Source organism: Grus americana, chromosome 1 (genome assembly GCF_028858705.1).
Source record: "Grus americana isolate bGruAme1 chromosome 1, bGruAme1.mat, whole genome shotgun sequence".
NCBI lineage: Eukaryota > Metazoa > Chordata > Aves > Gruiformes > Gruidae > Grus > Grus americana.
In genome coordinates, this window is record NC_072852.1 from 70,443,843 (window position 1) to 70,514,504 (window position 70,662).

Genomic DNA, 70,662 nt, shown 5'->3' on the forward strand with positions numbered 1-70,662 from the left:
TAGATTTTTTTTTTTTTAAGAAATGGATAAGGAGTAAAATCACTTTCTTAGTTAATTCTGGAGTAGTTGTCCCACTCCAACAAGAGAGTGTATAAATGTAAATGTGTATTTCAAAGTGTCTCCTTGTTTTCTCCTTAATAATTCCACATTTTGGCAGAGAATTATTACAGCCCACATTTTGTTCTTAGAACAATTTTACTCTATCCTTTCAAAAAAGAAACAAACAAACAAAAAAAATCACTGAATACATACACTGTGACTTTATTGGCTACAGGAAGAGATATGTGATAAGAAAGCTAGATAAATTGATAGGAGAATATCAGACCAGGCTCCGGAGGAGGGCAGGATATGACCATCTTCAGTATTCTGCATTGAAAGGGTACTCCTTGTGAGTTTTACACCTGAAGGAAACCAAAGACTTAATTTCAGCCATCAATATATCAAGCTCTAGTCAGTGCTTAGAGGAGCCACCCTGGCAGGATCTGAACTATATAGTTGTAGAATGGATTTGTTCCATATTTGTTTTCCTGGATAGTATGTGCTGTTTGTATACTAAGAACAAAGTCACTTTATCATTCAGGCTCTCAACATTCTAGGCAATGTTTAGATGCAAAATCTCTGTGTATATAGTATTCATAACTTAAGGGTTTGGAAAAAACAAATACTGAAAGCTACCACTTACATGCTCATTGTATAGGCTCTCCAGTTTCTGTTGAAGCTGAAAATAGTTGCCATCTCCTCTTTAGTCAATTCGAAGTCAAACACCTAACAAGAGAAACAGCTAGAAATCACCGCTCTGAACAAATCAGAGATTGTAAGCAAAAATAGACTTACTCTTTAACTTTGTGGATAAGGGAGGGAAGCTGGTTAGAAGAAATGACTGCTTCAAGGAGGAGAGAAAGGCATATCTCTATTTCCAAGAATTCACCAGCAGAGGGAATGAAAAAAGAATATCCAAAGTTGCAACTACATATGCCAGCTGTTGCAAGATGCTTGATGAGCATGTAGCATTGCATCGGTCACTTGTGAAGGATGCATCTTTCTGTCCTATTCCAAAGGAACATCTACAAGACTTTCATATTTCACTTAATCGAGCTATGTCTTTTGAAATCCTGATGATGGGTTTCAGTCAAGGACTATTGAACTAACAATGGAGCAACATGGCTTATTGACACCAGGACAGCTTTAACAGTGCTTGCTCTGCGTAAGCCTTTTGTAGTGTGCAACTGCACTTGGCATATGGCACTTGACTGGCACCCAATTCATCTGCAGAATAGGAGACACCATGTAAGGTGACTAAGATTATCAGCATACTGTTTTCAAAAAAAACTTTGTTCACTTCAGCTCTCCAGTTGTAAGCTTAAGCCTAGGCCTCAGTAGAGGGAAGCCCAGTCCTCTTGCCTGAGGAGGACCTGGGCAATGGTGAGAAAGGATTGCTGCGTGCTCTGCAGGGAGAAGCCACGTCATCCCTGCAGGGCAGCACTCAGCTCACTCATAGTCACTCACCTTGAAGTTCTCCACAATGCGCTGTGGTGTGACAGACTTGGGAATTGCAATCACATTTCTCTGGATGTGGAAGCAGAGGAGAACCTGCAAGAACAGACAACAGAATCATTCCTCAAGTTCTGGAGGAAGCAGAGCCTGTTCTAACAGCTGTTTTCCCTAAGCTATACCCACTTCTGCAGAGCTGCATTTCAAATCATTCCCATCCCTGTGGCCTATGTAGTGCTTCCTGGAGAGCAAAGAGGGAAGTGGTGGAGCCTCACATGGAAAGCCTCCTTTCCCATCCAGCTTTGGGACAATCAAGACTTTTCCTTCCCACCTAGACTTTTATCAAGGTTTTATTCTCTGCAATGAGATGGGAAGACTGAAACATGACAACATCTGAAGACAGGTCAAGAAAATGTTTCTTGTTGATGGTCAGAGAGCCCTTGCAAGCATGCATTGAAGGCCACACAGTAAACACACCTGCGTTGCTACTTAACACCACAGAAGAGCACCACAGGTGACAGGGAATGAAGAGCCAGCCTGTCCTTTACATTGTCATTAGCTGTCCTTTATGCTGCGTTACAAGAAGGGGTACCCACTGTCCAGCACCTACGTACCTGTGCTGGGGTTTTGTTGTGCTTGGCTGCAATCTCTTTGATCTTGGGGTCATCCAGAAGGGAAGGATCCTCTGGCTTAGCCCTGCACCAAGGGAAGACAGCAACAGAAATCTGTATTTAGATGAACGATTGATGGTGCATTTACTGTCTCAGTGCTATAATCATAATCCACACCAGCTCCCTCTCAAATTGCAAGGCAGCCCCTTACCATGGCCTATCAGGAGAGCCAAGGGGACTGTACGCTGTCACAGCAATCCCTTTGCTGTGACAGTACTTGATCAGCTTCTCCTGGGTAAGGTATGGATGACATTCGATCTGCCAACACAGGAGTACAGAGATTAATAGCAATACAAGTGCTGTAACTCACTCTAGGGATGATCTCCTAATGCACTTACAGGTCAATTTTTGCCCCAATGTGTCAGTCTTTGCAAAGTATTATTCAGCCTTAGTTTTGTACAGCACTTTTACAGTAAGGCTTCTTGCATCTCTGTCTTTGCCCTGGGAAAGAACATTTCATAATGCTCATCTTTGGTTTCTTTGGTCCCTGAGAAGGCATGTTCTGAGGTGCTTCTCAGATTTCTAACCAGTAGTTTAGCAAATATTGAAAACCCCAGTGCCTTGTATATTCAGTAATAATGTGGAGAAGGATTAGAAGAACACGCTACATCTGCTGTTCTCCCTTTTCTGTTCTTGTCAGAAAAGCCCCACTCTTGTGAGTTTGTATGACAGGGTTCTGTCGATATCTGTAGATGATATAGATGCATTTTTTTTTCTTTTAGCCTGCTCTTTTTTGGTAGCTACATGCAGAGAAAGTGTTAAGGTATCTTTAGGACTTATAAGCTCTGGAGACTAGTACTCTTGGCAAACCTGCAAGAACTACTGAATTCAGAAGTGTAAGAGATGTCTGAATCTGTGCAAGGCCACTGGGAGATAAGCATCTAGAGCAGGTTATGTAGCAACTGCATACAAGAGAGCAGTGGCTGCTATGTGCAAAGACTAGGTAAATCTTTGTATGCATGTATATAAAATAAAGTGTGTGTATAACAAAGTCTTCCAGGCAGATAGCAGGAAGCCACTGGTGCATCAATACATGCTCTGCTTCTCCATATACAGTTAAAATTGACCTCCCATTTCCAGTTGGGTGACTGGATGAATTGTGCATTCATATATGCATGCATGCGTGAGAAGAAATGCATGTATTGTGTGAAGAGTTATCTGCTATTAATGACAGATTGATGCTATTACTGATAACAGAACAAGTAAGGTATTTTAAGAAGTTATGGTTGTAATTTGTGTACCACAACTTCATCCCCTATCAGGATACAGGAGATCTGCAACATCCTCATGTGTACCTAGAAATAATCACAGGGTATTCACATGCTGTTATCTACTTTGTTCTCCCTTTTTCCATCTCCTCGTTCCACTGTAATCAGATCTTTATAATCCCTGAAAACTATTCACCTGCAGTCACTTTGCAGCTTACCTGGTTATTGGCAGGCTTGTATTTTAGTCCTGGTTTGTTCAGGATTCTTTCAATCTGCTCATGGTTGAAGTTGGAGATGCCAATGGCCTTTACCAGACCAGCATCCACCAGCTCTTCCATTGCCTAACACAAAGGGGAACAAAGTCAACATCCAGTGTACAAGACAGGGCCTGGCAATGTTCTTCCTGGTATGGCTTGTTCCCTTTCATGGGAAGGGAAAGACAACTGTTTGGAGTTGCAAAGTTAGTCCCTTGGGGAAAAGGGCACACTGGTGTATTTATGCCATGTCTTCTATCTCACCCAAGCCCAAAGGCTCATTTCTTGAGATGGTAGAAACACCAAGTTAGTTATGTGTGGAAAATAATGATAATCCATAATGTGCTATCAGGTTAGCACTGGAGCGTTGTACTCCAGGCTGTAGGCAAGATCATAACCTAAAATATCTTTATTCCTGCAAAGTGTATTTGAGTAGTTTGAAGAACTGTGGTGAAGACAGTTCTGTGGTTATTACAGTTAAGCAATCAGGTCTGCAGCTCCACTGAAGATCATCAGCTTGACTAGGCATTATGTTTTGAAAAGCCACATTGTATACCATAAGATAAATACACAAGAACTTTGTGACTGCAGGAGGTAATGAAAGCATGGAAAAGAATGCCAAGGTCAGAAGACATGATTCTCCTGCTGTGGCTGAACTTACCTCCCATGTATGCAGAATATCTGTGTTGCTGGGTATTGACATGCCTTTGTCATCTGTGGGAAACAGCTCCTCTCCTGCCTGTCAGGGAGAAAGAAAATGCTTGAAACACTCTTTGGTGGGAAGTTACTACCAAGACAACTGAGGACCACAATAGCTTTAACTTCTACTGCTGAAAATACTAATACTTGTCTACATTGTTCATGCAGGTTGATGGCATTTTGCCAGCAACCATTCCTAGTAGGAGGGACAGGTGTATCTCCTGGACCCAGCAAAGTGCTGACTCACCAAAACACATACAGAAAAACAAGTCACACTACTTGTGGAACAAAGCAGAACAAGCAAGCTTGCTGTACTCCTCTATCATGCCTATTGTAGGAGAACAAGGACTGTTTTCTGAGGATTTGTTTTTTGAAAAGTGAGAGGACCTGTTTAGGTCCAAAGGACATTTAAGTAAGGTCTACAGTGAGCCACATCTGCTGAACAATGTATTATGTAACCACACAGGTCTTCTGTGAGGGGAGCCTCAGTTTAAGTTGGTGGCACAGAGAGAGGTCCCCACATCTCCATATTGCTCTACACCTAGCATGTTGTGCAGATGTCAGAGTATTATGCCATGACACTTTTACTCAAGGGCTTTGTTCCCATAAAACAAACCACGACAGCTCTGAAAGTAGGGCAAACAGTTGATAAGCTGGAAAGCAACAGATAGGATGGAGGTCTTAACCTGTCTGTAGCAGAAAGGAAAAGCTAAGACTAGAAACAGAGTGGGACATCAGGTCCTTTGAAGTACATGAAGAATGAAACTTGATGTCAGAAAGTCTCACCTTTTGAAATCCAAGGTCTGTAGAACAACACTAAGGTTCCCGCAGCAAAGTTCGGCTCAATCTGTACTGTATTAAGGACTCAGTGATTAAAGACAGAAATGGAAAATAGAAGCATATCCTTTTGCTCTGTGATTCTGTAACACGCAGAGGAAAGAATTTATGTCAGGCAGCAAAGCACAGCCTTCCTTCCCACAAAGTAGGAGGCTAAGTCATTGGCAGATGAGTAGATTTTTGATTTGTAGAAGACAACACATAGCCAAAAGTAAAGCAGCACAACTGATACTTGCAGCTGGGAGGCCTGATCTCAGTGCCAGGTCTGTCCCTCCCACTATCAAAAGGGCAGAGGACGCTGTGCAAGCAGCAGTCTCGGGGCAGAGATCAAGAGCCTGGCTCACGTGGCCAGAGTAAAGCTGAATGAGCAGCACTGGAGCAGTGCTGGTACACACAACAGACCCATCCATGGTCTTCCTGGACTGGAGCAGCAGTAGTGCCGCAAGTGTTACTGGCAGTTTTGAGGAGTTCTCCCAGGAGGGAAAGCCAAGGGCATTGCTGTTACTGTACCTTGAACCCAAGAGGCCAGTGCATGAGGTAGAGATCCAGGTAATCCAGTTTCAGGTCAGCAAGGGTCTTCTGGCAGGCTCCCTTCACCAGAGGTTTGTCATGAAATGTGCACCACAGCTAGAGACAAAAAGCCAAGGCACACTGTGACCTCTTGGGTTAAAGCTGTTGGAACCCTTCTGTCCTGTTGAGGAGAGGACCTGTCTCCTTTGGAAGGTGATGTGGAACTGGGCCATCTGATTGCTCTTCAGATGGGGCTTGTTCTGTGAGTAGGACTGGTGTGTGATACCGAGGGCAGTGTGTGATGTGGTGGCTTATGTGATCAAACAGAGTTGTAAGCTAAAAAAAACTAATCCTGTTCCATTAGTCAAGACACATAAAAGCCACTTATTACAACAGGCAGATACTGGTTAAAGAGTTCTTTTAAAGGTAATAATTTCAGTGGTGAGCCAAATATTGGGTTTCCTGCATAAGCTAGGAAAAAACCAGCACGCTTTCTGAGACTGGTTGAGTTAAATCCACATTTTGAACAGTCCTGTGAAAATGGAGAATGTGACGCATATCTTAGAGAACTCTCTACAAGATAAGGTGATAAAAAGAAGCTTCCACCATTATTGGCCTCAACTGTGCTCTGAATTACTCCACACCACAGCACACAGCTTTTCCCTGCCACTCTGAATTTCCTCCTCTGAGGGTGTTCTACACAAAGCAGGCCTTCCCTGGGATCCCACACCACAAGATCCTTACCTTACTGACGATGAAGACGTCCTCTCATTTCACGACACCTTCCTTGATTTTCTGCTGGATCCCTTCTCCAACTTCCTTCTCATTCTGGTACACGTAGGCACAGTCAAAGTGGCGGTACCCAGCGTTGATGGCAGCCATCACTGCAGCTGTTACTTGCCCAGCTGGGGACTGAGAACAAAAAAGAAGGTAAAGATTCCAAATCAAAGTGTACAGGCTATTTCTTAGTTATCTAGAAACTAAAGAAACACATGCAGAGAGGTTTTAAGAAGAGTTCTTCCATGCAGTGTTCTTAAACTTATATTCATCTTACAAATGCCAGCTCCTGGGCTTGAAGCCAGCATCCAGCCCCACTCCCACACACGCTCAGCCCAACAGCCAGGGAGAGCAGAGCCCCCAACAGCAGGACAGTTCTGCAGTGCTGGACCAGGGGAAACAATTTTGTACCAGGGAGCTCTTGCAGTGCCTCTTGCCCAGCACTCCTCACTTCCCAGCACTGTTTGAGAAGAGAAACAGCAACTGCCCAGCTGGGAGAATTTTAATTTGATGGAGAAGGCAGTGATCTACACCTTAGTCATTCACATCACCATGGAATACTGTACTGCTCTACCCCAGCTCCTCCCCTGGGCACATCACACCTGTCATTTGAAGGTTACATCACCTGCTTCCTTCAGAGATGAGAGAGATGTGCATTTCTATGTGTTTCTATATCCTGAAAGGGCACACAAGAGCTGTGCCCAAAGAAATGTTAGTATATCTTGTTCAGGCAAATCCCATAATGCTTGTTTTCAGCTGTTGTATGGATTACTGTTTGATTTTGCAGTCATCGTAACAATGGTGCAAATCTTTGTTGGAACTTGCTTGAAACGCATGAATTGTCTTCTAAAGGCTGTATCTTATTACCAGGTGATTCAAGGCAACCTCCCCCTGGATTTCAGTTACTCAGCACAGAAGCAGCAGGCAAGCTGAGCACCCCACTGCAGCAGCTTTCGCTGCGGGGAGGGATGGGGAGCGGCAGGGAGCGGGGCCCGGGAGGTCGCTGCAGCGGCGGGAGCCTGGCCGGGAGGGGATGCGCTCCCTCCTCCAGGGGGGCGGGAGGGGTTGGAGGAGCCACCTCTCACGTACCGGAGCAGGGGAGAGGGCAAGAAGGACGGAGAGCACGCCAGGGAAAACAGCTGAAAAGCAACGCGGGGCTCCATCTGCGGCCACCGCCGTACCGAGAGGGTAACCCCAGCGGCGGCCCGGACGGGATGCCGGTGGTGGCGGCAGCGCTGCGCCCGGGGCGGCGGCGGGGACGGGTCCCCGAGCCCAGCCCAGCTCGGACCCCGGCAGCATCAGCTGCGCCCGCAGGGGCCAGGCCGCCCCCACCCGCGCTCCCTCCCCACCGCGGGGCTCGCTAGAGCGACCCGGAGCGCTTTAGAACCCCCACGGCCCGGCTGGTGCCAGGCGGAGATGGCACCGAGACTGGCTGCAGACCCCTCTGGGAGCGAGGGGCCGCTGCCCGGCCGAGGGTACTGCCGAGACCCCCATTACCTTCCATGGGCCCAGCCCCAGGAGGGGCATCTTGGCTGTGGTGTTCAGCTCCACATAGGTCACCATGGCCCCACAGAGGAACGCTGCTGAGTAGTGCAGCCAGCCGACCCCCTTTAATAGCGGCCCGCCCTGCCCCGGGACCTGCCCGGGGACAGCCACCGCCTTACCACAGCCAGCCTCGGTTACACCGACTTAGGGTGGTTTAGTGCTGCTTCCTCCAAGGTTGAGAGCCTCAGGCCGAGGGATGTCTCTGAGCCCTTTGGCTAGGAGCAATGTCCTCCCACCACGGGGATGGTGGCTCGGGCTTTTGCAGAGCTCCCATGGTGTGGGTGGCCTATGTGAATTTAGGAGCGGTCAGCCTTCAGTTGCCTTGTGAAGGTGGGATGAATGTAGCCTATACTTGTGATAGTAGGAGAGGAAAAATGAGCTGGTTTGTAGGAGTAATTTAGAAAGCAGTGATTTTAAAGAAGAATGTTATTTTTAATGTTGTGAGAAGTTTTAAGTTGCAGAAGAATAGCAAGTTTTTAATGAGTGTCACGATGATCACATTGCCCCTCTATTTTCAGGGAGGTGCAGATCATATTTCAGAATAAAATATAAAAATGTGGAAATAAATGGTATGTGGTCTGTAATTTCACATTACAAACTAGCTTTGAAATTTTGCAGATATGAGTATGCGGTGCTGTTGAAATGGTCATGGCGTGGTGGGGGAAAAATATACCTGCAGGATCCAGTAGATGATCGAGGATGTGATGTTACCACCACCTGGGAAGCTTTATTGCTTGCTCATGCTTGGAGAATTTATTCAGGTGCAAGCACTGGCTGGGAGTATAATGGTGAATTTTTCTCTGGGTGCTTTTCCCAGAGCAGATGCTTAGCTGCTTCATACTTTTTGCTCTGCTTATCTGAGGGCAGACAAAGTAATTGGTTGTCTCTTTAATCTTCCTCCTGTTTTTGTATCAGCATCATCAGCCATCCTCAGCAGGATGTGATGTTTCAGTTGTATCACAAAACAGTTATATAATGCTGTGTTTGCCTTTTACCTTTTTCTGGATTCCATCTCTGTAAATCTGCTCTGAGTGTACTCAGTCTCTTGGGGTTTGGCTCAGGGGTGAGTGAAATCAATGGAAAGATTGTGATTAGCCTGAGCCGGCTCCTCAGTTCTGTTAACAGTATTAAAAGCAAGTTGTTTGCACAAGAGGCCTCCTGCCATCCCAGCCGAGGGGTTTTCACACTTCCTTTTTTACATTCTACTGTCCTTCCCTCAGTCAAGGGAAACAGACACCGCCATCTGCAGCACTGTAGGAAAGCTCCTTGTGCCTGTTAAGGCATTGTGTCTGGTAAGCATTCTTGCTGGGAGCTGCTGATGGTGGGTGAGGGACCGGAGCTAAGGTTAACGGAAGTGCAGAGCGAGTACTGTTGGGGAGGTGGACTATGTGGTGTTAGCTGGGCTCAAAGAGAACAGTTTTCCATGCCTGACCTCTGTCTTGGTCTTAATTATTGGCAGAAGTCACGTGGAAACTTGTCCTGACAAAGACTTTCACTCTATTTTGAAACATCAAGATATCACCTGCGCTGTTAGTAGGCTGCCCCCTTTTTGCTGATGACTGCTAAATTTTATGGAGCATGCACTTCACAATTTTTTTTTTGCAAAATAACATGTTGAGCCATGCCTGTGATTAGCTCTTTCAGGGCAGCCTGAAGACCAGCTGAAGTACCAGTTTGCCTCTGTTCTCCTTTGTATTTCCTGGATGCTCGAGCTAGCAGTATTGTGCTGACAGTTTATTAGTATCAGCAATGTCGTGATTTGATTCTAGATGTTGTAGGTCTCGGTGTAGGAACTGCCAGAATCAGCCAGGTTTTGTACTGGATTGGTACCAAGGTGAACTGGTGCCATCAGAGAGTCATGCTCTGCGAGTCTGTGGAAGCTTGCAAAGCCTGGCTCTGTGGCCAGTAAGGTGGGATCTCCTGTAAGAAAGGGCAGAAAACCTTGTAGTGCTTGGTCTCATTCTTCTGAGTGCATCCGTCTGGAGAGAGGTTTCAAAGTCTTGTGTTCCTGTGGCAAGGAGCTAGGTAGAGTGTGTGATGACAGATAATGAGACTTGGTGGAGAGCACAGCTGAGAAATGCAATTTGTCCTTCCTCTCATTTTTGAGATTTTTGTGTTGCTTCCTCTGTGGCCTGTTCACATTCTCCTGTGCAGGTGGGTGCTTGGTTTTCCCCAATGGTTTCTTGCATGAGAGATGTCTGTGTCTTTTAACAGAGGATTTTGGGCAGAAGGTTTGTGTTTTGCTTCGCTGTTTACACCTGTTGGTGTGAGACTTTCCCCAGATCATGCCAAGACATGGGAGCTGTCAGTTGCTTCTCTGTCCTCAAGATGTGGCTGGGGTTGTCAGCTGGTGGTAGGGCCTCTGGGAGAGAAGTACTGTGTGCATCAGTGGATGACAGCTAGCCTGGGACATGTTGCAGGCTGTGCACTTGATAAAACCCACAAAGGTTCCTTGCATGAGATGAGGAACTGCGTGTGTGAGGAAGGGTCTAATTTGATCTGTGTGCAAAGTTTTGCACTAAAGCTGGATGTTTATTGTAGCACCTTTCAAGTTTGTCATGTTGACATTCACCAAAAATCCTAGCTTCAAGAGATGAACAGTGTTTGGCATCTCAGAGGAATAAGACACAAAATGATAGAAGGGGTTGGGTCCCAGTGGAACCAATTTTTACCAGCAGAAAGGCTGCTTGGTTTGCTCCTGGCCTGCAATGACAGAGAAATGCAAGTCTCCTCTGAGGGCTGGTTGCCCTCTGCCTGTTGGGAAAAGCACCACCTGGTTTTATTGGTGGGAATTGTCCCAGGGAGGGATCATGTCCATTAAGTGCAGGTGACTGCACCGACTTCACCTCTGTTCACATAAGGAGGAAGAGAGGGCACAAGGTCTGGAGTGCCTAAAGAGCAAGATGGGCCAGAGCCAAGAGCAGCCCTTGCTCTGGGTATAATGAATCACACTGAATGCTGCTGCCTTGTTTTGCCCAAACATCTCTTGGCTGTAACCAGAGCTTAGAGGTTGGCCCTGAGGTGGCTGCTTGCACCCACACTGTGGACACCTGAAGTTGGATGAGATGAATTCCCCCAGAGAGACTGCTGCATATGACCTGGAAGTAAAGGACCAGTATGGCTAGTGCAGTGTTTCAAATATGGAAATGTGTTTAAAAAAACCACAAAAACCACCATGACACAACCCACAAACACACCAAAAAACAAAGGGGCCAGCACTGGCCCTTGTAAGTTTCAATTCTTTTGTTTGCCTATAATAAGTAATATTTAGCATTAAGATGTATACTCCAATTTTTTTTTTTGCCTCATCTTGAGGTTGTATGTTACATTCTTTTGGAAGTTTTGATTGGAAATGTTTAGATGACCTCCATCTGAAAAAGCATATTAGATATGGTCTAGGGACTTGTATATATGTTAGATTATCTTATGTGATCTCAGTATCACTGTACAGAGCAGAATATTGGACATTGTGGTTTTTTTCCCCCCATTGGAAAAAGTGAGACTAAGTACTAACAACACCTAAAGCTGTAATGTATCTAAGGTCTATTGTCCTGTCTCTCTCATAACCACAACACTCAAGTCAAAACCACAAGTTTTGTTCACACTTCATTTGAAAACAAAGGCTGCTTTCTTTTTAGTCACATAAAGAGGCTAAATTCTTTTTCCATTTGTCACGGGGTAAGGGAGCACCAGGCACTGGGAGACTGCTAAGCTGAACATTCCTGTCAGGGAATGTTACAGAGAGTCTTGGTATATATGAGCTATGGATGTGAAGGGAGAAGAATACCTGGAAGTAGTCACAAGGTGTAGTATTATGTATCCCTTATCTACTACTCCAGTGAGTCAGTGTGGTCTCAACTGGGAGAAATACATCACTTGACTCTGACCTGCCTCAGCGTCAGGCTCTGGGCAGTGGCTCAGCACAGGCACATAATACTGCATCTTGTGACTTCATCATTTTGGATGTCTGTGTAGTGATGTTTCCCATAGTCTCTTTTATTATGAGTTTTATAGCTATATGTCAGCACAGGCTGGCAATCAGATCAGTCCACACTATCACCATATAGCTTTCTAGCACTTCCAGGTATTGTTCTCCTGTCACTTCCACATCCATAGCTCCTATGTACCAAGACTCCTCACACAACTCTTGTTTTCACTGGCTAGTCAGCCATGCTTCATTATATCCAGTTATTCTACTCCTGATCAAGGCAAGACCTTGATGCTCCTGTGACATTCCACCTCTCAGCCTCTCCACCTTTGTCATCTGTCAAAGATCTTTCATACATGCACTCATAATTACAAACTAATGATGCACAATGCAAGTAGCTCAAGCTTCTGTAAGCGTATTCACTTGTTGCACACTAAATTACAATAGAGGTTGGTACAGCACAAGCAGTAAGTCAGTCAGCATTTGGTCCTAATACTACTAACCTTTACAAAAAGCAGTTTTTTGTTAACTGTCTTGTTCACAAGGAAGTTCCCAGACCACCCAGTTGCTCAAGATACAACTGAAACTTCATATGCTTGTCAGACCCTACAGCTTGATGTGGTGTGGATCTTATAGATCAGAATGCAGTAGTCGTACTGCAGATGCCCTGTGTCCACCAGCCCAAGGCACATTGCACTCACAGATCCTAGAGTGCCATACTGTTGAAACACCTCCTAGCTATCCTGGCACTGCCCAGTAAGGCTCACCTGCATCCTCCACCACAAGGGATAGGCTTTGTCAGGGCCAAGCTTTACTCATACATACAGTTACAGTTAACAGAGACCTGTCCCACTTACCATTACCAACCAAATCAGTCCACTGATACCACTGTACAGCTTTCCAGCTCTTTCAGGTGTTGGTCTCTTGTTGCTTGTCAATCCACAGTCCATACTAAGGCTTGTCATACTTGACTGCGTCTTGTCAGCAGTGCACAGCTCAGCCAAAGCTTATTATACCAAGTTATGCAACTTTTGATCAAGACGAGTTCTTGATGGTCCTGTGATATCATTTAAAATTGAATATGGATGATGGTTTCCAGTGACATTGTTAATCCAAGTGGCTTGGTTTGTCATTTTTTTCACATTAGACTAGAACTTCCAAACCAATAGTAATCCAAACACTTTTTATTTTGGATAGGAATAAAATTGAACACTAATCTCTGTCCAGTTTCAGCCTGTAAGAACATACAACTGAAATAAGGCCCAGTATGAGTTGGTATGCATGTGTAGTGAATATTTCTCCCATTTACTCTTCTTTCCAAGAAAGCTTTGGGCTGTGCTCTAGAAGTGAAGGTAATTATTGTCTCTTATCTTCAGGCAGTGATTATATAGTTCATTCTTTCAGGGTAGATCTTTCTTCTGTGCTCACATACCCTTACCCTGCAGCCTTAAGTAATGTTGATGCAAGACAGAAGATAAAAATATCAGTTGCTAATTCATTCTTCATGATTTCTGCTTTACTATTTCAGCCATGCAGAGACACTCATTAGATGAGTAGAGAATTATTATAGCCCATGTTTTGTTCTTTAGAACAATTTTACTATTTCCTTCCACCAAAGAAGAAAAACCTAAAGTCACTGAATATGTATACTATGCCTTTGCTGGCAGGAGAGATACAGTGTGCAAGCTACATAGTGGACAACTCTAGGCAGTGGTAGAAGCTCATTAGACCCCAGATGCCTGCAGGAGGACAGGATAAAACTATCTTCAGTATTCTGCATTGAAAGGGTACTCCTTGTGATTTTTGCACCTGAATGAAATCAAAGAGGAAAGATTATTCGCAAGGCTGAAATAAAGGCTGCATAGAACTATACTGGCTGTAGAGAGGAGCCTTCAAGGGAGGCTCTGAATTGTGTAGCTGCAGAATGAAGAGACTTATGGCACACATGACCAACAAGTTCAAGTCTATTCCTATTATTCAGAAACCAAGTAGTGTTGGGACCAATTTACTTTCTAGATAAAGAGTTAAAGTTCACACTACTTGCTGAGAAAACAGTAGTTTCTGCGGCCTTTCAGCCAACACTTCTTGTCTGGCTATAGGATTCCAAGGTCTACATCTGCAAGCAGTCATTCTTCATACTGCACTTCAGATAGTCATTCCTTCCCCCAACCACTTATGTAAGAGCTGACATCAGTTTATAATGGTAATTTTTTTTTGTGAGTTAAGTTTAAAACCACCTAATGCTCATTTCTCTAATATGGACATAGCCAAAGTTATCAACTATAAGACTCCTTTGGGAATTCCAGACAAAGTTCCCTGAAGAAAGGACTCACAATGAGTACATAGTATGACCTGTACTCATTCTTTAGTCAATAAAGTGAAAAATATAACACCAAGATGTTAAGTAACAGATGCTTCATCCCTCAAGTGATTTCAGATTTCAAAACATACCCAATTTAAACAGCTATACTAGTACCTGTGAGATTACAATATTTTTGAAAATACAAGAGTTTGAAGGAAACAAGCTGTCACTTACGTGATCATTTCACAGATCCTCCAGTTTCTGTTTAAGCTGAGAAGTGTTGCCATCTCCTCTTTAGTCAATTCAAAGTCAAACACCTAACAAGAGAAACAGCTAGAAATCACCTCTTTGAACAAATCAAATCAGAAGCAATATTCACAAGATTAAAGAACAAGTTCACATCAGAAAATGCTGGATAGAAATGATGGCTTTGTGAGACAGGGAAAGTAAAATAAATCTCTTTGGATTTTAAAGTCTCTACTGGCAGAGGGAAGAAACAAATAAAAAAAAAATCGCCAGTTGCAGTTACATGTGCCAGCTGCTCTAAGGTGTTTGTGAGCACTTAATGTTACAGAACACCTCTATTTGTGGAAGATTCATTTCTCTCCAGCTCTAAAGAAACATCTAGAAGACTTCCATATTTCAATAAATCCAGCTGTTGCTCCTGAAATCTTGATGTACAATATCAGGCAAAAACCCCTGACTTAAGTGTCAGAGGAGCAATGTGGTTTACTGATACCAGAACTCTTCCCTTAATATTGCTTACTCTCTATTTTGAGGAATGTTACTGCACTTGGGCTCCAAGCAAACCCTGCCTGCCACTTCATCCACAAGTTACAGAACAGGAGGCACTATGTAAGGTGACTGATAAGGTTAGAAACAGGATGTTGGTAAGAGCACTGCCTATCTCTTTTCTCCAAATGTAGTTTTCATTGTAGCCCTAGATTCCAGACAGAGAGAAAAAGCCCAGTCCTCTTGCCTGAGGAGGAACTGGGAAGGGTGAGAAAGGATTGCTGCTTGCTCTGCAGGGAGAAGCCATGTCATCCCTGCAGGGCAGCACTCAGCTCACTCATAGTCACTCACCTTGAAGTTCTCCACAATGCGCTGTGGTGTGACAGACTTGGGAATTGCAATCACATTTCTCTGGATCTGGAAGCGAAGGAGAACCTGCAAGAACAGACCACTGAGTCAGAGAAGACAGCTCCTGCTCTGGAGGAAGCAGAGCCTGTTCCAATGGCTGTTTTCCCTAAGCTATACCCACTTCTGCAGAGCTGCATTTCAAATCATTCCCATCCCTGTGGCCTAGGTAGTGCTTCCTGGAGAGCAAAGAGGGAAGTGGTAGAGGCCCACATGAAAGGCTTCCTTTCCCATACAGCTCTGGAACTGTCAGTTCCTTTTCTTCCCACCTGGACTTCCAGCAGTCTATGCAAAGCTTTCATTCTCTGCAAGAGGATGTGACATCTTAAGATGAGTCAAGAATCTTTTTCTGGCTGAGGACCAAAGGTATTCAAGTATATATTGCAGGTCATATAGTAGACAACCTGCATTGCTACTTAATTCCACAAAAGAGCACCACAGTTCACAGAAAACTCTGACAGAGACTGTACTCTCTCTTCAGGCCTAGTTTCCTTAATGGCTGTGTTACAGGAAGGAGTACCTACTGTCTGGCACCTACATACCTGTGCTGGGGTTTTGTTGTGCTTGGCTGCAATCTCTTTGATCTTGGGGTCATCCAGAAGGGAAGGCTCCTCTGGTTTAGCCCTACACAGAGACAAAAAGGAAGAAATGGCAAAGAATCTCTGCAAACAGATTCTACCTAGTATACATATATTAAAAAGTGTGCACACACACCTGCACCATTACTTACTCAATTAGTCTGAAAGCTTCAAACTTAAACCACACTAACCCACTTGGAAATTACCTGTCAGGGCGCCCAAGGGGACAATATGCTGTCACAGTGATCCCTTTGGATTGGCAATAGTTGATAAGCTTTTCCTGGGAAAGGTATGGATGACACTCGATCTGCCAACACAGGAGTAGAGACTGTAGAACTACTGTAGTGTTTCCATGCTCCAGAGATTTTCTTCTGAATCTTAATTTTTTTTAATTACAGGCTGCCTTAATCCTACCCTGCATGTGGTCTATGTGACAATAGAAGACTAATTCTATAGGGCACCAACTTTTATATTGAGTCCTTATATGCTTCTTGGATTTTGTTCCAAGAGGCTTTATAAAAAGTCACTGATTACAGTCAGAATGATAGCTCATGTCTGGATTCTTTATCCCTCCAGAGAGAATGCTTCATAGGAAATACTCCAGAATTTGTAAACAGCAGTTTAACAAGGTGAGACAAAGGAAATATTCCACCCCTTTTTGTACCAAGAAACATCCACATAGTGGGATTTAAAGCACATGCTGTTATCTACTTTGTTCTCCCTTTTTCCATCTCCTCATTCCACTGTAATCAGATCTTTATAATCCCTGAAAACTATTCACCTGCAGTCACTTTGCAGCTTACCTGGTTATTTGCAGGCTTGTGTTTCAGTCCTGGTTTGTTCAGGATTCTTTCAGTCTGCTCACGGTTAAAGTTGGAGATACCAATGGCTTTTACCAGACCAGCATCCACCAGCTCTTCCATTGCCTAACACAAAGGGGAACAAAGTCAACATCCAGCGTACAAGACAGGGCCTGAACACATTTTTTCCTGAGGTGGCTTGTTTCCCTTCATGGGAAGCACAAAAATAACTGTTTGGACTTGCCAAGTTTTTGATCCTCAAGAGGAAGTGGGGACTGGTAGTATCTATGCCATGTCTTTATCACACCAAAGCCCAAAATCATTGTCGGGACTGAAATTCACTGAGTTACACAAGGAAAAAGACGACTCTAAGTCACTACCATCACAGCACTGGAGGGCTACACCTTGGGAGGATGACAGGATCACAACTTGATTGTCTGTCTCTGCAAAATTGCTTTCAGCAGTTCAAGAACTGCATGAGAACTGTGGTGAAGAAAAGTCACGTAGTTATGATCAAGTAAATAATTTTTTCTAACCTCAGTCTGGTCTGCAGCTCCACTGAAAGTAACTGTGCAGCTCAGTGACTTGAGATGCTACTCCACAGTGAACAGCAATAATAGCTTGAGTAAGCATGCTACATACTGCTGTCACAGCAGCTGCCACATACTTCTGTGAATTCCTTTCAACTAATTCTGCATACATGCATAAGCCATTCTGTGACTGCTGAAGGCAGAAGACATGATTCTCCTGCTGTGGCTGAACTTACCTCCCATGTATGCAGAATATCAGTGTTGCTGGGTATTGACATGCCTTTGTCATCTGTGGGAAACAGCTCCTCTCCTGCCTGTCAGGGGGACAGAAAATGCTTGAAAATCTGTTGAGAAATTCACTTAATACCATGAGAGCTCACAACCATGACAGCTTAAACTTCTCGTGCAGGCCAGAACATTAATTCTTGTCTACATTCTGTCATTCCTTCCTGAGGCGCAGGAGGAATTTAAGGCATTTCTGCCAGTGACCATTCCCATAAAGACAGGTTTTTCTGCTGGACCCCTCAAAGTGATGACTTGCCCAAACATGTACAGGGAAACGCATCACTCAACTATAGCCTCCAGTCTCATACATGTTCACTTCATGTATTGTTCTTTTGTGCCCACTTAGGAAGAACTGTTTTTTTCTTTTTCCAGAAGAGTATCAGGGGACTTAAGTACTGGAAACATGTAGCTTTGTCTATATGCCACCAGATCTGCTAAAAAGACATGTTACATGCAGTGTCAGTTCTTCTATGACAAAGCTCAGGGTAAAGCCGCTAATACTAGGAAAGTTAGAAGACCCTTTACGTACAAGTTATGAAAAGACACCAAGACTGAACTGTGTTTAACAGCTGTTTGCTACTGTCACTATGAGACAGCTTCATTTTCACAGCTTTGTTAATGTGAAGCTGAAAGGGTATGAAATAAGGTGAGCATCTCAAAAGCAACAGGTAGTATGGAGACTGATCAGACTGTAGCACGAAGGAAAGGTTAAGACTAGAAATAGTCAAACTGAGACATCAACTCCTTCACTAATCAGTGAAAAAGTTTAGGCTCCAAGAAGTTTCACCTTTGGAATTCCTGTCTCCCTGGAGCAACACTAAGGCTCTTAGAGACAAGGTCAGCTCAATCCGTACTGTATTAAAGACTTGGGGATTAGAGAGAGACATGGAAAACAGAAGTATTTTCTCTTGCTCTGTGATTCTGTAACACACAGAGCAAGATTTCTGACAGGCAGCAAAGTGCAGCCCACCTTCCAGCAAGGGCTGATTTTCAGTGAGCATACACTGATTCATAGGAGAAAGCAGCCCTATCGTATGCTTGCAGCTAGGAGATCTGCCCCTAGTTTTCAGGCCATCATTCCCAAGATCAAAGGGGTATGCAACCAGCAGTCTCAGAGGCAGAGATCAAGAGCCTGGCTCACAGAGCCAGAGTAAAGCTGAGCACCAGAAGAGTGCTGGTACACACAAGAGACACCAACTGCCTTTCTCAGCCAGAGCAATTGTTGGGCTGTAAAGCCACATAGCTCCCCAAAAGCAGTAGTCACGAGAAACAAAGCCAAGGGCATTGCTGTTACTATACCTTCAAACCAAAAGGCCAGTGCATGAGGTAGAGATCCAGGTAATCCAGTTTCAGGTCAGCAAGGGTCTTCTGGCAGGCTCCCTTCACCAGAGGTTTGTCATAAAATGTGCACCACAGCTAGAGACAAAAAGCAAAGCACACCATGACCTCCTGGGTTAAAGCTCTCCTGTCCAGGACAGGAATGCTCCATCTTCTTTGGAAGGTGATGTGGAATTAGGCCATCCTAATGCTCTTCAGAAGGGACTTGCTCTGTGACAGGACTGGCCTGTGACACTGAAGGCAGTAAGCAGGATCATAACAGACAGAGTCCTCTGGTTCCATTACTTAAAACATCATTCGCGCTATCCCCTTTTACACAGGGTCTGCCTTTGCAGCAGGCAAAGCGAAGAAAATGTAAGACAAGCCACAGAGAAACGGTTGGCTCCAACCTTTACCAAGGCAAGCAGCAACTTCAAAATCCAGCGAAATAGCCCGTTTCTCTTAATAAGCAAGAGGAAGAGAAGCCACCAACCACAGCTTCCTTGGGACAGGTGCTGGGCAGATTACACTGTCCCAAGGTGCCCAGAACCTCATCTTCCTCACACAGCAGAGACACTGCTTTGGCAGGACTGCGAGCCGGGCTGCTGGACCAAGCACCAGGCACTGCCAGGCTCATCTCCTCTGCTGTGCTTTAGCAGTCAGTGAGGTGCCATTGCCAAACTGGCATTGCCTCTGTGTCAGTCCATGACACCAAGTGATGCCAGACCTCTGCATCACAGGTTTCTACCTTGGTTGGTGCTACCTGGCCCACTGCCTTTTTCTGCTTCCTTTCTTCTGCACCAGCTGGTCTGCAGGTATGAGATGGAGGGCCAGGTTCCTCCTCGTCCATCCCCCAGCACTTCTGGGTCTCCTCAGCAGAGTGCCAGACCACAGCAGGGTGCAGATACAGCGTATCCTTCCTAACTCTCCATACAGAACGGGGTGAAGCAGTAAGTTTGCATCAGGAGTGACTCGAATGATGTTATGAATTGCTTTATCCTACAACATAAAGTTTGTTTCCTGTACTTAAGCATCCTACTATGAAAATACTATAGACAAAGCATTCCCCTACCCCTGCTCCAGAGTGAAAGATCGTCAGATCCTTACCTTACTGACAATGAAGAGGTCCTCTCGTTTCACAACACCTTCCTTGATTTTCTGCTGGATCCCTTCCCCAACTTCATTCTCATTCTGGTACACATAGGCACAGTCAAAGTGGCGGTACCCAGCATCGATGGCAGCCATCACGGCAGCTTCCACCTTACCTGGTGGGGACTGAAGGGAAAAGGGTATAACATGTCTCAATTTTGGCATTCCTACAAGCTGCTCCCTAGGTAACCAGAGGGTAGATAAACACACAAAGGGGCTTTAAAAAGAGATTTTCCATAAAGCTTTCTTAGGCCCATACACATCTCACACACGGGCTCCTGAGCTTAAAGCCAGCCTCCAGCCGTTCCTCTGTCACCCCACTCCCAGGCAGGGCTCAGCCCAACAGAGCTGAGGCCCCAACACCAGGGCAGTTCTCCAGGGCCAGACCAAGGCCTCCTCACCTCCCACACCGCTTCTGAGAAGCCCCCGACAGCTGCCAGCACAGGGGTTCAGCCCAGCCGAGGGCCCTCAGCGACCCACGTCCCCGGGCAAGAGCCCCGCAACAGCGCAGGGGCTCGGGCTGCTGCGAGGGGGGAGCGAGAGACCCTCGGTGCCAAGCACGACCGGAGTTCCCCAAACGGTACGGCCGGGCCACATGGCGGCGACCCCGTACGCGCTGCAGGAGGGCTCGCCGCGGTTACCTTCCATGTGCCGAGCCCCAAGAGGGGCATCTTGGCCGCAGCACCCAGCCGTACGTAGGTCGCCATTGCCCCACTCAGGAACGCACCGCCCGCCGTGCGCTTTAACAGCGGCCGGGCCCGCCCCCGAGCTGTCGGTACGGCCCTTCCCCGGGGGTGGTGCCCCCCGCTCGGCCTTCCCCTCCCTAGCAGCCAATCACCACTCACGTCCTGCCCCGATGACATCGCCGCCCAATCAGCAGCAAAGCGGGGCAACCAATAGGGATCCCAGCCGGTTGCTATGGTAAGGTGCGGGGGGAACTACCTGGCTGTGGGGGGTGTCTGGGGGAGCTTCGCAGCGCCTCTAGGCCGCCCCTTGCGCCCTCTCCTTCTCGGCTCGGCTCGACTGCTTTCATATTGCTCCGGAAGTGGCGGTTCCCACCGGAGCCGCCGTCTCATTCAGGCGGGCCCGGCTGCTGAGGCCTGGCGCAAGGCATCCACTGTGCGCGGCGGGTGCCACGGCAGAGCCGGGCGGTAACGGCCGCGCCGGGGCCCAGCGGGCCTCACACCGACCCCTCTAGGGCAGGCCAGCCCCGGCTCGGGCAGGCCTTCTGTGGAGGCTCAGTTCGTGTGGGCTCGTGTGAGAGCTGAAGTCAGTTCAAAATGGCGGAGGTGATGACTGCCCTCGGGTGTGCCCTGTGCACCTTTCATCCCGGTGGTGTTCCTTATCAAAAGATAAGGGCTGAGAGTGGCTCTGTCCCAATCCGGCTTGTGTTTGTGCAGGGTTCAGCTCCTGCAGCACCCTGTCCCCGTGCCACGGGTTGTTCGTGCGTATCTCACTGGTGATACGTGCTGGGATGTTGCAACACGCTGTTGCAGTTTATGCCGTGGGTTACCAGATGGAGAGCCTGTGATGCTTTGGTCCATGATTTGTCATCAGTAAAGTCACGGGGTGTACTAAAATGAGTCAGTCAATAAACAGGAGTCCCCAGGTAGGGCATGAGACACAGGTCTTTTGCTCTCAGTGCATAGAGGTGCTTCCTCGCTGCTGGCTGTGTGGTTGTGGGCCGTGAGCCACGGGCCGAGGAAGGGCTGAGCCCTTTTGGCTGGAGCAGTGTGTCCCCATGACAGGGATGGTGGCCTGGGCTGGTCCCAGGAGCCTTGTGACGCTGTGTGCTGATGAAGTGAGATGGCTAGAGAAACCTTGGTGTGACTGGCTCATGAGAATGGAGAGCACCCTCTTCCCCTCTCCAGATGGGACAAATGCAGCTTTCAATTTGGAGTAAGTGAGCTTATGAGTCATGTAGAAAATAATGAGTATAAACCACTTCCTTTTAAATGTTGGGAGAAAGTATTTTTTAGTATGTTTTCAAAGCTACAGAAGAGCATTGAGTTTTCAGTGAATGTCACAATGATCACATTGTCCCTCTGTCTTTAGGGAAGTGCAGACCACACTTCAGAATAAAATATACAAGTGTAGAAATAAATGGTATGTGACCTTGAATTTCACATTAAAAACTGACTTTGAAATTTTGCAGAGACAAAATATGCTGTACTGATGAGGTGGTCACAGTGCAGTGAAAAAACCCTGATTTATCAGCAGGATCCTATAAGTACTTTTTAATGGTATGTTAGGACTGCTCGGGAGGCTTTGCTCTTTGCTTATACTTGGAGAATTGATTCAGGTACAAGCATAAATTGTAAGTATGTATAATAGTGCATTTTCCTCTGGGTGCCTCTCCCACAGCAGATGCCCAGGTTCTTTTTGCTTCATTTAACTGAAGGCAGACAAGATAATTAGTTTTTCTTTACTCTTCCTCCTGTTCGTGTCAGTGCCATCGGCTACCCTCAGCAGGATGTGGTGTTTCAGTTGAATCACATAACTTATACAACCCAGGGCTTATCTTTCATCCTTTTTTGGGATTCCTTCTCCATGGATCTGGTCTGAGTGTGCTCAGCTTCTTGGGTGCTGGTTTGTTGTTCAGAGAAGTCAGCGAAAATCATAAAATGACACATATTGCCTTTGCTGCGATGAATTTTCTTAAGAGAGCCTAGAGACCAGCTAAAGTACCAGTTTGCCTCTGCTCTCCTTTGTATTCCTGAGGCACTCAGGCTGCTCAGGGGGCTGCGCTGTTGATATATTAGTGTTAGCAGCGTCACATTCAGAAACAATCAATGGTGAGTGGGTTTCAAGTCTTGGTGTAGGAACTGCCAGAATCAGCCAGGTTTTGTACTGGATTGGTACCAAGGTGAACTGGTGCCATCAGAGAGTCATGCTCTGCGAGTCTGTGGAAGCTTGCAAAGCCTGGCTCTGTGGCCAGTAAGGTGGGATCTCCTGTAAGAAAGGGCAGAAAACCTTGTAGTGCTTGGTCTCATTCTTCTGAGTGCATCCGTCTGGAGAGAGGTTTCAAAGTCTTGTGTTCCTGTGGCAAGGAGCTAGGTAGAGTGTGTGATGACAGATAATGAGACTTGGTGGAGAGCACAGCTGAGAAATGCAATTTGTCCTTCCTCTCATTTTTGAGATTTTTGTGTTGCTTCCTCTGTGGCCTGTTCACATTCTCCTGTGCAGGTGGGTGCTTGGTTTTCCCCAATGGTTTCTTGCATGAGAGATGTCTGTGTCTTTTAACAGAGGATTTTGGGCAGAAGGTTTGTGTTTTGCTTCGCTGTTTACACCTGTTGGTGTGAGACTTTCCCCAGATCATGCCAAGACATGGGAGCTGTCAGTTGCTTCTCTGTCCTCAAGATGTGGCTGGGGTTGTCAGCTGGTGGTAGGGCCTTTGGGAAAGAAGTATATTGAAACAGGATGTTTATCTTGCTAACTGGTGTGCATTGATTCAACTTCCAGTTGCTTGTTAAGCATCTGTGCACCCTGACACCTAGGCCTGATTGAGCAAGTTGATGTGGCTAAACCCTTCTGATGTGTCCTTTCAGGAGGTTGTTGTGTGTGCCCTGGGATGAGAGAAGACCCTTCACATGGGAGCAGGAGAGCCCTTCAGTGTGGGTGGGATGGGTCAGTAAGTGCTGCCCTTAGCCAAGGAGCGTCTGGATGAATTTGTGAGACTGTGCCTACAATGGTGGCTCTGCTGTGAATTAGAGCATATGTTTGAGCAGGAGCTTTCCAAGGCAAAGAGGGTGGTTGTGAAGGGTGGTAGCACTTCCCTACATCTTTGGCTCTCATGCCATATTAAATATTGGACCGTTGCCAGGTTCAATAATGGTGTATTTTTTTGCAGGATGGATATCTTACCTCTGCTTGGAGATTGCTGAGGGCTTTATGGGCTGCTTCCTTTGGGAAGCTGAGAAACACATGGTCTTGGATTATATCTTTGTGAATTGAAAGTGGAAATTTTGGGAAGAAGATCCTAAGGTGCCGGGGGTTTAGGCGCAGCACCAAGGCGCTGAGCCTTCCCTGACCATGGGGCAGACGCCTGGGTTGTGTGGCATCTGAAATGCCCCCCAGCACTGGAGGGGGCTGTGGCTGGATCTCGGGGCCTGGTGGCCGGCAGAAGAGGGGTAACACAGGTCTCCTCTGAGGGCTGGCTGCCCTCTGGTGCCCGGAGGGGAAAGTGCTGAGTGGCTTGTCCCCAAAGTGCAAGTGACTGCAGCCATCCTCTCTGGGTAGGAGGGTTTTTGACTTTTCCTCCACTAGACTTTCAGCCAATTATGGTTTTGCATTTCAAAGTTAATTTTATTTAAAATATGGGACACTTCTGATGAAATTGTGCATGCATGGGGTTTTTTTTGGTGGTTTGTCAACATCTTGTTTCTGCTGATACAAGATGGAAGGCAATCACTGAATGGTGGTACAAACTCTCCCTGTCTTCTGCGTAGGACCTCTGCTTAGGCTCTTCAGTAGTAATCCTCTCTTCTAATAAGCAGAAAATTATTACATCCCACATTTTATTCTGTAGAAAATACTCTTTCCTTCTTCCAAAAAAAGAACTCAAATTTCATGGGATAAACATCCCGTGTCTTCACTGGCAGCAGTAAGAAAACTAGATAAATAGACAGCTCAAAGTTAGAGCAGAGGCACATGAGACACCAGAGGTCTAGTGAAGGCCATGTTACAAGCATCTTCAGTATTCTGCATGGAAAGGGTACTCCTTGTGAGTTGTGGACCTGAAAGAAATCAAAGAGGGAATGTTATTTTCATGAGTGACCAAAATATTACATACAGGTGCATGGAGGAGCCACCAAGGGAAGATCTGCATCATGTAATAATTACAGGAAGAATATGTGGAGATAGATGTCCTCATTTCTCTAATACAAACAAAGATGAAATGAACATCCAGAACCCATTTTTTGTAATTCAAGTTACAGAGTTTCCTGGAAACTGAATTCAAAATGAGAATGTAATTTGGTTTTGTTTCTTTTGTTTTGTTTTTAAAATGTAAATACTAAACCCTCTCCTGAAAAAGTATTTTTTGGACAAGCCAGTTGGAATTTGAGTTGGCATGATTTTTAAATAAACTGCATTTCATGCTACCTAGTAGCTGTGACACAAAATTCCTCGTAAAGAATATTCAAAGTTTAAGAGTCAGAAGCAAACAAGCAGTGTCACTTACATGCTCATTGCACAGATCCTCCAGTTTCTGTTAAAGCTGAGAATAGTTGCCATCTCCTCTTTAGTCAATTCAAAGTCAAACACCTAACAAGAGAAACAACTGGAAATCATCTCTTTGAAAAATCAAACCGTGTAAAGAAAGACAAGATTAGAAAGCAGCTCCACCTTGGAGGATCCATTTTCAGTCATGGACCACTGAGTTAACAGATAGAGGAACAACTTGTTTTATGGAGACAGGAACTATTTTATGAACATTGCTTATTCTATATAAGACTTTACTGGCATGTTACTGTGTGTGGGCTCCAAGCAAGCTGTGCCTTCTGATTCATCCACAAGCCACAGGACACGACATACCATATAAGACCTGTTCATCTGTCATCTCCAAAAGTAGGCCTGGCTTAACCCTCAGCAGAGTCTAGGTAAGCATAAAGAAAGAAAAAGCCCAGTTCTCTTGCCTGAGGAGGACCTGGGCAATGGTGAGAAAGGATTGCTGTTTGCTCTGCAGGGAGAAGCCATGTCATCCCTGAAGGGCAGCACTCAGCTCACTCATAATCACTCACCTTGAAGTTCTCCACAATGCGTTGTGGTGTGACAGACTTGGGAATCACAATCACATTTCTCTGGATCTGGAAGCGAAGGAGAACCTGCAGGAACAGACCACTGAGTCAGAGAGAAGACAGTCTCCGCTCTGGAGGAAGCAGAGCCTGTTCCAACATCTGTTTGCCATCAAGTGTATATTTCAGTAGAACTAAACTTTTTCTGTGGAGCTACAGTTCATATCATTCCCATCCCTGTGGCCTAGGTAGCACATCCTGAAGGGCAAAGAGGGAAGTGGTGGAGGCCCACACGGAAGGCCTCCTTTTCCATCCAGTTTTGGGATGGTCAGTTCCTTTTCTTCCCACCTGGACTTCCAGCAGTCTATGCAAGGCTTTCATTCTCTGTAAGAGGACTTGAGAGGGGAAGTGACATCTGAAGATGGGTCAAGAATCTCTTTGAGGGCCAAAGAGATAACAGTAGAATGTTTTGCAGGCCATATAATAAAAAAATCTGCATGGTTAGGAAAAAATCAGAGGAGTGCCACAAAATTCATGGGGAATGAATGGATCGTCTACCCACTCCTCAGCTCTATTTTCCTTAACAGCTGTGTTACAGGAAGGAGTACCCATTGTCTGGCATGTACGTACCTGTGCTGGGGTTTTGTTGTGCTTGGCTGCAATCTCTTTGATCTTGGGGTCATCCAGAAGGGAAGGATCCTCTGGCTTAGCCCTACACAGAGAAAAGAAATCAGTGGCAAGAAACCTCCATAGAAAGATCCAGCCAACAGAGATCTGTATCTAGATGAATGATTAATAGTGCATTTGTAGCCTCAATGTTACAAGCATAATCCATACCAGCTCCCTTGGAAATTGCAAAAAATCTTACCATGGCCTGTCAGGAGAGCCAAGGGGACAGTATGCTGTCACAGCAATCCCTTTGCTGTGACAGTACTTGATCAGCTTCTCCTGGGTAAGATATGGATGACATTCGATCTGCCAACACAAAGGCACAGAGGTTGTTGTAATATTGTTGTGCTCCATGGATTATCTCCTAATCCAATTAGAGGCTGCCTTTCCCCCTAATTTGCCAGTGGCCTGCGTGATAATGTGCATCCTTAGTATTGAAAACACCTATTTTTATACAAAGTGCTTATACATTTTTTGCTGTGGGGGTTTCACGAGGCTTATTTCTGGGTTCTTTATTCTTCCAGAAAGAATGTTTCCAGGGAAATAGTCCAACATTTGTAAACAGTGGTTCAGCAGGGTGAGACAAAAAAGGAAGTATCTGAGTGCCTTCTGTACTCAGAAGTATCCACAGAGCAGGATTTAGAGTACATGCTGTTATTTACTTTGTTCTCCCTTTTTCCATCTCCTCATTCCACTGTAATCAGATCTTTATAATCCCTGAAAACTATTTACCTGCAGTCACTTTGCAGCTTACCTGGTTATTGGCAGGCTTGTATTTCAGTCCAGGTTTGTTCAGGATTCTTTCAGTCTGTTCATGGTTGAAGTTGGAGATACCAATGGCCTTTACCAGACCAGCATCCACCAGCTCTTCCATGGCCTAACACAAAGGGGAACAAAATCATCATCCAGTATGCAAGACAGGTCTTGAAGAAGATGTTCTTCCTGATTTGGCTTGTTTCCTGACACGAGCAGCACAAAATAAGTATTTAGAGTCGCAAAGTTCTCTGAGAGAAAAGCAGGTACTCGTATGTTAGTGCCGTCTCACCCAAGCCCAAATTCTCATTCCCTGCGTTTGTGGAAATTTGCACCAAGTTACATGAGGAAAAGAACAACAACACTCAGTAATCCACTATTCTGCAAGCACTGGAGGGCTGTGCCCTGCGCTGTAGGCAAGATGTCAACTTAAAATGTCTTTATTTCTGTAAAATTTATTTGAGCACTCAAAGAATGGTGCAAGAAATGTAATGAAGACAATTGTACAGTTGTTATGGTCAAGCAACAAACTTTTTCTAACCTCAGTCTGGTCTGCAGCTCCACTGAAAGTGATTGAGCAGCTCATTGTGGGTCAGGCAGTCAAATAAGGGACTCGGGGAATAGGAATCACTAGGTAATGACTAAGCATGCACATTATGAAAAGCCACTTTGTACTGCCTTAAATTCCTTCCAACTAATTTTATATGCATGACGCAACAGCTCTGTGATTGCTGAAGGTAATGAAAACATGGAAAAAACCGACAAGGATAGAGGACACGTCTCCTGCTGTGGCTGAACTTACCTCCCATGTATGCAGAATATCTGTGTTGCTGGGTATTGACATGCCTTTGTCATCTTTGGGAAACAGCTCCTCTCCTGCCTGTCAATGAGAGAGAAAATGCCTGAAATAATCTCTGTTGGGACACTAGCTATGTAAAAGAACCAAACAGGAATGTAGATGCTAAAGCTAATAGTGCATGAAAAAAACTCAAGTAATTCTCATCATAATGTAATTAATTCTTCAGTCATTTCTTATTCTTACTTCATGCAGGATCATGGTATTTTGCCACCTACTATCCCAATAAAGGCAGGTATTTCTGCTGGATGGACCTGCTGAAGTGGTGATGCACAAAATGCATGCAGGGAAGTGATTTACTCATATAACAATATCCTAGAGTCTTACATGAGTTTACATCATGTATTGTTCTGTTATGCACGATTAGGAATACTAGCTCCTTTAGTTGTTTTAAAAATATATATATGGAGGTTTGACTTTGGTGCTGTGAATGTACACATTTATACTGGAGTACATCTGCTGAAAAACGTACTGCTGACAGATTTCCCATGGGGAGGCTCACTGTTTAAGTTGCTGCATTAGGAAAATTAAAACAGCCTGTAACTAGACAGTATAGCCAAAGTGTTTTGAATGATTGGAATTTTCTACATGCCACAATATTATGCAGTTTCACTTGACAGCTTTGTCCACATAGAGCAATCCAAAACAATATTGAGAGAATGAAAAGTTGAGCTCAAAAGCATTAGGTAGAATAGAGATTTTGATCTGGGTGTAGCAGAAAGGAAAGGCTAAAGGTGTATGTGTATATGTATACACATAAACTGACATAAATCTTTCGAACTACATGTAGTCTGCAAAAGTTTGGTATCAGAAAGCCTCATCTTTTGAAATCCAAAGTCTGTGAAACAATGCTAAGACTCATGCAAGCAAGGTCAGCTCAATCTGGACTGTATTTAGTACTTGGTGATTAAAGAGAGAAATGGAAAACAAAAGCATTTTCTTCCACTCTGCAATTCCGTAACATGCAGAGGAAAGAATTTCTGTCAGGCAACAAAGCACAACCTTCCTTCCTGCAAGGAATACTTTTCTGATGAGCATGCTTTGGATTTGTAAAAGAAAGGCAAAGTGTCACAACTGATACTTGCAGCTGGGAGGCCTGATCTCAGTGCCAGGTCTGTCCCTCCCACTATCAAAAGGGCAGAGGACGCTGTGCAAGCAGCAGTCTCGGGGCAGAGATCAAGAGCCTGGCTCGCGTGGCCAGAGTAAAGCTGAATGAGCAGCACTGGAGCAGTGCTGGTACACACAACAGACCCATCCATGGTCTTCCTGGACTGGAGCAGCAGTAGTGCCGCAAGTGTTACTGGCAGTTTTGAGGAGTTCTCCCAGGAGGGAAAGCCAAGGGCATTGCTGTTACTGTACCTTGAACCCAAGAGGCCAGTGCATGAGGTAGAGATCCAGGTAATCCAGTTTCAGGTCAGCAAGGGTCTTCTGGCAGGCTCCCTTCACCAGAGGTTTGTCATGAAATGTGCACCACAGCTAGAGACAAAAAGCCAAGGCACACTGTGACCTCCTGGGTTAAAGTTCTCAGGTGCTCTCCTGCCCAGGATGGAAATGCTCCATCTTCTTTGGAAGGTGATGTGGAATTAGGCCGTCCTAGTGCTCTTCAGAGGGGACTTGCTCTGTGACAGGACTGGCCTGTGACACTAAATGCACTATATGCAGTGGCAGTACGCATGATCAGACAGATCTATAGTAATAAATCCTATTGCAAGGTCAGACTTGCATAGAAGAGGATGGCTTAGCTCAAGAAAGATTTCTGTCAGATTTGACCATTTGTACATTTCCTGTAAAAAATTTAGCAGGCAAAGCGAAGAAAATGTAAGACAAGCCACAGAGAAACGGTTGGCTCCAACCTTTACCAAGGCAAGCAGCAACTTCAAAATCCAGCGAAATAGCCCGTTTCTCTTAATAAGCAAGAGGAAGAGAAGCCACCAACCACAGCTTCCTTGGGATAGGTGCTGGGCAGATTACACTGTCCCAAGGTGCCCAGAACCTCATCTTCCTCACACAGCAAAGACACTGCTTTGGCAGGACTGCGAGCCGGGCTGCTGGACCAAGCACCAGGCACTGCCAGGCTCATCTCCTCTGCTGTGCTTTAGCAGTCAGTGAGGTGCCATTGCCAAACTGGCATTGCCTCTGTGTCAGTCCATGACACCAAGTGATGCCAGACCTCTGCATCACAGGTTTCTACCTTGCTTGGTGCTACCTGGCCCACTGCCTTTTTCTGCTTCCCTTCTTCTGCACCAGCTGGTCTGCAGGTATGAGATGGAGGGCCAGGTTCCTCCTCGTCCATCCCCCAGCACTTCTGGGTCTCCTCAGCAGAGTGCCAGACCACAGCAGGGTGCAGATACAGCGTATCCTTCCTAACTCTCCATACAGAACGGGGTGAAGCAGTAAGTTTGCATCAGGAGTGACTCGAATGATGTTATGAATTGCTTTATCCTACAACATAAAGTTTGTTTCCTGTACTTAAGCATCCTACTATGAAAATACTATAGACAAAGCATTCCCCTACCCCTGCTCCAGAGTGAAAGATCGTCAGATCCTTACCTTACTGACAATGAAGAGGTCCTCTCGTTTCACAACACCTTCCTTGATTTTCTGCTGGATCCCTTCCCCAACTTCATTCTCATTCTGGTACACATAGGCACAGTCAAAGTGGCGGTACCCAGCATCGATGGCAGCCATCACTGCAGCTGTTACTTGCCCAGCTAGGGACTGAAAATAATGCATAAATCTTAAGAATCTCAAATCAGTACATGTTAAATACCTGTATCCTAGCAAAATAAAATTAGGAAAACCACCTTTCTGAAAGCAACCCCCCCTTGCCGCAGGTTGTTGTCTTTTTTCTTTACAAGAACAGTACTTCTTGCAGTCATAAACATGGGCTCCAGGGCTTGAAGCCAGTCTGCTGCCATTTCTCCATAGCCCTACTCCAACGCAGGTTCAACGCAACAGCCAGGTAAAGCAGAGCCCCAGACACCAGGACAGTTCTCCAGACCTGGACCAGAGGGAACCAAGTTTTGTGCCAGGGAGCTGTGCAATACTGGTGCTTTTATCTGAAGCTGTTACCTTCCAGGTGCCCAGCCCCACCAGGGGCATCTTGTTTGCAGTGTTCAGCTGCACGTAGGTCGCCATGGCCCTGCACGCCGACTGAGCCAGCCCCACTGCAGCCGCTTCTTGCCCAGTTGGTTTAATAGTGACTGGTCACTGCCCAGGGTGGGGGAGGATGGTGGAGTGGCGCCGGTGCTCTGGATCCTCCCATATCTGGCAAACAAGGCGGTGGCTTTTCCTCTGTAGGCTCAACTTACACAAGTTAATGTGAAAGCTGAAATCAATTAAAAATTGCAGAGGTGATCACCCAACTGGGCCATGCAGCGCTGTGCCCTATGGACCTTTCCTCCAGGTGAAGTTCCTTATCAAAAGATAAGGGCTGAGAGTGGCTCTGTCCCAATCCGGCTTGTGTTTGTGCAGGGTTCAGCTCCTGCAGCACCCTGTCCCCGTGCCACGGGTTGTTCGTGCGTATCTCACTGGTGATACGTGCTGGGATGTTGCAACACGCTGTTGCAGTTTATGCCGTGGGTTACCAGATGGAGAGCCTGTGATGCTTTGGTCCATGATTTGTCATCAGTAAAGTCAGGGGGTGTACTAAAATGAGTCAGTCAATAAACAGGAGTCCCGAGGTAGGGCATGAGACACAGGTCTTTTGCTCTCAGCGCATAGAGGTGCTTCCTCGCTGCTGGCTGTGTGGTTGTGGGCCGTGAGCCACGGGCCGAGGAAGGGCTGAGCCCTTTTGGCTGGAGCAGTGTGTCCCCATGACAGGGATGGTGGCCTGGGCTGGTCCCAGGAGCCTTGTGACGCTGTGTGCTGATGAAGTGAGATGGCTAGAGAAACCTTGGTGTGAGTTTACAGAGGAAGAAGTAGTTCCTTTTCACCCCCCCACACAAAGGTGATAGTATCTACACTTCACAGGCTGGGAAACGAGGTGCAGGGGAGAACGGGGAAGTTCACACAGAGTATGTGCGGCAATGGTGAAAAGTAAAATTAAGTCCCCCATTTTTTCCAATCTTACTAAGACCATCCCTCTGGTAAAATTCCAGAGTTGTCTGTTTCTTCTTTCCACTTCTTATTTTATTAGTACAGGCAACAGCTGTATGTCTATGACTTGTTTTTCAGTGCCCAATGCATTCATAAAGGAGAGTTTCATAATGCAGAGAGAAATCTAAGTGTAGAAGAGAAAATGTGTCCTATAGCTACGTGGTCATTGTGGATGTCATATATAATTAGTGTCATAAACTAATGCATCCTTTTGCACAAAAATAGAGCAGGATCCACATAGTGGATGGGAGAATGTATTTTAATGTTTGCACACATGGGGGCAGAGTTAAACTTGTCTGTGACCGCTGGTTTTGAATTTCTTCAGTAATCTCTCAGCAGATTGAATTGCATATTGCATTCCTTAGATTTTGTAATAATGAGAAGGTGGAAATCTCTCTTCCTCTGGCTCTTTTCCTAAAAAGGATAAGAAGCAAAAAAAAAAAAAAAAAAAGAAGGTGGCTTACATTTGCAATAAATAAGTAGGCACGAAATTTTTCTGGTAGGGACTCAAAAGATACAATCTGAGTTTTGAAGAGGAAATTAGCAATTATCACTAACATACTGACTTTCTGAATTGTCTGATCCTTAAATTAAAGGCACAGAAAAGAATTTCCTTTTCCCTGCTGCCTATTGCACTGAAATGTATGAGACTGCTTTTCCTCCCTCAACTCGCCACTCTCTCAGAGATGTTCCAAAACCTGCACTTTTAAGCATTGTTATACGTGGGGGGGAAATCAAGTCCATTTTCTCCCTCCTGTTAACTGGGCACTTACAACATGTTGTATATCCCAGGGGAAACAGAAAGGTTCTCTAAAATTTAGCACAGTTGGATTTACTATGTCCTGTAGCACTCTAATGTGCTCAGCATTTCCAGCTTCTTTTTGACTGTAGCAATCAAATGGGGATTGTGGGCTGTCTACAGCTCATAGGAAGCAGTACGTGCTGTACAGAGTTGGGTTGTCAAGTATATGTTTGTGGCCAGAGGCTACTTCCATTGGGAGATTTGCCATTGATTCAACAGCATCGGAGCAAGCCTTCTGTTAAAATGTCTGCCAATGGCATCAACTCTCTCTTTGCTCAGCCTGTCTAATACCACACTCTTGTCTAACCTATTTTGTATATTAGCCCTGATGTCCTCAGAATGGTCGCATGTCACGATTTCAACACTCTGTACGTTTTCCAGTGCTTCCTCACCAGAGATCCCCTCTGTCCCCCCCGGAGGTTCACAATGCGGCCCTGGTGGTGGCTCAGGCAGTATGGGGGAGACAAAATTCCTCAGGGTCTGCCTCACTCAGCCTTGGCCTGAACATGCTGGCATCTGTGGGGAAGAACCAAGAACAGCAAGAAGAATAAGAACTGACCTTTTCCCAAGCACTTTCCCCACTCTATAGTGTAAACTGTTAGGCTCAAGCTGATTGAACAGGCGTTGGGATAAGAAAGCAGAGCAGCTAAAAATGGTTTATGGTCTTTGTTATACTTTTGCTCAGTCACTGTGTGTCACCCTCTGGAGAGAGATGGACTTCCCAGAAGGAGTAGTCACATTCTGACATTTCCACAGCACTGTACTCTCAAGAAGCCTGAAGTGTTACATTTTGGTTTCTGAGGAAACCCCAGCCAGTCTGGCTCTGAGGCTGTAGTAACTATTACTCTTGCAAATAGAAGAAATAGGAGAAAGTATGTGGAACATCAGCTTGAAACTACCCTGAAGAGGAACTTAGCAGAGTTGCAGGAAGGTACAGTTTTGAGAACTACATCAAAGGGGGTGGTTTGGTGATAAATAAGAGTGTAACTTGCCAACAAGTGGGTACCTGAGGGTAAATAAGACAGGAAGAGATAGTTAGTAAAACTGTCAGGCAGCGGGGAGCAGACCCCCGGAGGCAGTGGAGGAGGTGTTGACAGCAGACAAGGATAAAACAAGGCATGTTCACAGTATTCCCAAAGTATAATATGGTTACATTTTCTTCTGAGTCTTGTCTACGTGAAAATCTTGTGCTGTTTCATTACGTTGATGCAAATGCCTTTTTTGGACACATATCAGTTGAAGTATGTTGTATATTGATTTAGCTTAAATCCGTGCCTTACTGCTTCAGTTAAAATAATAGAAAACATTCTTCAGCAAAATAACATCTATCCTCCCACAGACTTAGTGTTAATTTAACAGCATCAGTTTTTGAACTGGTTTAATTAAACTGCAACTTCCTTGCACAGGCCAGGACTGGTTGCTGCAGAAGCAGAAGCATGTCATTGTCTTCTCTGTCTTTTCTCTTGTAAAAATAAACCTTCTGATCATAGACTGGAGAGGTGAATTAATATGGGACTGGCAAGTACTCTGCTTGATTTTCTCTAGGCCAAGCCCTGTGGAAAGAGCAGGTACCAAAGCATCAACAAAGACCATACCTTCTCAGTTGTTTCTGTGAAAGAATGAGCTTTGTAATGAGAGGATAAGCAACTGAAGTTAAATAGGAAGGACACCATGGCCAGCCTCCAAACCCAACTCATCTACAGATGGAAAATTTGCCCATCCCAGACCTACATTCCTGTCCAGCTCTGTTGGTAGGCATGGTTATCACAGGAACGAGATTTTCCTCTCTCATATATGCAGACTGTAGGTTTTCCAAAGCTCATCACTTCTGAGAACAGTCTGCTATTTTTCTTGCCAAGTGGAGGCTCTTGTCCTCGTGGAAAAGTATTTTCATGCTCCATTTCAAGTTTCAGCAATTGGCCGTGTCTAGTTTTGACAAGAAAAGGGGTGCTTCAAATGCCTGAAGGAGTGGAGGAAGGGATATGTCTTCCATTTGTGAAACACAAAAGTGTTGAAAATATTTTCCTCATGTTTGAAAAACAGAACAAAATGAAGCACACAGAAAAACCAGTGAGTTCATCTTGATTGGGAACAACATGAAAAATAGCACTGTGGCATCTGTACAATTAGAGCTGAATAGAACTTGCTTTTTAACCTGAACTCGTACACAACAGGGGAGCCAGATTATTTTAGCTGAGTTATTTGGGTTTTGTGAATACAAGAGCAGAACCTCATGTGGCCTTTCTCCTGTCACATGGCAGGACCCGTGGGCAATATGAACATTTAGTGCGGATGTGGAAGGTCCAGTAATTCCCACAAAAGTTTGGCTTATTGTCCTTCACTAATCCATGGATCTGCACAGGTTTGCTGTAGGATTGGTCAGATGGGCTTCTGTATTCTCATCATCTGCCATTTCCAGAAGTAATTCAGGGCATGCAGGGAGGAGGCCATGAGCTGCAAATTGTTCTCACAGGATGCTTCCAGCTATTATCTTGGCTGTAACCAGAACATGTCTGTAACCCGAGGGGCTGGGAGAAGATGGTGGCCAGCTGTGGGTTGCTGCAGAAGCCAGGAAAATTAATTTGTCCTGTGTGTGCTCCCAGCTGCCCCTGTAAACTAGATGTAACTCAGAAGACCAGATAAATTGGCTTCTTCATGTCTAAAGTTTTTGAGCACCTATATCTTTAGAAGAGTGAGAAACCTTGGTCAGATAGCATGAGCCTCATTTTATGGTATCTTTCTAGAGGTATTGTAACACAGCCTCCCAAAAATAAAGATACATACTTTGTTACCAGATTTACGCTACTTCTGCAAATGCCTCCTTAAGGACAGGACCACACTGCCCAGGTTTTGTACTCACAGATCCATTGAATTGATCTTGGTGCAGTTACTTATTTGGTATATTGCAGATACAGACTTCCACGGGGAAGAATAATGACAGCAGTACTGAATGTTTAAACAAGTACTTGACCTATTCAAAATGCTAAATGTTGGATAGTGCCTTGTGTCTTTGGGAAGCAGAAAAGTGTCTTTTTTGTAATATAAAAAGGAGATGCTGAATTGCAGGCAAAATATTTTTTCCAGGCTCTTCTGTGGATAGCTAGATCTGATAGCAACAGAGAGGAATAGACTAATTTTGAATCAAAAAACCAGTGGAAATCAGGCACAAAATGATTTAAATTAATAGATTTCCGTGTGAGCAAAACAGGTGTGAGATGAAAATTAGACTTCAAAATTTCTGGGAATTTGGATATCCTGGCTCCCCATCCATGTATTATTTATAAGTTCTGGCTGCCTTTCCACGCATGCTCCTTTTTTTGTTAAAGAAATGAGGAGGAAGCATGAATTAACTTGTGATACACAGCTATTTATCTAGCGACTTAACTCCTACAGTTTCCTGGGAAAGAATCCTGTAAAAGAAAGGCCTGAATTTGTTACTTCTTAAAGTCAGGAGCAACGCCACAATTCTAAGAAGTTACAATAAAGTAGAATGCTTTGACTCAGTCCTTCTCTTTGTATTACCTAATCATGACACATAGGGCAGATTTTTTATATAGGAAACTCATTTTTGTGCTCCATTCAAAACCAAACTAAACATCAGTCAGACTTGTTTTGTAAACTGGTATGCTGCAAAAGAGCCACGTACCATGGAAAGAAATGTAAGAAGCACAAGCACTTTGTGATTTGTAGGGTGTTTGTCAGAAAACAACCATCATAAATAAAGACAGATAGCTCTGTACACACACATCACCAAGTTCTTAGTTAGCCCAGGGTTCATTGTTACATGGAAGTAAAAAACTTTAGAGCAGCTTTTTTCATAGAATCCTAGAATGGTTTGGGTTGGAAGGGACCTCAAAGATCATCTAGTTCCCAGCCCCCCTGCCATGGGCAGGGACACCCTCCACTAGACCAGGTTGCCCAAAGCCCCATCCAACCTGACCTTGAACACTTCCAGGGAGGGGGCATCCACAACTTCTCTGGGCAAACCTGTTCCAGTGCCTCACCACCCTCACAGTAAAGAATTCCTTCCTAATACCTAATCTAAATCTACCCTCTTTTAATTTAAACCCATTACCCCTGTCCTATCACTCCATGCCCATGTAAACAGTCCATCTCCAGCTTTCCTGTGGGCCCCCTTCAGGTACTGGAAGGCTGAGTTGAGTTTCTTGAGGTGAACCATTAATTTTTCATAGAAAGACATTAGTACAAGTGAACTTGAATGTCTTGTGTGTATTTGTTGTTCTCCCCATTCTCTGCAATGACATTGGAGTTTCCATTTTACCCCTTTGGTTATATTTGCCCAGATTCTTACATGCTGTTACCATGCTCTAGTATCAGCACTATCCAGTCTGTTTGCTAACTAACTTATCATGCCTTGACTAGACACCACCCTGCTGCTTTCTTATTTTCAGAGGCCCTTTTAAATTATCTCTTCACAGACAGTTTCTTACTGACGTCTGATGTCTGCAGCACTTTGTTTATCATGGGGGGAAAAAAAAAAGGCAGATTCATCACAGGATTTTCTGTGCTTTTGATACTGCTACAATAAGTTAATTTGTACAGTGAAATGTCCCAAACCAAAACCTGCAATGTAAACCACTCCAAACCCACAAAATTTAAAAGTGAACCTTGTAGATCTTCAAATTGTGTTTCTTGCTCTAGAAATGGGAACAACTTTTGGTTGTGAGAGAGAATTTTGTTTTCCCAGCCGTTGGCACCCTGTACAACTTCTTTTAGAGCTATTTTTGGGGGCTAGAACTGTATCCATGAGAGCTCCTTCAGAACATTGTGTTCCATACACTTTCCTGTAGCATCTAGGCACTTGTGTGTGGTAAAGTGCTTATTTGAAGATGTCCATGTAGTGGTTTTGAGAGCACAGAGAATGTAAAGTTTTTCCCATGTGTATGTTTTCAGCTTGGCATATACAGAAATAAAATAATTTTTTGAGTTAAAATTTCAGATGAACAGAGAAAAGGCACATGTTTTACTTCAGAATAACATTACCAGCACCTAGCCATAGGGATTACATTAAAAATTCAGTTCCCAGTTCAGGTTTGGAATATGATGTCTCACATAGCAGCTTCGCTCCATGTTTTGCATATAATGAAGGCTTTTATGTATTTTCTTCCTCTTTCTCAGTCATTTATTTAGTCCTTAATGATTCAGAAAAACTTCTGCATTTACTTAAAGATGAAACCTATGATTCCGGTGAAAAATGCAGGGTTAGTTTAAGTGCTTACAAACTCACTTCTCTTTTTTTTTTTAACAGATTTTCCCCCCCAAGCAATGGAATTAGAGTGGGGGAAAAAAAAAGTAGAATACTTTATTTGCCCTCCACTTTATTTGACATAAAGAGAATCCACTCAGATGTGCGAAGTTATATATTGCCTCTGTACCCAAACAGGATGACAACCCCACTGTATTTACATATGAAAGCAGCATTGTATTAGGCACTAGTAAAACAAAAGGTGAAAAAGGCCCTTTGCTGAGGAGCTTAAATTGTAATTGGGTGACTAACTGGTATGCAAGGTACGCCTCACTGCTCTGTCAGGTGCACCCCCAAGTTTTAGGTAATAATAGGCTTGGCTTAAGACGTGGTGGTGTGATATATTGGCAAATAGGGGTAGGTGTGTGATGAAAAATTACCCACGCATAGGTATGCTTGAGCCAAGAGAAGGCTGAGAACCACTTGTCTGGTTAATGCAAGACGCGGTGAGTGGCTCTAACAAAAAGACAGAAGTAGGGCTGGCGTGTCCTTGCCTGCTACGTGCTCTCTGAGCTCTGATGGAGAAGGCTTTATTTTCCTTGTACTGTAGACCAAGATCTGGTGTATAGAGACGTATGAAGGACTTCAGGCCAACAGGACTGTGCAGCACTTCATGTGAGCTATGGCTGTGGTCTCAGGAACAAGAAAACCAGCTTCCAGTCCATGAATACATGTAACTTTGCTTGGGATTCAGCTAAACAAGTGCGTTTAGAGACTAGGTTTGGGTGAAAATTTGATACCTTGTGGACTTAGAGTCTTCCTGGGATGGAAAAAATGAAGCTGATGATTGAAAAAGCAGTGAATAAAGTGCTCTTTTAAACCAGAAGAAGTGAGTAAGCAGAGGTGTAAAAAGAACAGGTGAGGAGACTGAAGGCATGGATGGGTAAGATGGCTGTGGTGTTGAAAGGTATCCCTCCTGGGTAGCACTGTCCTGCTAACAGGAAAGTTAATACACAGTGCAGGCTTCCCAGGCCCCTGTCCACGTTGTGGTTGATTTCTTGCAAGAAATAAAGCTTGAGATAACCAGTGTATTGGGGGGTGATGGGCAGGGAGATGGATATAGCCGGAGTGATTTTACGATGTAACAGTTCTGAGTCCTCTTGGGGAAATAAGGATGCATTTATCTCTCTGCATAGAGACCTTTCTCAATACAAATTTGGCCTCAGATGAAAGTGGACTATCAGAAAAGTTGCAGAGGAATGTGAGACAACGATAGCATGGAGAGCAGAGAAAAGACAGGATCTAGGACTTTTGTAGAGGAAAAACTGTCAAGTATTGAAAATGGCCTGAATGGGCCTGCATCCAAGAAAAAGGTGAGGATTCCTTGGGCACACATCTGGGTGGCAGAGAGAATGGGCATGCTGCTGGCAGCAACCCAAGGTGGAAAGGAGTACGGAGAATCTAGGAGGGAAGGCACAAATTCATGCAGTAGGAAAACACCCAGGAGGAAGTTTTAGAGTTATTAAAGAGTGTGAGGATTTGATTACACAAGTTTCTTTTGAAGATTAAATTATTAATGAAGACAGATCACATATCAAAGAGTTCTAAACAAAGAGCTCAGGGTCTTCTGGGAATTGGAATGGTTATGTCTGCAGTGCTCTATGGCAAAGACTCGATCTAACTTTGAACAAACTAACTATTCTATGAAAAAGTACCAAGGGCATAATAAGTGAAGAATGATCCTGTTTGCCACAGTTTTCATCAATCATTAATCGGCCTTTCTTCTTTCTACTTCTGTTTTCTTCTATTTCTGCCTTGCTCGGCTCCAGGCCTTTCTTTAGTGCGATGCAGTTGCACTGGTGCCCCAGCGGAAGTTTATGTGTTGAGGAAAGGAGTTTCCTGAGCTGCTTCTGCCATAAACATTCCAGCTAAACGCTACAGCCTGGAAGGGCTCCAGAGCAGAGACCCTGAAAAACAGAGCCCAGCTGGTCTGAGAGATAATAGCTGCCAAATGAGTGTAGCTGTCTGCAAGAAGTCATGCACAGTGATAAGGCTTCAATTCTTCAGTCCTTGTGTAGTTTGAAATGTGAATCAAAGTCATTAGGCTGTTTTTGCCATGCTAATGAAATGGTCTTGTTCAAAGATTTATGGAGATAAGAAATCTGTATTTAATGGCCACGGAGATCCTGGCTTGTAGCATGTGTTGCTGTCTACTCGCTTATAGTTATGACTGCATATTGGCATATAATGCTTCTTTCTGTTAATTGTATTCTTAATGACTGAAGTATAGCCAATGCATAGTGCTGATACTCAACAACAGATATTTTTCTTTCTATCTCTAGGACCTTTTGTTCTTTTCCTTGCAAAGTCAATCACCCAGTTTGCCTGTGATGCACCCATATGCAGAGCTGTACCACTAGTATGTTCGTACAAGAGGAGACAGGTTTTATCTGACTGGAGGCAGCGTGATTGCAGGTGTGTGACCATGCACTGGGATGTGGGAGCGTTTCTCTTTACAAGTTCGAGCTGATGGGCGGCAATCAAACTCTTCTGGTACAGTGAACTTAAGAGTACTACTTTGATTACGTAGGCTGGACTGGCTTCATACTGTAGGTTCTGGCTTAGACAAAGCTGATAGAGATGAAAAGTAATTGTTAACATTAAAGTTAGTGGGTGAGCTGAAAAGGACTGTATGTGTAACTGTAAGTGCAATTCACATCCAGTGGAAATATTTTGCAGACGCAGCAGATTTTATTGTGCTTCTGTACTGAGGTCAGGCAGGTCCTTTTATCAGGAAAAGCATTGAAAATGTTCTCCCTGAGATGCAGAATGCTTTCCAGAGCTTTCGAAATAAATGTGGAACAAAGCGCAGTAACCACCAAAGAGGCACAAGATGCTGTTCACCGATGGCCTGGCCACTCTGGCCACTCAGCACACTTAGTGCTGTGCCATGCTGAGAGCCTAGTGAAGCAGTGTTTCATCTGGCTGGTCCTTCTTTCCCACTGACAGGTTAGATCTAACACCTGTAAGCGCAAAACAAAACACCCTTTCTCCTCACAGCACTTTAGAGACACTATTTTAACATCTCAGCCCCAAATTTTCTTAAATTTCCTTGTGTTGCTTTTTCCTATCAGAGTCTGAATTTGCCATCTTTCATTTTCATGCACTGTCACTTTAACCTATTAAAAATGGAAGGTCACATCTCTCTACACCCTTGTAGAGAGGGTGATAGAGCACAGTTTGTGGCCCTTTAAACTTTACATTGTGGCCGTTCAAGGGTAAGCATTTAGAGAAGAAAATGTGAATCTGATTATGTGTAAAAGATATGCTCTGCTTCTTTTTAAAAATAAAAGCAGACCTATGGCAATAGAAGTGGTAAAGGACACTACCTTCCCACACCGCTTCTCTCCATTTCTAGCCAGAGCTGCTCTGTCCACTTGGTTTTGATTACTTTGTATAGGAGTTACAGCCTGTGGGTATGAGGGGAGCTGGCATGGTTGTTAGGAATTCACATCTGTGTTTTTCTGCTGATTTCATTATGAGTAATGAGATTTTAGACCTTTGCTTCTCACCAAAACCAAAAGGTCCTAAATCCAGAAGAAAAAGTGAGCCCTGCCTGGGAAAAACCCCATCTGACTGACACTGTGCCCCATTTCGTCACCTCCTGGGAATGAGCGAGGGGGTGCTGGATGGCAGCCCAAAGCATTGGGCCTCCTTTGCACGGAGGAGGCTCTGGGCAGGGGAGCAGGAATGATCCAGCGGCTGCGGGCAGCCCAGCTCCTTCCTTTGCCTCTTCCCTGACGTTGCAGACGGGTGAAGCTGGCATCCTCCTTCCCGACTGCTTTGGCAGTGCCCAGCCCGGGCGCTGGGCGAGGAGGTGGATGGAGGTGCGCTGGGGATGGCCGGAGGCCTGCGGCAGCCGTGGCTCTGGAGGAGCAGAGCCCATCTGCTGCTGATGCAGGGTTAGCTGGACTGGGGGTCGTTTTGGGAGAAGCCAGCGGCTTGGCTGCCTCCGGTCGTGTTCTGCACACGCTGGCGCGACCCCATTTCTCCATTTTGGTGGCACCGGCAAAGTGGTAAGTGTTGCCTACGCCAATGCCGCCTGTGTTTGCGTGTCCAGAACCGCGGGGGGAACCAACATCTCTGCTGTGATCCCTCACAGAACAACGACCTGCGCTTTGAGGACGGGATTTTCGCGGGGGGGTGACGACAGACGACGACACCAGCATCCCCACTGGCTCCGCTGGGCATCGAGCCCCGCGCTGAGCTGCGGGCCGCGAGGGCACGGGGGGCCGGCTGGGCTCGGCCGGGCTCGGTCGGGCTCGGTCGGGCTCGGCTGGGCTCGTTTCCTAGCGCGCCCCTAGGCACCACGCCGCTCTCTCGCGTCACCGCCCACAGGCTCGGCCTCATTGGCTGAGGGGAGTGCTCATCCTCTCGGCCAGCCAATCAGACTCCTCCAGCTTCGCGGGCGCGGGGCCGCCGAGGCCTCATTAAGACGCGGGGTCCACCTCTCTTCTGGCGCGGCCGCGGCGGGCAGCAGTGACGGGGGTACGGTGAGCGGGCTGGCTGACTAGCGGGCGGTGTTTGTTCCGGGGGTGGGTGGCGGAGCACGGCTGTAGCGTTCCGGGCGAACTGCAACTTGCTGCACTGGTCCCTGTAAGGCAGCGCGGATTTAGTCTGTTAAGCCGAGGGACGAATGTGGGGGGAGGGCGGTTAACGGTCGTGGGGGGTGGGGTGGGTGGAGGGGCCCTGAGCGCGGAGGTAGCTCCCTGCGGGGGAGGAGGGCGTCGGAGCCCGGGGCGGCTGGAGGCCCTCCCTCGGAGGGGTTGTCGGGGTTCGGGGGAGACTCCCTGAGGCGGGGGGTGCAGGCGGGCTCCCTTTGGCGGGTGTCCGGAGCCGGCCGGGTGTGTGTGTCCCTTGAGGGGAAGGACGGCGGTGTTGGGGCCCGGAGCAGGTAGGGGCTCCCTGAGGGGGCAGCAGCTGTGAGGCACCTCGTGTGTGTGTGTGTGTGTTTGCGTGAGTTGCTGGGCGCGGTGGGGGAGTTGCTGCCCCGCTCCTGGGCAGCCTCGTGTGTTTTGTGTATGGGAGTTGCTGCCGCATCTCTGGGTAAGCCTCTCCTGTTCTCAGGGAAGGCTAGGAGACAGAGGTGCACCGCACAGGAACGTTTTATAAGAGAGCCGAGCAGGTGAGCTTGTGAAGTTTGGGTGAGAAGTCCTGGAAGTGACCACCTCTGGAAGTTAGACCTTAAAACTGTGCTTGGCTAAAAGCTCTACCGATGTAAGATGTTATCCTGAGCACCGTGCTCTGTTCTACTGTGTTGAGCTGGGGCTCTATATTGTTTCTGGTTTATGCTGGGTCCAGGTCTGTTGTCTGTATCCTCCATAGTGTCCCAGAGGTTTTGGTAGATTTCTGTGCACTAGAACTATGGTAATTGCAATTTAAACAAATCTCGGGGAGTAAATGATATCCTGGGGCATCTGGGAGACAAGAAATTTTCCCTTGTTGGTAATGCAGGAGCATTTGCATCCTTTTGAGAGAAGGAAATTGGTAGCTTTCCTGGCCCATATAAGGGGTGTGTGCTTTATTTTCTTAAAGCTCCCAGAACAAGTGATAGTTGGTATAACCATTTGCACTTGTGGTTTCTTTCTATGTGAGCACTTGGTGTTTGTTCTTTTCCTGCAGGTAACTAGCCAAGAGTGTGTGGTGGCCTCTCTATAAAGCACTTCAAGTCTGTGGTGGGATTTGTGTAGGTTGTTCCTTTGCCATAGGAAAGGTGAGTAGGATTATTTCCATGGGTTGCTCTAAGGCCTTCTAGCTTAAATGCTTCCATAAGTGGACTGATATTTAAACAACCCTGTGGCTGCCAGTCCTTTCTAAATTTATTTGAGAATAGTGATTCTGCTTAATCTTTTATATAACTGAACTGGAGTTTATGGTCTGCAGATTATCTTGGGTCGTTGTATGAGTCTTTTTTTGTTCGTTTTTATTGGTTTTGGTCAAAAGTATCCAACTAGGAACATGTGTGAACAAGTGCATCTCCTCTATTGTGGGGTCCTGTTTTTTTTGTAGTGGGTCTTAATTTAGGTTTTGTAATTTGTATTATCCACAGGAACAGATTACATAACTAAACTGAACAATGAGGTATCTGCAGAGATAGAGCTTTTTATTGGGCTATGTTTTGTGTAGTAGTTCATGCTGTGAGCACACTGCAACTTTTAATCATATTTATGGGATGTTGGAGAAGGCATTTCTATTTAAAGCCAAAGTGATCGAAGTGATTTGATACTCCTTTTTGTTATAAACCTAGTATCTTAAAGGGTGTAGTTTAGTATCTGATGTCATGTGACACCTGAATCCTAACAATAGTTGATTTGTTTAATATGCAACTGATTATTGTGAGTGGAAAAAGTGGAGTGTGCAAGGGATTTTGTCTGTGCTGCTCCTTGTCATACACAAAATTCAGGCCACCTTTGCATGAAATCACAGAAGACTCTCCCTTGTAGGGAATGATGGAGGTGGCCTGGGGAAGAATCAAGCAGAAACTGGCATAATTAGCAGGACAGGATGGGGATGTGAGGAAGAAAGTTATACAGAGAATGATTATGGTGACATCTCCTTTGAGGAAAGCTGATAAGGTTCTGTGTATTGCCAGCTGCAATACTGTGGTCCTCCTGGCCAATTGCTGTGGCAGAGGATCACAGTTGCCATCTGTGCCTGCATTCCCTCAGAGCCATTGTGGGTCTGGGCAGCTCTTAGGAGCTTGGGCTTCATGTCTTGCTTCTAAGCTCACCAGTGAGAGAGATCTGCTTCTCTGGTTGGGAGCCTCTGATGTTGAGTGAGGCTCTGTGTGAGGGAAATCTGTAGGCAGGAACAGCTTGTACAGATCTGCTACTAATCAATTGGTTAAGTGGGCTAGTTGCAACAGCTGGGTGTAGGATGGTGCTTTTCCTCCCACTTGAGGGTGGGAAGGAATTCAAAGGCAGGAGACCTCAAAGGTAAAATGATACTTAGCAGACACTTGTTTCTTTGGTTGTTTTGATTCTGATAGTTGTCCACTCTTTGCTGCCATATTACTACTTGTATTATCTATGGGATGCTTGATGTATCTGTCTTGTATCTCTGTCCAGATGCATTGTCATTAGATGCCAGACCAGTTGTCATCGGTGCTAAGCTGCAACCAAAATGGCTAAGTACAGGCTTGTTCTCTTAAGACATGGGGAAGGAGCCTGGAATAAGGAGAATCGCTTCTGCAGCTGGGTGGACCAGAAGCTGAGCAGTGATGGGATAAAGGAAGCTCAGAACTGTGGCAAACACCTTAAAGCGCTGGGCTTTGAGTTTGACCTCGTCTTCACCTCTGTACTCAGCCGCTCCATCCAGACTGCATGGCTTGTCCTGGAAGAGATGGGCCAAGAGTGGGTGCCCATTCAGAGTTCCTGGCGACTGAATGAACGTCACTATGGTGCACTGATCGGTCTCAACAGAGCGGAAATGGCTCTGAATCATGGGGAGGAGCAAGTGAAAATATGGAGGAGAAGCTATGATGTTACCCCACCTCCCATAACTGAATCTCATCCATACTATGAAGAGATATACAATGATCGCCGGTATAAATGCAGTGATGTCTCTCAGGATAATCTCCCAAAGGCTGAAAGCCTAAAAGATGTGCTTGACAGACTCCTTCCCTATTGGAATGAAAAGATAGTGCCAGAACTGAAAAGTGGCAAAATGATCCTTATATCTGCTCATGGTAACAGCAGCAGGGCATTGCTGAAGCATGTGGAAGGTAAGGGTCTTCCTTTTAGCCTTCCCCTCTTCTTGTTACTCAACTGCTTAGAGCTTTACATCTTGTTCTGTAGTGTGTATTAATTATCTGGGCAATGTAACACTTAATGTCTATGATCTCCAAGGAGAAGGTAAAAAGTTGGCCTATTGGAACAGGAATCAAACTGGAGGGTGTGGAAGGAAGAGAGAATTAAGTTAATGTAGTTAAGAGCCAGATGCTTTCCCCTTGTTTCTCACTGCTCATTTTAAACTACTGTATTCAACCTGACTTTGTGGTTGGTCTAGATAGAGCTTGAAGAGTTTGTCTATTTTTGTTTTTTCAGCTGCTTTGTCAGAAGGGTTGAAGTCATAACCTGCACATTAAACAAACAATGCTGTAACAAGCAGAATAAAGTGCTTGTCTTGAGTTGTAGAAGACATTCCTGACTGTTACTGTGGTGGGTCACTTCTGAGGCTTCATGCCTGATAATTCTTTACTTAAGCTGCACTAACAAGGAGTTCTGCAGAGTTGATACTTGCTAAAGCTTATGCAAATACTGTATTATTTCCTAATATAGAAAATGCATACCAATAAACACCTAAGTTCATAGCTTAGCATAAGATTGCTTATTTATTTGGGACTTGAAAAGGATGTGATTATCTTTAAGTCATTGCTGATTCTTTCTTCCCCATGTCTCCTCTTTAATGATATGGCTTCTAGTTTAGGTCATCCTAAACTGGAAGATGGACTGTATGAATGTCTTTTTCTGTGGGTAGAGTAGGATTCAGTGATTATATGTGTATGAATGCAGCCTACCAGAGTTGCAAGTATGCACAGACTGGGTTGTGTCCACTTAATTTTTTTAGTTAAAACCCTCTGGTGTGTGCCTCTACAGCTCTGACTCTATTGAGCACTTTTTGTGTTCAGGCATGCTGGAACAGTCAGGACAGCTGATGCTTTAGCAGGAGTCAGAAGCCCAGGAAATAAGCTTGTACAAGTGGCTTCTGGAACCATAGAGGTTGTGAATTCTGGGGTACAGATCGCTGCTTGGATGAAGGAGGAAAGCTGGTTCAGCCAGTTTCACTGATGTGGTCAGAGTGATTGTCCACACTGTCTGAAATGATAAAGAATTACAAAGGAGCAGGGGGATCTGCAGCTATGGTATCTTCCCTGCTTCCCCCCCCCAAGAACTGAACCAGTTCCATGAAACCATGCTGGCCAAGCCCTTTGGGGGTGAAATGCTGCAAATTGACCACAGCTTCAGCAGAAATTCTGGGCTACTTTCTGTGCAGATGTGCACCAAGGTTAGAGCTGACAGTGACTGGTAAAGGTTAGTATGGCTGGATTCCTTGCTGCCCTGAGATCAGAGAGAACAGTGTAAGTTAGAGCAGCTGCAAAGCTTTTCTTTTGGACAGTCTGTTAGGTATAACTCTTCAAGGGCTGCCAACACTCAACCAAAGTAGAATAGAACTGTCTCGTCTGTCCTACACTATACCTTGTCCTTCCCAGCATGTGTTTGAATAAGGAAATGTGAAGAATCTTTGGCAGAGGATCTAGTTCTGTTGACCGAGGACTGTCCATCAGCTACCTCAGCTCCCACACAGGAGCAATTGCCAGATATGTGTTGGCTTTTCTGCCCTTTATGCAGTGGAGATTTGGATTGCTGCAGAGCTGGCCTGAAGGGTGGCATGAAACAGAGCTTTAAGACCCCTGATATTGTAACCTGGTTGCTTTTTTTTTTTTCAGAGCTCCAATGTATACCTAGCTGGATCTAGTGTGTCCTGCAGTTGCGTGGAAGTTTTTAGGCCCCTCTATCTCAGCTGGAGCCATGTTTTTTGGTATTTAGAAAATTGGGCTCCACATGCCTCTCACAGTGATCCTACATGACTGCTTGGATGTCTTAGTCATAGTGATAACTTAATCCTGGAAGCTGTAGCTTGGAAACTTTAAATGACAGTAAATAAGAATGTTTTAATTCAGCTTGAAACAATTCTAATTGTTTCAGTGTGGAATTTAATGTCTTTTCTGAAAGACTTCAGGGTATCCTTGAAGTTACTATTTCAATGAGGTATTTTTTTGAAACAGGCCCGCAGTTCTCTGAATCTGAATTCTTTCCTTGTTATGAGTAACTGGGAATGAGCTTGAAATGTGGATCTGCTTTCTACTTGCACACAAAATCATCAGAGCAACAGAATGTGAGGCTAACAAGGCTTTGATTATGGGTTTGGATTTCTTGTTTGCTCGGTGGGCCTCATCAAGGTAGATGAAGTGTCTGTAGGATCTGTCATGGTTTGCATATGAGGACTTAAAGTAAAATCCCAGTAATCTTTCTGAAAACAGTATTTAACACAAACTGGACCATAGCCTTATATGCACTTGGAGATCAGAAACAGCAGCTTCTCAGAGAGCTTGCTTTTCTGTGCTGGTGGGCTCAGTGACATTTGTCTCAGATTGCTGCTGAAGATCTCAATGTTGTGAGCTCTTGGTGTCCCGTGGGGATGCTGGGCTGTGTTCCTTCTAGATAATCCCTATGAATTTGATAAATGCCACCAAGGACAAGTGTGGCTGTTTTCTGCAATCCTGTCAAAGGTATGATGTTAGTATCAATTTTTTAAGTCTTTAACTGAACTTATGCAGTCCTTTCAGAGCACTTATTCTTTGCATCATCTTCAGGTGATGTACGTGGTGATGGTAGGAATCATTGGCACAACTAAAAATGAGCTGAGCAAGAGGACAGTTTTCATTGTATGTTAGGGTTGGAAAGGCTCTCTAAAAGTAACATCTTCAAGTGGCATCTTGTGCTCGCTGGTGGAAGTATCTTGTCATAACTTAGCAACTGTTTTGTTCTGTGGCACCTACTGGTATGGCCTGTGACCTGTAACTCAGGTCTTCAGACAGGCCGTGTTTTTTCCTTCTTGGTATACCATCTCTGACACATTGAAAAAGCAATGGCAGCAAGATGTTAATGAGGACAGTATCTAAAGTAACCATATCAGACTTCATTGATAGATTTTACTTTGGATGCTGAAATTCATATTGGTTATGAAAGCATCAGTTGCTAAAATCTGCTAAATAAGCATCCTAAATGCACAGGATGTATTTGCAGGTGGTGATTTTTTCAATCATTTGAAGGAGGAATAGTTCGCTCTTATCTAGTAACTGATACTTCAGATTGAGACCCTCTTAGCAGTGTCCCATCATGGAGACAAATTAGCGTAATAGTTGTGACCAGCTTGCCCTGTTTCTGTTGAAATACTAACTGGAGACCAAGTCTAATGGACTAACTTTCCAGGTGACTGGCAGAAGGATTGATGGGCCATCTCAACTTAGTTCTTCATTCCCAACCATTTAACCCTGAGGACTGGTGTTAAGTATCTCAAGATGGGATCTTGTGGAAGGCTTGGTTCCAGAATTTCTTCCGTGTTGAAAGGTTACCATCTCTTGGATGTGGTGTGATGGTCACTGAGCCTTGTCATACTCTGGGTAAAAAGAAAAGGGGGAGGAGTTAGCTGGTTTCTTGAAGAAAGATGCAGATGTTGGATGCATTGGGTTTGTCTAATTGTGGTAACAGAGCTCTAGAACTGGGCCCACAGGCAGAATGTGGTGACTGGGAAGACCTGATGCTGGTCTTGTCAGTTGGTGAGCAGGCAGAGCAGTGCCCTCAAGGACTTCCCTTTTTTGCATTACTGTGAATGTGATACTTGTGCAGTTACAGCATGCCAGTAGTTTACATGCTGGGGCTACACATTGTGAGCCCTGGTGTGGATTGTGCGTTGAGGACTACCTAATCTTATTTTACTCATTTTGCTGCTTGACCTTAAGGAAATACTACTTATGTGACTGGCGTCTGAGGGTAGTTACAGAAACCAGCTTGAGATCTACCAACTCACTGCTGCTGAGATGAGATAGTCTTGCACTCCCTGTCATTTATCCCAGTCTTTGCTCTGTTCTGCTGCTGCTTATTTCTTGTGAGCTGGTTGGGCCTTTTTGCAAGTTAACTTTGCCTGTAAACTGGCAAGTAACAGCAAGGAGCGGGTAGTTTAGTTTTCTGTCATGTTGGTGGTTTGAATTGGTTCAGGGATGGGGGTGGCAAGTGCCTGATGATAGTGCAAAAGGGCTGGAACAGCCTGATCAGGACCTGCAGCTGAGATAAAAAAGATTTTGGACATGAGGTGTTAGTGACTGGTTTCCAGAAACTTGGGTTTGAGGGACTCTCAATAGTATTTCAGGCAGAGATGGAAACCTTTTGTCAGAGCTCTGTCCAAGGCCAATGTGTATGCTTGTAGGCTCCAGAGTTGAATGCTCAGAACTCAATTTGTCAGTGTTGCCTTGAGTTCCTGGTGGTGGCTGTGCAGCATTGGTCTCTACTCAAGACTTCTGGGACTTTCTTGCCTAATGCCATATTTGACAGCTAATGCTGGTAGTAGCAAATCTCATGCCTTTTTCAGCCTGTTTAATTTTAGACTGCTTGAGGAGTTTAAGGCAGGCTGGATTTCTCTACTGCATGGGAATGATAGATCCATAGTTTGCTTTCCTACACTGTCTCGTATTGGGATGCCCTCAGTAATGACCACAGTCAAAGTCAGACTGTCATCAGGAGCTATTTATTGTATTGGGTCTGGCAGAGTTAATTTCCCCATAACAGCCCTTATAGCGCTGTGCTTTGTAGTGGTAGCTAGGAAGGTGTTGATAATACACCAGTCCTTTGGCTACTGCTGAACAGTGCTGGCACAGCACCAGGGCTGTCTCTCCAACATTCCCTTCCCTTGCCCAGTAGGCTGGGAGTAGGCACGATCTTGGGAGGGAATGTGGCCAGGACAGCTGACCCAAACTCACCAAAAGGGTATTCTATACCATATGACATTTGCTCAGCAATGAAAGTGAAGAGAAAGGAGGAACAGTCATTTGTTATCACATTTGTCTTCTGGGGCAACCACTATTCATACTGAAGCCCTGCTTCCTGGGAAGTAGCTGGACATCACCTGTTGATGGGAAGTAGAGAATAAATCTTTTGTTTTCCTTTGCTTGTGCTTTATTAAACTGCATTTATCTTGACCTGAGTTTTCAATCTTATTTTCTCTCCCTGCTGTCCTGCTGAGGAGAGGATTTAGAGTGTCTTGGTGGGTACCTGGAGCCCAGCCAAGGTCAACCTGCCACAGTTTTTTTCATGCCCCACACTGGTCATGCAGTTTTTTCCCCTTAACTATGGTATCCCAGAGGTGCTACCACTGTTGCTGATTGCCTTGGCCAGCAGTGGGTCCCTTTTGGAGCTGGCTGGTATTGATTTTGTTGGACATAAGGGAAGCTTTGAGCAGCTTCTCACAGAAGCCACCCTTGTAGCCCCTGCTACCAAAGCCTTGCCACGCAAACCCAATACAGACATAAGAAATTTTGATAAACATAAGGGTCAAACAGATGTAGATAATATGCTGCAGCCACAGTTGTAGCCCACCCATTTTATTCCTTCTTTCCTTAAAATCTGCACACTGAGCTAATGTTCTGTAAAGATTAGTCAGATTATAACACTGTCCCCACTTCTCTCTACCCTACTGAAGCTAGGTCCTTTGCCAGCCTGCAGGGAGAGCAGAATCTGGCCCTGAATATTTAACCTATTAGACTAAAGCTTCAGTATTTTCATTAAGCTTGTGGGAAGGATGCTATGACCTGATTTAGATCTCAATTACAAAGCACCAGTTCTAGAACAAGCCCATTGTGGCTGAATTTGTGTGTGATCTTGTGTGTTTTGATGGATGAATCATCTGTCTCAGGTGTAGTTGACATGCAGGAGAGGAGGGGTGTAGCTGTTCTCAATAGCTGTTGTGTATTTCATGTTGCTCTGACCATTACAAGGAAGGAACTTGGTAAGCACAAGTGAGAAGGATGGAGAAGCTGAGCCAGCCCTTGTAGAAATCAGCTGTAGGTGCTCAAAATCAAGACCAATGTGGTTTGCCTCTTTTCAGGGGACTTTCAGGGTGCAAGTATTTCAAAGCACTTCATGGGCTACCAGGTAAAGGTGAATTCTTAAGCTTGCACAGAGCTATTACTGGTCTCTCGTCACCCAGCTCAGTTAAATGGAGCATAAGTGAGCTGGGAAAGAATTCTGAATGTGATTTTTGAAAGATCTTTTTTGTGATAAGTGGTGTACCAAATTCTTACAATATTCACCTGTCTAACTGCTTCCTGCTATACAGATACTGTTAAGGAACAACGTTTAATGGGTGCTTATGAGAGAGAACATGGGAGATGTCCTCTTGAGGAATGTAGTTGCCCAGTCAGCATTTTATCTGGGGTCCTGAGGAAGATATCCTGAGTACTTCAGTAATGTCTGTGGATTCTTATGGCTGTAAGTAGGTAGGACCTTGGTTTTGAACCTTCTTGGGAAGAGACTGCATTCAGCATAGTCCTCATCAGCAGTGTTGAGACCCAGGCTGTAGTATTATATTGGAGGGAAGAATGTTGCTTCTTCATTGCTTCCCATTGCACCTTGTAGTCAGCAGTTGAGTCCTTGCCCTGATTTCACCCTTCTTCCCTGTGAGATAGGATGGGATTGTGACACGGGCCGGCTCAGATGAAGTGCAAGAAAAGGTCACTTGGCTATAGTTACAGCACATGGAGTAATTGGATAGCATTTAGCTTGTGCTTGCAATGGCTAGACTGTAAGACGTGATTCCTTTACTGTCTTCCTCGCCTGCTGGGTGGGGAGTGTTCTGTGTGCATTTTGCTTGCAACTCAAGAGCCTGTGTGATGAGCCTGATCAGCATCTTGCTTCCTGAAGAAGAGCAATACCATATAAATACAGTAACAGTGCTGAAATAAAGCAACAGGACACTATGTTTCTTTAGTATTTTCATCTGACTTCAACTTGCAGTTCCAGCCTTCTGGCTGTGAGGCAACACTTCTGTATGAGGAAGAATCTCAAGGAGAAAGCCAGCTTGCTTGCTGCAGCTTGTTTATCCTAGCCTGCACAGTTTTGCTTTGTAAATCAATACTAGTTGACATTAGTGTGGTCACTGTGTTCTGTAAAAACAGTAAAATGCATTTCTGAATCCATGTAGCTACAGCTAGCTTTGTTTAATCCATCTTTAGAGGAAACCTTTAAATATCCTGGCTGCTGACCACATTATGTGGTTTGCCTAAATTCTCCTGCATGACTTCATTTGCTTTGTGTATATCTGGATGGTTTAGTCTGGGAGACTGAATTTGAGAGGTGGGCAGAACACTTCCTAAGGCCTGATTCTCTGGATACATGGTGATGTGTATGTTGTTAAAATCTAATGTGTTTAGAAATGCTTGAAATAAGAGTTCAGGCAGCTTGTTTTGCAAACCAAAGCCCTTGAGTATAGTGCTTGTGCCTGGTAAATGGACTGAGAATTTTTGATTTCTGTGTAGTTTTAAAATTTTAGATGCTCCTTGAGTGCTTTTCTGTAGGTCTGACTCTGCTGCCTGCAACAAGTGAATTATTTATCCCTTGTATACAGGGATTGCTTTAACTGGCAGAGTATAATTTTTTTAATGGACTGATGGCTCAGTATGTAACAGGGTGTAAGACTCTTGCAAGGATTTGTCTTTCTTTTGCTCCATACTGTTCTGAAATTTAGGGCTAATCTACAGCTGAACTAGCACTTAGCCTAATCAAAACAAGAATGGATCACTGCAAAAGTTGCATGTTTGTGTAGTCTTTGAGCAGGGGCATAAAATTATTCACACCTCATGATTAGTTCTGTTTTTCTGACCTGTTGCCATCCCACTGTTGCTGAGTGGCGTGACTTTGTGGGTTTTCCTGTTAATATGTTGGCTCTGCTCTTCTACTTAATGTTAAAATCACTGGTAAACTTGCACCCATGTGTTCTGAGAACCATCTGTTTTGTCAGCTGCTCAAGAGGATGTTTTCTTCATGCACCTTGGTCTAGTTTATATGTTGTCATTGTTTTAGAAGCTTGATTGTGTGTTTTTTTTCTATGCATGAAGTATTTGAAACTGTCCTACTTGAAAACAGCAGGTTACTGCTCTGATTTCAGTGCTTCTAAAACCGGGAGAAAAGAAATATTGACATTCCCCATAATGCTAACTTTCTTTTGCCTGAAATTTTTGAGGAATAATGTCTCTGCAGTCACTGCCGCTTAATGCGGCTATATAGATTTTGTGTGGAAACTTTACTAGGAGGTTTGGTCTCAATTCACTTGGATGCTTTGGAGACTTGTGTGTTTGATATAAAAATAACAAGCAATTTCATTGATACTAGAGCCCCAGAATATTTTAATTAACCACAGCTAGGTAAAATCAATTTTTTCCCCAGGTATATGTTATTTTAGTGATGTAGAAAAATATAGGGAAATGCTCCAAGTTGGATAAATTGACTTTCCCTTTTCTTACCCTCTCCCTCATTTGAAAGTGGAAATGAATATCCTGTATTTAATAATTCTGAGAATAGTACTGTTGGTAAGATGCTATAAACTTGCTTTTGAGAAATCAGATGTGGGCAAACAGTGATACTTACGCTGGAGGAGTTAAATACTGATTTTTAAGACAGCTTGTGTGAGAAGCTTTGCATAGAGAACTTAAAGGCAGGATACCAATGTTAATTTTTCTCTTAAAGAAACTGTTTTTATTGATTGCTTAGCAGAGGTTGTTTCATGTTGGAGTAGCACATGTGGAATCTATCTTTTGTGATGCATGAGTTGGGAGGATAAGGAGGAGAACCTATTGTCCTTAATGTCCTGTATTAAAGGAAAGGTATAGTCTCTAGGGCAATCTCTTCCTGTTTGTTTAACATGTGTTGACTGAAAAATGAAGAAACTGTCTTCACCTTGATGGGAATTCCCTCCTTTAGCTGTTCCTAAAGCACTAACCAAGCTGTGGTCTAGCTGGGAATGGACCCTTGAGAAGCTGGTGTTGATGGAGCTGGAACATGTCCTTGACTGTTTTAGATAATCTCAGAAATAAGGCTGAACTAGATAGTCACACCGAGTGAACAGCTTCTTAATTGTCTATGTTGTTTTTTTTCTTCGGCAGGCATATCTGATGAAGAGATCATCAATGTTACTCTCCCTACTGGTGTGCCGATACTTCTTGAACTTGATGAGAATCTGCACCCTCTGGGCCCTCACCAGTTTCTGGGTGATCAAGAAGCCATCCAAGCTGCCATCAAAAAAGTAGAAGATCAAGGGAAAGTAAAATCTGCTGAGAAGTAAAATCCCACTAACACAGCTGTTTTCAAAGTGTGGTAATAAGTGATGATTTATGTATGACTGCTGGGTTGCACTGTGTGAAAGTCTCAGTTTCTAGCACTAAATTGGAAGGGACAGTTGTTGAGTCTCAGGTTGGTAGATTAACCCTCTGCCTTTCAAAAACTGGAATTTAAATCTCGGTATGAAGCTACGGATACTGGAAAAAGAAATCAAGATATTCAGGTAATGGAAACTTGCAGGGCAGTCTGCCAAGATCTAGGATTGAGGGTGGTCCAGTACAGAAATAAAGGAATGTTGTTGGTGTCTACCAATAATCAGTCCTGATGTGTTAAGTGGAGAAGCTTACTGGACTAAGTCCAGGTTGTTACAGGCACTAAAACTTTCTCACTGATAAAATGCACCAAGTAAGAGCTACCCAGTGTGATTCTTCTGTGCCAATGGCAATGATAATTTGTTGTGGATGGAGTTTCTTTGGTCTTTCAGAACACTTTCAGCTGTACAACTCTTCGCCTTTATTACTTTCAGTCTTCCAAGGCCAGTTCATGGTCCAGGGGAGAATTTTGTAGAGATCTTCAGGCTGTTATAGTTACCATAGTTGTCTTTTGTTACATTATATTCCAGTTTAAGGAATCTAGAAGGAATCCCTTTTCCTCCACCATCTTTGCAAATCCTAGCATGACTGCATTTTGCTGGCTTGCAATAATAGGATTTAACTCAGACTTTAGTCCACAAACCAAGCACGAAGATTTCCTGCTCAATGATTAAATTATCAATTAGCTCTTAGTGAATAACCTGAATAGCTTTGAAACACTTAGGTAACATGTACTAGAGGTTTGATCATCTCTTAATCAAGTTAGAATAGTTCCTGTTTACCTCAGTAAAACTACATATTGGAGAATTCCCCTCTAAGCTTTCCTGAGTTGCAAAGATCTCTTGATAAATGTGTTCCACAGTAATATTACTGTGGCATTCTCTAGAGGGCTGGAATAGATGCATGAGGTATGTAAGATGTCTTACTGGATACAGCTCATTCAGCTGTCATGCTGGTAGGGAAGGATATTCTGCCATGCCTGAAAGAGTCCTCCTATAAAACTCTCTCATAGCTTAATTCCTGCTGAGTGTGGCCTTGCTGTTGTGTTGGGCACTAAATTTGAACAGCTCACACTGTGGCTGGGTATAGTGTAGCATGTATGGCAGTTTGTTTTCTTTACACAAGCATCAGGATAATTCCACTTTTGAAGAGTTGATCAAATCTTAATTGCAATTATGGAACTGTTACTTAAATTTAGATCTGACCCAGTGTCTCAACACCTGAACATCTGGATTCCGACCTCAGTTACCAACATGGGTGGCACTTTGGTATGTACTGTTTGAGCTGAATGTGTGCTTAGCATGGCCCAGCTACAAATCTCAGGAGAAGTCGATGAGAATTCCCTTGGTATAATGATAGTATAAACTTTTAGAATCCTAGAGTAGCTGCTGCTTTGCAGTGAGCAGCTCTGTAGCTCATCTCAGTGTGATAGGATGTTTTTTCCTTTGAGGAGAGCAGTGTGACAGCGTGGTGTGCCTCTGGCAGTCTCCCTGTGACATGGAGGTAGACTTTCCAGGTCTGATGCTGACTTGTGTTAGTGTAGCCCATACTCCATAAAAGACCTTGTGCTAGATGGTATTCTCTTGCATGAATGGTTTTTGGGTTTTTTGTAGCCCTTGCAGTAGGAACAAAGTTACATGTTTCTCTTAAACATAAAGCTGGTAGGTTTCTCCTTGCTTTGTACCATCAAGTACACTTCAGTTGTGTTTTTTCTGAGGCACTATTAGTAGCTTTCCTGCTACTCTATTTGACACTGACATTCCTTTCTGGGTTTTTAGTTTTCTGTGTGTAGAGTAACTCTGAATCTTAGTTGATATTTTTTTAAGTCAGTGTTATGGAGTTAGATTGTTGATCAGCAAATGTTCACCTACCAATGCCCTGAGGAAGGCCACTGGCACTCAGGTGATTAGATTCTTCCCCAAACAATGTGTGAAGTTCAGTATCAAGTAAAAATTACTGTAGACTTACTAATGAGGTAAGCAGAGCCAGCTGTTGTCAGCTGGGAACTGCATGCATCCAGATGTGTGGGCTTACAGGCCTTGGCTAACAGTGTCCTTATCCCTGTGGTATTGTAATGCAGAACCTCCTGAAGAAGTTCTGCATTACAATGCGGAAATGAACCCAGCTGAACTGGGAGATATGCTCTCTCCTTCTCTTTTTAGACAATCCATGATCTCTTCTGGGGATGGAGTGGGGAATGGAAAGGTGGATGAATGAATGTAGAGAGCATTAATATTTCTTCTTGCAACTGAGTGGATGAAGTTGCCTGAAAACAGCCTTTCAAAGTCACGGACAGTAAGAAAAGTAATGTGATGATTTCAAGTGGCACTGTTTCTACAATGCTGCTTGAGATGTGAATAGTGACAGTGTCCTGGGAAATCTGACTTCATTTGGTTCGGTTGTGACTCCAAAGTGATGACAGGATTCTATGTGCACATCTGGCAGCAGTACCACCTTGCAAAAGTATCAAATGGAACTGACTGTGGATTTCATTGTGCTCTTGAAGATTATTTTAACACCTTGCAATGCTTTCTTCTGAATTGCCTTCTAATTAAATTCCTGATTCATAAAATGTGTATATTGAACAGAAACTTCCATCAGTGGTGGCATAAGGAAGCCTGATCTTCAGACATAGCTGCATTAGAGTGAGAAATAAGAATCTTGCTGGTGGCTTTAGAAATCAGTGGTTGGAAAACATTTTTCCTATGTTTGAATATGCCTCAAAGTCCTCCTATAAGGTAACCGGTATTTCTACAGTTGACATTATGGATGTGGTTCGTTTGGTTTATTTATGCATTTTTAATTTGTGGATCAGTAACAGTAATAGCTCTAGAATCCTCTTGGAAACCTTTGTAAATATGGTGGAGCTGGCAGGTTCTTTGTAACTCAATAAATTAACCTCAAATAGAATTGAACTTGGCTTCAGTCTTTCTTCCTTCTACTCCCTTCCCCTTTGTCTCCTTTCCAGGGCTGATAGGTAAATAAAACTGTGACCTTCAGGGTCCCAGAACTCATCAAGCAGTCGTTGATCACATATCATGCAGTCAGTTGGGTAAAAATAGTGTTAGAGCAAATGCTGCTCCATGTTTACATGTAAAGAAATTATGTTGGAGGGGAGTATGTACCTGTTTAAAACTATGGGGACACTTGCATAGGAACAACAAATTAGACAATTTCAGAACAATGGGGCTAAACAAGTGTTCACTGTTTCCCATGCTTGCTGTTCTTTTTAATAAGAAGCATTACTCTTTGTTTAAAATTGTAGCTTCTGGAGAAGCCAACCCCTTCACTCTCCAAAGTGCTCCAGTGTCAAGCAGAGTTGTGACTTGAATGACAGCTGCAAGCCTGCTGAGAACTGTTTCTTGTTATTGACCCTCACACAGGTGGCCTTGGCTGCTGGGATAATGGGAGGCAGCATAAAGGTCCTAATGTTGAACATTCAGGTAGAAATAGGGAATACACAACTGTATGGCTTAAAACAAAAGTGCACTGAAGAAATTGACTTTAAAAAATTGGTCTTATGATCATGTTGAGTGGGGAATGGAACACATGTGAGCCATTTATGTACTGATATTTAACACTTTGCAGTTAATATGGGAGTGCTGCCAGCCGATTCAAAGTCGTACTGGTGTTTTAAGCTGTGTTCCCCTTGCCTTCCCCCAGTCACCTTTTGTACTCTGCCTTGGCTAAATTCTGCCTTAGTTACACCTCAGATTCTTCCTGAGTCATGTCTACTGTTGGGAAAAGATCATCTAAAGACTGGCTTGCTTGAATCCTTCATACCTTTTTGTTTAGAAAAGGTTAGAGTACAAGGGAGTTTGCTACAGTCAACTTGGTCTGCACAGCCTGAGGAGAGACTGACTGTCTCTACCTACTCACATTTTCAAAATTTATACTTTTCTTGTTTTTTTTAGGAAACTTCTTAGTCTATGCTATTGATGCAAAGTGTCTTAAGTACCAAACTAGTCCAGCTCTGTGTCCACAAGTTTGCAATCACTCTGTTTTAGAGCTACTAGTTCTCAAAGTTCATAATAAATGGCAGTTGGCGATTGCCTTGTCTGCCTTCTGTGCTGGCCACAACCTTTCCTCTGTTAAATTCCCGTGGGCAGGAAAGAAAGGAGATATAATGACAACTGCTGCTCAAGAAAGCTCAGAGCTATGGTAAGAACAGGCTCTAGCGATTAAAATCAAGACTGCAGAAGGGTTTGGAGAGAAGGAACCCCTCTGAGAGCTGTGCCAAACAGCTGCTGTTGCTGCCTCTTCCTTGTGTTATGGTGGTCAAAGGTTCTGGGGGTGGGTGAATACAAAAGGGAACTTTAGCATCATGCAGAGGGCGGGGTGGCCATGACAGTGCTCTTCCCTCCAGCTGCCTTATTAGCTTGTTAGTCAGCTCCCAGAACTTCTTGGGACTATTCCAGCAGAATTTAGCAGCCATCTTGTGTCCCCACTCTGCAGAAGGAAGGTGGAGAGGGGGAAGAGGCTCCCTGTTCCTGTTCTTCATGTTATGCTGACAGAGCAGGGGAGGGCAGCAGATAGCAGACTATGGATGTTGCTGTGCTGAGAATTCAGGCTCAGGGCAATAAAGGGGCCTGAAGATAACTTTGGATTGCTGTTTTTGAGAGGAGGGGGCATTGACTCATGGCTCAGAGATGACAACACAGATGCTGCAATTACTCTATGAGGCTCCAGAAAGCAGTTGTGGCCCTAATGGGATCCCTGGCATTATTAGTAGTGCTATGCCTGCAAGCATGTGCTTCATTAATATAGTTGTGTTTTTCCTCAGGTCTTTTCCAGCTCCCTGTCAGTACAGCTTGTGAGCTTGAGCCATTTCCCCACCTTTTGCCTGGCACTTCCATGAAAGAAAAGTGCTAGTACATATTAACTATGTAAAAGAAATCTTTTCTTCTAGAAAAGCAGTGTGAGCCCAGTGACAGCAAATACTTAAGTTTTGGTTGCTGATGCTCTCGGAAGTCAGGCAGAACTTTGCCATCTTCCAGGTTGGTCATTTCTAGCCATTAGGAACAAGCAGCATGACTGAGTATTGCGGAGGACCGTGATGCTGCTGCAGCTGTTTAGTGGAAGTGTCTGTCTCTTTGAACTAAAGATGTTTTTCTTCTTTGTTCCTGGTGCTAACCTAACAGAAGTGCTGGGAAGAAGGAATGTGCATTTGCTGTTAATCCTGTAATCTAAATTGGGGATGTTTTGCTGAGGAGTTAACTACCTACTGAATCGTGCTTTCCTGACAGGTGCTTGTCAGGCTCTCAGTAACTCTGGTGTACTATGATTAAAGCAGAGCTAATTATCTAGTTCTGATCTGTGGCTCTCCAGCTGTTCCTGAGCTCTGCTGATGGTGCTTTCCAGGATCTGTACAGAAGTGGTACTGGGTATGCTAGGGGTGAGCAAGCAGGCATAAAGATCCATAACTATCCCTAAAGCCAAAGCAATTGCTTTTAAACAAATTGCCACTGCAGATGGACTTGCAGAAATGCAAGTGGACAACAGGTGGAGCAAGTGCATTGTGGTAAGTATGTGCGGGGAAAACGGGAACAATTTTACTTTCCTGTGTGTGTCTATAGGGATAGAGAGGTGTAATCAACCTCTCTGGCAAGCCAGCATGTTTTATCTCTGCCAGTGCTGCCCTATAGTTTAACAAGTGGTGTGAAGGTGATTTAGTTCTGGTGTGGAATAAATTGCAGTTGTCATCTAGGTCACTTATACAGACTGGTGATTGGTCCTATTTTTGTCTTGCATCAGCAGTTTCACTAGACTAGATAAATTCAATAGGAGCAAGATTGGCTATTTGCAGATAGATATTTAGTCTGCAAAAAAACCCCCAAAAGCCCACAGACCCGGTCAGTGATAGCGCATTAATAACTCTGTGTGTCAGGAAAGGTCAGGGGGAAGTCAGTGTTGCATCAGAAAGCTCAGCAATGAACAGATGCCAAATAAATGGAAAAAAAAAAAAAAAAGAGGGTGCTTTGGGTTTCAGGAATCTGATTTCAGATACTCTTGTACTAATTTTTCCAAAGTGTAGCAAAAAAGATAGGCCTGTAACGAAGGCCTACTTATATGTTTTAAGAAACTATTCATTATTACTTTACGTAGGAGGCTAATGATTCTTAGAATGAGCACCTGCTACACATCATGATAAAAAGGAGGAGCTACAAGACACTTCAAGGTCCTTATGTACTTTTCAGAAAGGGAGGACACTAATTGCCTCCAAGAGCATCCTTATCTTCCTAAGGCATATAGCAAACAATTACCAGCACTGAAGTATTGAGAAACTAGGGGAACGGTAATTTGGGCCAGGGTCCCCATGACCACTGACCCATAAGCCCCCTACCCAAATTATACCACCTACTCAAAAGACAGAGGTGGAGAAAGGAACTGAGCATGCGTTCTAGTTTGCATGCTAGGCAAAGAAATACGAACCAATTATTGTAACGGGGAGTGTACCACTTTGTAATCTTTAACATTTGTGTATAAATATGATGAGAACCAGTGTTAGGTGTGCCTCATTTGAGCAACTATCCTTCTGACACCCAGTGCTGCAATAAAGGAAATGCCTGCTTCTTAATGCTAAATTGGTGTTAAGGAGTTTTCTTTTATTCCTGAATTTTGGTGACAAAAGGACTGTGTATTCTTCTCCCTCTCCTGTCAGACGTTGTGGAAATTTATAAGTATTTTACTTGCTTTCAAATCAAGCTTGAGGTAGGCAGTCTAGATCCCCCTTACATGTTGCTTGAAAAATGTTGACTGCTGTGACTTACCCAAGTAGAGTGAGTCTGTAGTGTAGCTGATAGAAAAAGACCTCAGCAAAGTAAATTCTCAGTCTTGTACTGCAAGCCCCAATATTGCTGCCTTCCCTAACACATTAATGTGAAAAATGCTTGGTAGTGATACAAAACTCATGAGTTTTGTTTTTGCACTTGCTGAATTCTTCAACCCATGCCTATAAAGGAATATTTTTTTAAGTACATGTGCACACACAAATTTCAATTTTATGGAATACTGCGGGAACTGATACTCAATTTTTGTCAGGCAATAACAAAGAGTAAACTTTCACAGGTCTCATTTTCCTAGATTAAAGCCTTAGGAGACCTACTGAAAAGAACTCTCTTTCAATCCTGGAAATCCTGTGTTCTGTGCTTTCTCTTCCATGTGGTTGGCTCAATCGATTTCTGCAGCCAGCAGCTAGGAATACCTTCTGTGAAGCCGTAAATCCTTCACACAGGTTGCTGATAAGAGATTTCTGAGAAGATCTGAGAACTACTGTTTCATCACCCCATCTCAGTATTGGGAATAACTGAGGTACCTATACAGTGATTATTAATAATATTAGGTCAAATGTTCCCCTTCATTTTAAAACTGCATGCCTTCTCTTATTTATAGGTAAACTTTATTTGTTTCTGAGAGTCCTTGCTACATTTCATAATTTATTTCTCCCTGATGCCAGACTGGGCTTGATCTGATCCCTATCATGTTCTGGTTTATATAGTAAGTGAACTACACTTTGATGTTAAGTAACATACATTGGTAATATCAGATGCAGAGGCGTATGCAAATAATGATTACAAATATGGATGGTTATTTTATGCATATATAAATGGATAAATGGGTTTTTATTTTTATTTTCTAAAAAAAATTGTAACTTTTCTATCACCAGTTCTATGCTCTGAATGTCCTTGTTATGTTGCAGTGTTAAGTAGGTTTCATGTTAGAATAGGGAATTAAGACTTATATACTAAAGTGCAGTACATAAAATAGAAAGTCAGATCAGCGCTTCTGATCTATAAGCTTGGTTTATTTTGCTCATTTGGAATTTGCCTACAAAATGCTAACATGTTTTGGTGGTGAAGCTTGTACTTTTAGCTGAAGTACATTTTTTGCATTTGAAGTTGGGCGGAGTTTCTATTTAATAGATCTTAAAACTGAAATTTTAGGTACATCAAATATCCTTTTTACCTTCTCAAAAGTATCAGAATATATGATTGTGAGGGTTTGATTTGTTAAGGTGATTTAAAAATAATTTTGAGGCTTCCCTCAGGGAATTAACTAGAATGTGATTTATCAATGTGATTTTTCTGCAGCACAGGAATTTTGCCTTTTTTTTCTTAAATTAGGGACTGAGTAACCTTTGGCTCTAAGTGTAACAAGTTAATTAAATTCTGTAAGCAAATTAGTATTCTTTAGGAGGATAGGCTAGAGGTTTTGGTACTTTGTTCAAAGTTAGGAGTTATGGATTCAGTTTTGCCATAGGCACCTCATACAGGCAGGTCACTTATTTTTCTCATTGGTGAAATGTGGACCACAGAACTTTGTGGTCTCCTATGGCTGTGCCGCTTTCACTAGGAGCTGAGATGCTCCAATATATGGTAAGGGGACTTGTTCAATAGGATGTGGAAGTTCAAGAACAGGGTTTGCTTCAATAGTGTGGCTCTTCAGTACCTAAATGTGAGCGAAGCTCCTTTTGAAAATCTTTGTGCACTCACCTACAAGTGCTTAGTAATGTCACTGTTAAGATTAAAAAAAAAAATCAAACCAACAAAAAAACCCCAAAAAACCTGAGAACCTAACAGTTTGGGGCAGAAGTCTCCTGTCACTTCCATAACTGAATAGATGGGCCTGCCAGCATCTCTCTTCTTTACAACAGTTCACAAAGGTGTTGGTAAAATCAACATTTAGTATGATACAGAGGGCTTTGGCAGTTCAAGCATATGCCTAATATGAACAGGGTTCTCCCCAATGGGAGGAGTATTGTTGCTGCCCTTTTGGCTTTCAGCTCTCCTGGCAACGCTCTTGCAGTGGTTATTGTTGATGTGGAAGAAATCTCAGCGATTCCTTCCCACTTCTGCAAACTGCTTTGTAGTTGTGCTGAGTCAGCAGTCTTACTTGAGCAGACAGTGTACTAAGCAGTGGTGGTTGTATTGCAAATACATACTAGGGCTGATTCCCCTAGCTGTGTACCATCTTTGTACTGTCTTCATGCCTCAGGCTGGGCTATTGCTAAAGATGGTCATGAAAAAATAAGTATTGGTGGTATATAAAGAAAACAATTAGCTCCATATCACTCTGGGGAAAATGTAAATACAGTTCTTTCTGAAAATGAAGCGTATGACCTTCAATATCAATGTTTTAATAAAATTATTAACAAATATAACTATAACAATGTTTAAGACTTTTCTGTGTGTCAAAGTTTTTAATTTAGTGCCACTTGAACTTGCATGGACATGACTTTCATTTCTCGTACACAGGACAGTAAGAAACGCAGTTATTCTTTTCTCTCTTCCCAATTCCAATTTAACAGAAAAATAAAATGTGTTCAGCTAAGCTTAATACTTAATTGTCTTCAGAAATACAGATCATTCAATTTGATTTCAAGAGCCATAATATAAAATTGTAGAACAGCCCAGGTTGGAAGGAACCTCAAAAGATCATCTGGTCCAACCTTTTGTGGAGAGAAGACCCACCTCCTTCAGCCTTTCCTCATAGGGCAGGTTTCCCAGCCCTTTGATCAACTTCGTGGCCTCCCTTTGTGGACAGACTGGAGAGGGCCCATCTTGAATTGTGAGGACCAGATGGACACAGCATTCCAGATGAGGCCTGACAAGTGCTGAGTAGTGTGGTGATCACAGCTCTATCTGCTAGAAGTGCCCCTGTGGATGCAGCCCAGGATCCAATTTGTCATTGTTGCTGCAGCAGCGCACTACTAACTCATGTTCAGCTTGTCCACCAGGATGTCCAGGTCCATTTTGACAAGGCTGTTCCCCAGCCACACAGATCCTAGCTTGTACTGGGTTCTTTGGTTATGTTGTCCCAGGTGCAGGACTTTGCACTTGTCTTTGTTAAACTTCATATAGTTCTTGCTAGCCCACTCTTACAGCCTGTCCAGGTCTCTCTGTAAGATGACTCTCCCTTCTGATGTGTCCACCTCACCACCCTGTTTGGTGGCATCAGCAAACTTGGTGAGGGTGCTTTCAGTTGCATCATCCAGATCATTTATGAAGATAGCGAACAGTGTGGGGCCCAGTATTGATCCCTGGGGGACCCTACTTGTGACAGGCTGCCAGTCTGAGTAAAAACCATTGACCCTCTGATTTTGGCCTGTGAGCCAATGTCCTACCCATCTTGCAGACCACCTATTTAATCTGTATCTTGCCAGGTTGCCCAAGAGAAGGCTGTGGAAAGTGTTGAGTGCTTTGCTGAAGCCCAGGTAAACAATGTCCACTGCTCAAGATCCAAGTCCAGATTCCAACTGGACAAATATTCCAGAAGGTGCCACTGATTCTTTTAATAGATATATCAAGCTGCTTTCAAATGATAATGTCTTATGTCTCAGACTAAAAACAAAAAAAAACCCCAACAAATTATACTGTAGGTTCATTTTATGTGTATACTCAGTGCCTCCTGTTATGGCTAATCTGCTATTGACTAATTCTAATCTGAAATTGTATGTGCTGGGATTAGGCCTACAACATGCAAGTTCTCCCTGTGGTGCAAATCTGCAGGAGGGCAAACTGGGTAGCAGTGGAAATTACTATGTAAGCTTCATCCCAAGTTTAAGTGGACCATTTTGCTTGTTAGAATAGTAGCAAAAGGTAGTTATCACCACTTTGTGCTTGATAATGTGTGTCATTTGCCATATTCAATAAATCGGCAGTAGAGTGAGGTTGTTGGGGTTTTCTAGATGAGGATATACCCTCAAAGTACTTTATCTCCTATCTTCCTGTAGTTCCTTATTTAGCTTTGCCACCCTTCACTTCTGCCACCTTAGAACTCAGACTCCAAAGGAACTTGGATTTTGGTGCTGATGTCTCAGCTTGGAAAGCATTAATCCGATTTGGTCAGAATCCACCTGAAATACTGACATCTTTGTTCAGAACAGGACATAAATGAAAAAAACCAAACACCAGCAAGTGCCTAAACTGTTTCCATAAAAAGCTGCTGTCTTATGCAATGAAGAAAGGAATGCCAGTTGGCTGAACACTCATGTCGTCCTTCATGTTTGAGAAGAGTTGCCACTTGGCTCTTGGTGATCCCTTCGGCTACTGTGTTTCTCACACCTTGGCAGACTTGTGGTTCTGCCTGATCCCCTGATGCAGCATATCCCATGCAGCATACCCTCCATGACAGCTTCCTCAATGGTGTGTCCCACTAGTTTCAGAGCTGCTTATAAGAGATGCTTAGATGGGAGGAGACAAGGTGGAGTGTAGAATAGGTCAGAGAGGGAGATGTATCAAAAAAAAAAAGCCTGAAAAATGCTGTGCTGAGGTATGGATTTCCAGCTGGATCACATTTTATATTTTACAGTCCTGTCTGCATTCCTGTGATGCACAGGGGAAAATGAGGATTTTTATATTTTAACTGGAAAAAGCCACCCACATGAGAAACATTGTGACCCATTTTCCTCTTAATTTTTCTCTGCTTGTTTTGTTTTTTCTGTTACTCCAGTGAAACACTCTCTCCCACAAGCAGCTGCTCATGCCCAGCAGTTTTTCACAGCTGACAGTGGAACTACTTGCATGGTGGGACCAATTGGATGTGGTAGGAAGGTGCTATGACCTGATGGGCTGTTGCCGTGCGTTTCTGTTGTGCGTGGGCTCAGCAGTGCTATGTGACAAATGATTTTTTTACTGCTATGGCTTGCCAAAGGCTTTCGTTTGTGCCTCCACCACCATTGGTGAGATTTGTGGTTGTTCATCACCTCATGGATCATTTGTTAATGATGTCCCTAAAAAAGTGTCATGCTTACTTACAGACACCACTTGATGTTAATTCCTTCAGGGTCCAAGGCTAGTGTGCCAGGAATGAAGAAGAATTGGTTGAGTTAACAAAGGGAAAAATCGATCACAGAAATATTAGTGGTGCTATATTAGATATGCCTGTACTCCCAAAAGGATAAGCTAAGGGCTGTCAAAACACTGCAATCTATTTTCCAGTTTTATGTAGCTTTGCATTTGGTCCTGGTTGGTTGGTCTTAGTTCAAAAGGCGCTTACAGGTTTGCCTCCAATGTCCCTATTTTTAAGCATTACACACAATGCTTTCCACTGAACTCAGCATTTCTGAAAAAAACAGGTCACTTGAAGAGTTGTTTAACTGGATGCAGGGAGTGTGAATACGTGATCTCGTGCAGTTCTTTGAGACAGCGCAGGGGGGAAGGATGAGGTGAGGAAGTGCCTCTGTCATGCAGGTCTAGTTGCTAGACAAGTGCTTAGCCCTCATGTGTTTGTGTTCACTGATGACAGCAGAACTCCTGACTGAAAACGCAATAGTGGATCTAGCTCTCTGCATTCACGTTTTGCTGTGTTCACCTTGGTGTTATAACCTGGGATCCTGATCCATGTTTTGCTTGCAGTAAATGGTGGAAGTCCCTCTAACTGCAGAGAGGGAGGGAGGATGAGGCTCTCCACAGATTCTTTTTCCCCTGGGTGTAGAAATAAAGCAGCAGACTTTGAAACGCAACCTTCGTGTCTTGTCAGCATGTTTCTTTCTAGATTCCTGGGAGGGTCCTTAAAGACAATAGCCCTGATGGACAGACAGGAAGAGGGCTAGACGTTGCAAAGCATGAATAATCCTAAATTCTAGCCTGGTCGTTCACCTAATGGAGTTTGAGTAATAAAATGAGGTTTCTGAGAAAGCTTGAGATTTCTACTCCACCTTCTCTTTACAACAGTTTTGTGCATTTTGGTTTTGTGTGTGCTTAAAAGATTCATTTGTTTTTAAAATGGAGTTCCCTGTCCCTTCACCCACGTGCATGTGGCCCCGGCACCCCAGTTGCCACCATAGCCTTTGCTTGCTCTGTGAGAGCATGTACCACCCCGTGATGATGTCAACAGCTGCCCAGTCTGCAGACACACTGCTACTCAGAGTGAGCAAAAAAGGGTTTTGTATGGCCCCCTGTAAATGACCGGATAGCGCAAGAAACAGCTTTGTGGTGTACTGAGCAGGACAGGAGAGTGGAGAGCGCCCACGGCCGCATTTCCTACCTCTGCTGCCAAAATCACAGTCTCCCTGTTGCAGTAGCATGGGCCCCAGTTCTGGTAGCAGAGGTCCCTGTGGACAGACCCCTCCTGTTGCTTGCAGCACCCTGGCATGGAGCACTGTTTGTCTGTTTGTGTAGTTATAATCTGTGGGCAGTGATCCTTTCCAAGAGAACTACTTCTGAGGCAGGATTTGCAGGGGGCAACACAAACTGGCCCTAGGAGTCAGAGAAACCAGGAGCCACAATGAAGAAATCCATGTATATTTACTGTATTTGTGCCCCCTCTTGTTCTTACTACAAGAACTGTTATAAGCATTTATGTAAAAATACAATGTAAAAATTGTAGAGAGAATAAAGCTCAGAAGTCTTTGGTGGCAATTTACGTTGCATTGGTAGAATCATGCTGTAGGTGCCGGCCAGTATCTCTTCAAGAGTTCATTCCTACAAGTAAACGAATGTCCAAAACCAGCCTGCAATAGGCCAGTCTGACCACTTCCAGCTCTGCACAGGCCCAAAGATCATTCTCACAAGTCTGTAATGCTGTTGCAAATGGCCAGGGACTTTTTCAAGTTAGATTTAAACAACCATGATACGAAGATAGATCTGGAGGAAGAGTTCCTGCCTGTTGTGAAGCAGCACTTCAGGGCATGTTCCTGATGACGCTCTTTTCTTTACCAAGGGGGACTGATGGGACAGGCTTTACCTCACCTCCTTGCACATGTCTACAGTATAAATATCCCCACTTGAGCAAGGCTCTCCCTTGGCTCCTTTTATTGACAAGAGAGTAACAGGCCTTTTTAGGATGTGAGTCAGCAGACATTTTAGACGTTTCAATTACGCGAGATTAACGGTGGCTTCCCACTATTTGCTTCTCTCCTGTGACTCAGGGAGCTCTGCTGTGTATGTGTTTTACAGGAGCCTGTATCTGCACAGAGGCATCACTCTGCCTGAGTAGACCTGTTTTCTTAGTTGCAAAGTTAATTTTGATAGGTGATACACATAACATGACCAATACCCACGCAAACACAACCGTGAATGGGTATGCTTATGTTCTATTTTGTCATCTGCCCCAAAGCTGGATTCTGCTGTCCATAAAGATGATGACCCAGCAAATTTGGTCTCATGTGCAACTACAGCTTCTCTTCCACCCCATCCCGGGCCATGAGGCTGACTTCCAGCACACCTCACAGGTTCATATGGTGCCCAAAAACACCCTGAGGGGATGTCTGCCATCTGCCATTCTGTGCTGGCTCCTCAGCTGCAGCACAGGCAAACCTACAGTGTCAAAAGACATCTTGGGGACATGATGATACTCTTGGTTTTGGGCTGTGATTGCACAAGTCAGAAGAATTGCATTAGAGTAAATACAGTGTGACTCAGGAGAGAAACAGATCCACATTCTTTCTAAGAAAGTCAAATGCTTTACAGGAGTCTCCAGCAGGTCCTGCTGGGGAGATGGGTCAAGGCGGAGGGACCTGGGCTCTTTTCTGTCATTATTGGAGTGTTAAGTATTTTACAGAATTCTGGTGTTGAAAGCTGCAATCTGAACGCTTGAGAAAAAGTTCAGACCTGCATACTTAGCTTCCAGAAAATGCCCACATGAATTTCTCCGATTAAAGTGGAGCAACCACAAGGGAAATTCTCAGGACAGACAATTTCAAATTCTAAATAGAAATGTAACAGGAAATTAAAATAAAAAGGAAAGACCTTTGACCAAGACCCATAAAGAATCATTTGACCAGTGTCTAGATTTCAGCTGCATAACAAATCTAGGCAAACCACCAAGAAATATGTGCTTGTTATGCTTTTTCAGTTATGTTTCTCAAGTCCAAACCACTTGAAGTAAATAAAACTGTCTCAGGAAATTAGTGTTTTCAGGTTTTCATTGATGTAATTGTAACTGTAAAACATCTTTTACAGTATTAACGTCAGCATCCAGTCATTACTTTGCAGTCAGTATAATTGGATGCACCTGATAATTAAAGGCTTAATCCTGATCCCATCGATCCTTTTAGAACAGCTTCCTTTAGGCTGCTGAGCCCGTCAGCAGCTGTTTGTATTTGGTGTGTATGTACAGATAAGAGAGATTTCAAGTGATGAAAGCTCCAGTCTTCCTGACAGCAATGTCTCAACCATCTCTTCAGTGATTTTGGTTTTGGGAGCTGGTGGTTACCTACCTGACATTAATGAACAAGCATTCACAAACTGCCCTGTGTCAATCCGTGACATGACTTTACGAGTAACTACTTACAAGTTGGAGGTGAGTCTACAGCATTGGGTCACTAATACTCTGGATCTTTTGAGTTCACAAAACCTGTATGGCAATGCTGCCACATGCACAGCACCACTAAATGCGACATCCAGTGACCTAAGAATACGATGGAAAGAGAATGGTATTTATTCTTAACTCTATTTGTAAGCCCATGAGAACAAATGATACAATTGCAAGCTTGCAGTCTATTAGGCTTTCTTCTCAGATTAATATTTCCAGACATTCACTG

The 70,662-nt window shown here is 44.2% G+C and overlaps 2 protein-coding genes across 13 annotated transcripts; one reads left to right on the plus strand and one right to left on the minus strand.

Moving 5' to 3' along the window:
- Window positions 1-326: 326 nt before the first annotated feature.
- On the minus strand, window positions 327-31,315 carry LOC129201874 (aldo-keto reductase family 1 member B1-like). 7 transcript variants are annotated; one of them, XM_054813735.1, is made up of 10 exons: window positions 20,660-20,801; window positions 19,977-20,144; window positions 5,671-5,787; window positions 4,286-4,363; window positions 3,589-3,711; window positions 2,314-2,420; window positions 2,106-2,187; window positions 1,507-1,590; window positions 683-765; window positions 327-401 (listed from the first exon to the last, which is right to left on the minus strand). In XM_054813735.1, exons 1-10 carry the CDS (start codon window positions 20,723-20,725, stop codon window positions 359-361), a joined length of 951 nt encoding a protein of 316 aa, XP_054669710.1. In that variant the 5' UTR covers window positions 20,726-20,801; the 3' UTR covers window positions 327-358. The 7 variants fall into 7 exon arrangements, with proteins under 7 accessions (XP_054669710.1, XP_054669713.1, XP_054669712.1 ...); XM_054813733.1 differs by lacking the exons at window positions 327-401; window positions 683-765; window positions 1,507-1,590; ... (5 more) ...; window positions 19,977-20,144; window positions 20,660-20,801 and adding exons at window positions 12,715-13,729; window positions 14,457-14,539; window positions 15,306-15,389; ... (5 more) ...; window positions 30,582-30,749; window positions 30,836-31,002; XM_054813736.1 differs by lacking the exons at window positions 327-401; window positions 683-765; window positions 1,507-1,590; ... (3 more) ...; window positions 4,286-4,363; window positions 5,671-5,787 and adding exons at window positions 12,715-13,729; window positions 14,457-14,539; window positions 15,306-15,389; ... (3 more) ...; window positions 17,504-17,581; window positions 18,852-18,968.
- On the plus strand, window positions 20,901-58,088 carry BPGM (bisphosphoglycerate mutase). Of its 6 annotated transcripts, none has more exons than XM_054813744.1 (4): window positions 20,901-20,939; window positions 43,820-43,910; window positions 45,265-45,920; window positions 54,912-58,088. In XM_054813744.1, the coding sequence occupies exons 3-4, from the start codon at window positions 45,320-45,322 to the stop codon at window positions 55,088-55,090; spliced, it is 780 nt and encodes a 259-aa protein (XP_054669719.1). In that variant the 5' UTR covers window positions 20,901-20,939; window positions 43,820-43,910; window positions 45,265-45,319; the 3' UTR covers window positions 55,091-58,088. The 6 variants fall into 6 exon arrangements, with proteins under 6 accessions (XP_054669719.1, XP_054669714.1, XP_054669716.1 ...); XM_054813739.1 differs by lacking the exon at window positions 20,901-20,939 and adding an exon at window positions 42,305-42,685; XM_054813741.1 differs by lacking the exon at window positions 20,901-20,939 and adding an exon at window positions 42,640-42,690.
- The last annotated feature ends 12,574 nt before the right edge of the window (window positions 58,089-70,662 follow it).

What these genes read in the sequence shown, in the direction of transcription:
- LOC129201874 (XM_054813732.1), bottom strand. Translation starts at nt 30,949, where the DNA reads ATGGCAGCAGACTGGCTTCAAGCCCTGGAGCCCATGTTTATGACTGCA. An exon ending in GCATTGTGGAGAACTTCAAG is followed by an intron (nt 25,284 to 25,759) that starts GTGAGTGATTAT and finishes TTCTCTTGTTAG; the next exon opens with GTGTTTGACTTTGAATTGAC. An exon ending in AGGATCTGTGCAATGAGCAT is followed by an intron (nt 24,755 to 25,200) that starts GTAAGTGACACT and finishes GATTTCTTTCAG; the next exon opens with GTCCACAACTCACAAGGAGT.
- BPGM (XM_054813744.1), top strand. Translation starts at nt 45,320, where the DNA reads ATGGCTAAGTACAGGCTTGTTCTCTTAAGACATGGGGAAGGAGCCTGG. An exon ending in ATTGCTGAAGCATGTGGAAG is followed by an intron (nt 45,921 to 54,911) that starts GTAAGGGTCTTC and finishes TTTCTTCGGCAG; the next exon opens with GCATATCTGATGAAGAGATC.